The sequence below is a fragment of the Cyprinodon variegatus genome, unplaced genomic scaffold (assembly GCF_000732505.1).
Source record: "Cyprinodon variegatus isolate N-32 unplaced genomic scaffold, C_variegatus-1.0 Scaffold1447, whole genome shotgun sequence".
In the NCBI taxonomy this organism is placed as follows: Eukaryota; Metazoa; Chordata; class Actinopteri; order Cyprinodontiformes; family Cyprinodontidae; genus Cyprinodon; species Cyprinodon variegatus.
In genome coordinates this window covers 5,507-77,595 of record NW_015151900.1, presented here as the reverse complement: position 1 = coordinate 77,595, position 72,089 = coordinate 5,507, and the positions used below count along the sequence as shown (strand labels likewise).

At 37.9% G+C, this 72,089-nt stretch overlaps 1 protein-coding gene across 1 annotated transcript; it reads right to left on the bottom strand.

Annotated features, from left to right (window-relative positions):
- Nucleotides 1–32,605: 32,605 nt before the first annotated feature.
- On the bottom strand, nucleotides 32,606–65,553 carry LOC107103431 (vitamin D3 receptor B). Its single transcript, XM_015403138.1, has 11 exons — nucleotides 65,482–65,553; nucleotides 65,055–65,148; nucleotides 64,705–64,793; nucleotides 51,043–51,190; nucleotides 46,964–47,094; nucleotides 45,523–45,719; nucleotides 44,141–44,240; nucleotides 43,499–43,679; nucleotides 39,861–40,012; nucleotides 37,274–37,390; nucleotides 32,606–37,189 (listed from the first exon to the last, which is right to left on the bottom strand). Exons 4-11 carry the CDS (start codon nucleotides 51,186–51,188, stop codon nucleotides 36,936–36,938), a joined length of 1,278 nt encoding a protein of 425 aa, XP_015258624.1. The 5' UTR covers nucleotides 51,189–51,190; nucleotides 64,705–64,793; nucleotides 65,055–65,148; nucleotides 65,482–65,553; the 3' UTR covers nucleotides 32,606–36,935.
- Between the last annotated feature and the right edge of the window lie 6,536 nt (nucleotides 65,554–72,089).

Genomic DNA, 72,089 nt, shown 5'->3' with positions numbered 1-72,089 from the left:
ATCTAAATGAGATGTAAAGATATATCAATACAGAAGTTTAAAGATTTTCAATTTGTGTGTCATACGTTTTTTTGACAGTTAAATATTTGGGTGTATTATTGTGCCTTTAGGGTGATGAGATGGTTTAAATTACATACCGTTTTTCAAGCATTTCCAAATGTTTTCAACCTTTTTACTTATTCTATGTATCAAACCTAGTGGTGGAAAGTAACGAAGTAAATGTACTTGATTGCTGTGCTTAATTATCTTTACTTTACTTGAGTCTTTTTTGGGGAGATTACTTTTAACTTTTACTCCACTACATTTCAAAGTTAAATACTGTACTTTCTATTCCACTCCATTTCTAGGAAGCTGGTAGTTAATTCAATTCAATTCAGTTTATTTATATAGCTCTAATTCTAAACATGTCATCTCATGGCACTTTACAGTTCAACCAGATCATACCGTTAAATTTATTCAAAGTTTTCTATCTAAGAAAAACCAGTTGATTGCATTGACTCGTTGACTCAAAGGCAATCCCTCACACTAAGCATGCTTGTAGCGACAGTGGAGAGGAAAAACTCCCTTTAAACAGAAAGAAACCTCCAGCAGAACCAGACTTATTGTGAGCGGCCATCAGCCGAGGCCGACTGGGGTTCAAGGAGACAGAAGCAGGCATACAGAAAGAAGCAGAGATAGAAAAGGCAACTGTCAATCAGCTCCATAGGCATCCCCATCCAGGAAACATACAGCCAGGCAGATGAGCTCTGAGCCAGCTCTCATGTCAGAGTATGAGGAGAGCACATGCAGTCAGTCACAGTCAGAGAAACAGGACTACACTGAAAAAGCCGAGCTCGAACATCTATAAACAAAGGTGTTGATGGCAGCAGCACAGCTCATATTTCTCTCCAGGATGGTGTCAGCCAAATAGGAACAGACCAGATGAAGCAACTATGAAAAAAAGGAGAGAGAGCACAACGTTAGAGATTGAAATAACACATTTTGCAGAATGGAAGAATAGAGAGAGAATGAAGCGAAATTATGAAAAAGGGATCCCTATGTCCTCCAGCAGTCAAAGCCTATAAAAGCATAACTATAGAGATAGCCCAGGGTAACCTGAGCCACTCTAACTATAAGCTTTATGAAAATGAAAATTTTTTACCCTTCCCTTAAAAGTAGACAGGGTGTCTGCCTCACGGACTAAAACTGGTAGTTGGTTCAACAGGAGAGGAGCCTGATAGCTAAAAGATTCCCATTGTACTTTGAGAAATTCTGGGAACCAATACTAAACCTGCAGAGTTAGAGCAGAGTGGTCTGAAAAATCAGTTCTCTGATATAAGATGGAGCATGACCATTTAAGGCTTTATATGTGAGAACGAAGATTTTAAATTCTATTCTGGATTTAACAGGAAGCCAATGAAGAGAAGCCAGGATAGGAGAGATATGATCTCTCTTTTTTATTTTCATCAGAACTCTGGCTGCAGCATTTTGTATCAGCTGAAGGGTTTTACTACAATTCATGGACTTTCGGATAATAAAGTTACAATAGTCCAGCCTTGAAGTAACAAATACATTGGCTAGTTTCTCACTATCATCCCCGGACAGGATATTTCAAATTTTTGCAAAATTCGGCAGATGAGGAAAGGAAATTCTAGAAACCTCTTTGATATGAAGCACGTTTGAAGACAAACATGCTTCAACTCTATCTGACTGGTTAGAATAATCAGGATTTCTGGACAACCATAGCAGAATTTTATCAGCATAATGGTTGTAGGCCATGCTGTCTGATGATTTCAACGACTGGAAGAGAAGTGGCACTGACATTGAACCCTGTGGTGCTCCACAAATAACCGTGTAGAGTGAAGACAATTTTTATTAAGATGAACATTCTAGAATCTGCTGTTACTCTCACTCATATAGCATGTTCAAGTCTTTCTGTGAGAATACTGTGATTACCTGTATCAAATGCAGGCCTGGAAAAAATACTGGTACAAGTCCATGAGAACATCATTAATGACTTTTACTGGTAGTGTTTCAGTGCTATGATAAGCTCTACAACCTAACAAAAACTCCTCATACAGGTAACCACTAAATATGTACTCACACACAAAATTTCTTTTTTAAAGAATACAAAATTAAAGAGTTGACTCTGTAGGTCTATAGGTCTAGGAATTCTTAATTCATTTTGATCAAGACATAATCATTAAGATCCAAAGCTTTCCTTGGCGAATTTGCAAGACAGTTATTTAAGAAGCTTAGTCACATAATAAGTGCTACGAGAAACCCTTAAAGATCTCATATTATACAAAATAAACTTTATAAACATTTTTGAACAACCATATGTATCTTGGCGGCTCTGTATAAAGTTCTTAAATGAAAAAAAAAAACCCAAACCTTTCACCTCTATCATTGCCACCATTACCATTCTCCACATCTTAGCTAATGTTTGCTAAAAATGCTCTGTTTGAAAAGTATTCCCCTCATGATATCACTGGGGGAAATTTGGGTCTGTCTTTACGAACTCTAACTGGTTGTCATGGTTGTTGGGGGCTGAATAAGTAGATTTTTGGTAAAGGCGGTCTGTCTAATCTGAGTAGAATTTTTCAGCACAAAAGGCAAAAACATGCTCCGGGGGCCTCATTATTAACATTTTTTATTTTAAAATGTAGCATCAGATGGGACCTTTAAGAGAAACTTCAGAACTATGAATCGGAAAAAGCCAAATGAAAGAAAGTGCTTTGCTCAGAAGAGACTTCAATTGCTTAAAGTAATCTTTGCATGAACCAAAATAAATACAATGAAATTATTTACATCGAGGGATATTCATGGGTAAGAATGTCTCAAATACAAGTCCCAAAATTTTATGTTTAGTGATGTTCTCCATCCAATCTGACTAAGCTTTTAATTATTAGAAGAATGGGGACATTTTTCTAGCCTGGGTGCCATTCCGAACTTAGTCCCGCCCACAAAGTTTGAGGTCGGGAAGTTCGGTCTGGCTCTGCTCCATAGTAGCGCGAGTATTATCGCCCACTGTCAGGCGATCCAATGAAATTGTCAGGGCGGGCTTTATACGATGATGGACAGATGATCAACAGTAACGTAATCAACCACGTGACCAATGCGCGCTTGGGTGATAACAATAATGGCTGCCGCTGGAGAGTTTAGGTGAGTAGATTCTGCTATTAAATCTGTTCTAGAAGATATCGACAGCAAATTAATTTTAAAAGAGGAACAGAGAAACGCGATCAAGTTTCATCTTCTTATTATAGGCGTGCAACTCTACGCTTTGATTTTTGTGGACAACAACTACGCCTCGCTTAACATACGTCACGCACTCCGTTGCTCTTATTGGTTGTAGGTCTATCCAATTGAGTGCAGAGGCATTTTTTTTCCTGGTTCGTTCGAAACACGCCCCATAATCACAGCTCTATGGAGCAGTATCAGACCCATATTCTGACTAGAATTGAGTCGGACTACGTCAGGCTAACATTTTTCAGCCTATAGATTTGAAAATTAGATAAAGATACTCTAGACGTTTTTCCATTAGCCATCAAAAGGCACAAATTGTAGTTAAAACAATTTCTTAAAAGTTTTTTTCCCCTTTTTCTAGACTGCAATGGAAACACTTTTTTCACATCACTCAACTCATGTGATCTGCAACTGAACCTGTCATGATCTCAACACTGGTGCCTGGCCTGATTACTCATTTCACACACCTGCTTAGCTCCTCCCAGTTGTCATTACCCACTTATCTGATCCACCTGCATTAGTGTTAATATAATAATCATTGAAGATGTGTGAGTACTGCTACTCATCTGCTAATGTGTATGGTGTAAAATATGATGATGTGGCAGACTAGAGATGTATAAAATCCCTTTTTAACTGTTAATCAGGGCCACTTCCTGAAGGTGAGCCCGGAGGTGAACAGCTGCCAATCTGTAAACTCTGATCTGAGTAAGATTACAATTTTATCAGAATCTGTTGTCATGTCTCCTGGCTATTTAATACATATAAGTTATGAAGTGTTATTCAAAGAGTTTGTCCCGAGTGATCTCTTTTCAGGGAAAAGAACCAGAGAGATAGAGCTTCAAGGTGCATACACAGAGCCTATCTTAAACATTAATCTCTATTTAACCTTCAGACCTGTCATCAGTACCAGATTATTCGAGCTGCTGGTGAGACTTATTCTAGCATTCCTGTATTCTGATTACCTGATCCTGACCCGTTCTGTCTCTTGACCTCTGAGCCTGCCTGCTCCCATCTGATCTGTTTCCTGACCTGTCTTCTGACTCTGCCAGATCTCTGCCTGTTTGTGTACTGTACCTGGAACTGTGACCCAACTTTGTGCTAGATTCTCCATCTGCACCTCACCGGATCTCTGAATTCATGACTCTGATAACGGAGCACCTCACTGACATCGGCTTTGGCTTCGCCCTCTGGATTGTCATCCCTATATTTGTCCGCTTGGTTCTTATCCCCTACCTTTCCTCCGACCACTGATACCTCAGTGTCCAGAAAGCTCTGTGCAGTGACCGCCGCCCCGTGTTGGCAGCTAGCTGGAACCATCCTCAACTTCTGGATTCGGACTGAACTATAAGACCAGGTTAATGACTCACTTGTTCATTATCATCCCCTTCCAGAAAGATGGGGTCACTAACCTGCTGTCTCCACCAGAGGTTCCTGCCTTAGACACTGACACTGCTCACTCCGATTCAGTTTTCAATAAATGTTTGGAAAAATCTGTTTGTGCGATTTGAACACAGGATCTTTCTGTTCTGAGCTTATTGCCTGAAGTAGAAGACCATGGGTTAATATGGTGACTGAGTAATTTTTACATTTATTGTCCACAATGAGCTCCATGAGCACTAGAGTTGTGGCTGAAATATGGACATATCTTATACGTTTACATCTTTTGTTGCCATGCTATTCTTAACTGTTATGCGTGAACACCTGCATTTTTTATTGTGTAATGGAAATACCTCAATTGTGAAAATGTGCATTTTCAAAATTAGTAGAATATCGATACAACTTTCCATACATTTGTAATGGACATACAACCACAGTCTGTGGCTGTAATAGTGGTAAAAGGTTGCTCTGCAAAGAAATACATTTGTTTAGCTGAAAACAAATGAAAGTCAGGGTTTTTATTTTTTTGTAGAAAGAACAACTACTTCCGAGCTATACACTACTATCTGTTTAATTTAAAGTTAATCCCCAATAGAAAATAAAAAGTTTTGTGGTTGGAGCATGACAAAATACAAAATGTCTCAAGGGGCGTGAATACTTTTAAAAGTCCTGTAGGTCCTGAACTGAAAAAAAAGAATGACATCACATGATCCTCTTACTTCTGTGTAAACACACAAATGAAGCATTCAGTTTGATTACTTACACGAGGCAACCCTAGCAATTACATTTCAGCTTGAGTAAAAGTCAGGAAGTTGGCTATTAGGGAGAAAACGGTTGCACAGTGTCGCAAATTTTATCCTGTTAGAGTTTCAATGTGATCCCTTCTTAAAAAAACATTTTAGAAAGGCAGGTTCTCTATGTAGGACTTTGATTTGAAATTGTAGGGCTTAATAATAGTCTAAGGGTTTGACCGGTCCCTTGTTTAAGCATCCTGTTTGGACTTCACATGTCTTCACTAAAAAAAAGGGATTTTCCAAGTTCTTCATGCAGTTTAAGACTGCTACTGGTTTAGTGGGCCTGGGCATTTATTGAATCTCTACCCCAAGTAACATTTAATTGGAATGAAAAGGAAAAATGTTGCCTTCCTTCTTAGCAATGTCAAAATGTGGGAGAAATATTTGAGGATTAATTGAATATAACCTTTTGTTTTCTTGCCACATAAATTAGAATATCCTGAAAACTTAAAGGGGGTTAAATGTGAAGACATGTAGTAGAATAAGTGATGCATCTAGTCAATTAACCTCTTAATTGGCTACACCATGAACACCTGCATAAATCTAATCAGCTGGTATTCTTTAAGCCTCAGGAGGGTCAACCCAGCCATTAAAAAAAAAAAAAACATTGTAATGATTGCGTGTAGCCTTATTGTGGCATTTTCAGGCTACTGTTTTGGAAGCACCTGCGGATGGAACGTGGCAGCTAATGGGTGAAGTATGGTTTTTTGTATAATATGTGTAGCTGGGGTTGAAAGGGATTTTCCCTCTCATCATAAGGGATCTTCTAACTGTCCTTTACAAACAAACTTAAAGGTCTTGTGGATGATGTTCTTTTTCTGGGTGGATTATCAAAATACCTGCGATGAACTGGCCACCTGTCCAGGGTGTACCCCGCCTCTCGCCCGTAGACAGCTGGAGATAGGGACCAGCACCCCTCGTGACCCCGCTTGGGATAAGAGTGGCGGAAAATGGATGGATGGATTATCAAAATAGGTGGTCCTCCTAATTCTCAATTATTCTGGGGATTATGTAAGGCCATCCAATGTGCTCATCTTCATTTTTACTTACCGGTGGTGAGTCTGAAATTGTGGAAAAATGCAAATCTTCTTTTGGAAAGTAAAGCATTAGACAGCACTTGCCTAGCGTCCAAAAAATCTGGCAAAAATGCTGGCATACGCTGGAGAAGTTATGTATACGTTATGAGCAGGCTAAAGCACACTGAAGCATGCTGAAACACTCTGGCACAGGTCAACACACCACAAGTACGTCGAGAAACTTTACCAGCATATGCTCATACATGGGGCATATGTTATAGGTAAGTTATTTGATTGTTGACATACGTTGAGTGTAAGTTATTCATGAGTCGTGGCGTCTAGCTTATCCAAAACATATGAGTAACTTGTGCATAACTTACGCGTAACTTAGCAAGAACTTATCTCCAAAGCATATAAAAGTATCTGAAGTGTTCAAGACAACTGCTGAACATGTCGTACATGAATGTACAGCTACCGTATAATCTGCAGGAGATCATAATCAATTTGACTTATGCCCCATTTACACTACCCTTTTAAAAAAAAAAAGCCAAGAGTGGTCTGAGCACGGTAAACAAGATAACTGTTGAGTGTAAATGGCATGCAAACTGAACCGGACCGTGCCAGACACAACTGGACTGCACTAAATCTAGCACTAGTTCAACAGTAGGGCCCTGCACGGTTCAGTTGTGGCTCTGTAACAAAGAACACAGGAGCAGACCATGTCATCTCCTTACAGTCAGCTTCCAGTAGTTGGCGGTAATACACATCAGTTTCAGACATTCATAAAAATATTAGCTTCCCTACCTTGCCACATGATTTCCAGTGATAATTCTGCTTAGAAGTGTGAGAAACCTCAACGTCTGTCCTTGTTTCCTGCGTCTGTAAGCCCTGGTTAGACTGTCGTTTGTCGTATTCACTTCCCAAAAGCCGAGCAAAAGTCAAGTAAATTCACCAAAGGCTGCCTTCATCGCCTGACTCTCTGCAACCAATGAATTATCACAATTATAACAAAACATAACTTCCTCAACATACAAGGGCCACCCCAGGCACTGTTCTATCTCCGTTCCTCTTCACCCTCTATTCATCGGACTTCACCTACAACACGAACAGTTTCCATCTTCACAAGTTCTCCCATGACTTGGCCATGGTAGGTTGTGTTTCTGAAGGGAACGAGCTGGAGTATTGATTGGTCATGATGAACTTTGTGGAGTGGTGTGACTCCACCACTCCACAAATCCTTATCCTTTGGTTTGGATAAGGATTAGATAACACGCCAAAATACGTAACTTCCAGTGAGGCTTAATCTCTTAGGGGGTTTGTAGAGCGCAGGAGTTTCCTGAAGCTGGCTGCTCGAGGCTGATCGGCAAACATACTTAAAGGGAAACGCCGTTTTTTTATTACATTGGCCCTTGATTTTAGGTTATTACATCATGTTCTACTCACCCATATGAGTTTTGTGTCATTTCTGTTCTGAAGATATTCTGTTAGGTTATATTCAAGTTACGTCTTCCTATGGGCAAATGACTTGAAGGCACAGAGTAAACTGTTCATAATGTGTTCTTTATGGTACGCCAGCATTCATAACATGTAGGCAAATCCCTGTCCCCCAGACATCTGCAGTTATATTTTTTATATTTATATATTTTTTTAAACAAAGCCGGCGTGTGTATGGCATCATTCACGTGCGGGACTGGAGTTGTGACAGGCAGCTCGGGCCGCAGGCGGCTGCGCTCTATCCCTTATATTGATTCGACTAGCTAATCTGAACTGTTCAATTCCATTTGGAGAGCAAGATCATCTGTGGTAGTAGCACTAGACATTTTCCAGGCATGTGAGTAAAACTAGCAGCAGTTCGGCGGACAAGAAGAATGAACGGTAGCCGGCTCGCGCGGATGATGTCATACACGCACCGCTTTGTTTTTAAAAGATATAAATATAAAAAATATAACCGTGGATGTCTGGGGGACAGTGATTCGCCTGCACGTTATGAATGCTGGCGTACCATAAAGAATACATTATGAACAGTTTCGCTTGTGCCTTCAAGTCGTTTGCCCATAGGAAGACGTTACTTGGATATAACCTAACTGAATATCTTCTGAACAGCTCCAAATGACACAAAACTCATATGGGTGGGTAGACCATGATGTAATAACGTAAAATCAATGGTCCCAAGGTAAAAAAAAAAACTGTGTTTCCCTTTAAGGATTTTTGATGGACAGTGGCCAGACAGTGAAGAGGTTTTCCTCCTGATTTAAGAGGGAAAAGTGATCATTCAGTTAGACCGATGCTGAACTCTTCCATGGTTTCTGAGTTTATTACCTCTGAGCTCTTCAAAACAGCTATGTTCACCTGTTGTAATGATGTGTTTTATGTGTTCCAACATTTGTTAATGCAATATGTAACGTTTGGGTGTAATTAACACCATTGAATCTCCCCTTTTTCAGAGAGCAGCAGCTGTCACTGCATATTTGGTCATTCTAAATTTCAAGATGTATTCTATAGCTAAATGCCCATGTGAAAAGGATGTTCAGTGTTTGGATAAGTATATACCCTGTATAGCCTTTGTAGATATGCAACCTGCCTAGAATGTCTTCTGGCTTTTATCAAATTACTTCTGCAATTTCTGCGTTGTCTGCAACTCTCAGCTGAAACAACAAGGCATAAAAAATCTGTATTCCTAATTTAAATCTTTGTCAAACACTTGTGATGACAGTTTTTTGCATAAGCAGAATAGTAAAGTGTTTTTTTTTTTAGATTACACATCACTAAGACCTTAGGTTAGGTTAGTTTGCATTTTTAGTTGACCAGTGAGGTGTTTAGTTCAACTCATTTACTGAATCAGAGCTTATGCTACCTTTCTTTAAAAACATCAATTCATAAAGAGACATAACAATCTGTGGCAGATGTCAGGCAGCAGCAAAGCCAATACACCATCTTATTAAATCAACCTGCAATTACTTCTAGGAAGCCACCCTTCATGTTTTTTGCCGTTCAAGCATGGGAAAAGCAACTATCGTCTTCAACCTAGACTTTCGTGTGGTCTGGTTCTCTCTGCTACTGCTAGCAGCTATGGATTAGCCTTCTGTTTCATTAGTAACTCCATCCATTGGGAAAACATACTGAGCAAAGGGTCGTGTGTTTTTGGGTTATGACCCTTTGTCTGTGAGACACCCTGAGGCTGGTTCTCTTTGGTCTCACTTTCTTCTCAAACAAACTTTGAAGAGACTGCACAGAACCCTTTCAGCTATGCAAAGTTTGTGCAAAGCCAAAATAAGATAGAAAGAAAAAGGTGTAATTTGAAACTACTCTTCCTCTCACCTCTGTTGAGAATGTTAAACATATAATTATAAGGGTAAGATAAAAAATCCCACAATCAGGTGTAATGTGTGAAAGTCAGCTTCTTGATACAAACAGCTAACTTGTACCTTCATGGAATGGCGGGGGGGAGAAAAAATAAAAGAGACAAAGGCCTCAGGGCTGATAAGAGTTTAGGAGTCCTTGACGAATACAATGGGATCTGCATCATCTGGAAACTTGAGGTGCAGAAGCTGCGAGAAGTTCCTGAATATCAGAGTAAGGAGGAAGAGGAAGGAAGGAGAGTAGCTTTATCTGCATGGCCAGTCAAGATAGATCATGAAAGAGCAAAATATACTGGATATACTACATTATCAGCTTGGGAATGAACATCTTTTATCTATTTCCTCTTTATCTACTCATTTAGGGAGTTTATGTCCCCCCATCAAAATATAAGAAAATAAATCAGTGTAATCACCTTGGCATCAGGCTCATTTCTTTTTGTAGTTCTGTTTCGAAATTCAGGTGGTATTATTGTTTATAATAATGAAGCCGACTACCTGAATTTCAAAAACTTTTTTTAAGGAGCTAATTCATGTTTGCAAAAGATTTATATTCATATTTTAGACAAAAACATACTTAATATACAGTTGGGATTGTAAGTTTAGACATAAAATGGCATGAACGGGATTTTCATTTTAGAGCTTTTAATTACACATTTTAACTTCAGTTTTTCTTACAGTGTGATGGCTGGACCCTTGTGTGGTTTATGTAATTGTAGAGGGTCACCTTTCTTCTTCTGATATCTATGATCTGATTTATTTAACTATCTTAATGAAGTCTCACAGATATGGTTCAGATAAAATAAGAGGCTTGACTTTACCATGTAGATATAACCACATTGACAAATAATTGTATGTAAACTTCTGAATATAAAGAAAGCAGTAAAAACTTCTGAAAAATATGAATCTATAATCTTTCCAGCATTAAGTGTAAAAATATATTTTTGGTGATTGTGACTAAATTAAAAATAGATTAGTTGATTAAACATGTTTAACATCCATATATTTGAATATCTGTTTTCACTCATAAAATGCAATTGGTTTGTCTCAATTGTTTTCTAGTTGCTTTAAAGCTACAATATTTTCACGTTTGTGATTAGCAAAGAAGAAACATTTTTTTTTGTAAATGGAAATTTAAAAAAAACATTCTAATTCATCCTGAAACCAAAAACCCAACAGAAATTAATAGCTCTTATGAAAGCTTTATTGTCACGATTTCAGTTCAACAAACAACACTGCTGCGGCTCTGATATCTCAGGCTCAGATGATCCCTTGAAACGCATCCACCAACTGAGTCAAACAAAGTCGGATATGTCTGAGAATGCTGGCCGCTGTGCTTCTCAGCTTTCAGCCAGCCTGAGCGGCGAGCTGACCCGTCTCGCTCAGGAAGGGGGAGTTTCCTGAAAAGGTCATGGTTGTTCCCGCCAGACCAAACACGGCCTAATTGCTTTGTTGTTTGTCGGGTGTCGGTGCCTGTTTTTGTGTTGTGCTTTTCCTTTGTTTAGCATTCCCAAGTATATTACCTGAGCCTTTGGCTAAAAGATGATGAGGAGACAGCGAGAGGGAAGTTGGAAGAATGGAAAACAAAGGAGGTGGAGGCTGGGTACTGAAAATATAAAGCCAGCGGTTGTGTTGCGGATGACATGATTAGGCCGTGAAGGGGCCTCTGACTCCTCTCGGCCTCCCAGGCTAAAAATAGCAGCAGTAGGAAGGTGCATATGGGACCCAGGGGGAAAGAGGACCAAAGGGGACAGGACAAGCTGGGTCTGCAGCGATTGTTGAGAGACAAACAGCTGGGAGACTGTGCATGTTGGTGTGCAAAAGATGGTTCTGCCACATGCAGCTGCACTGTGTCTTTTGGGCCTTCGAATTGTAAGATTGTCTCCTTCTCTTTAATGTGCACACAGCAGGAAGGAGTGCAATGGGAGCTTGACAGCCAGTATGTAAGAATGTGCAACATGAGGCAAAGGAACAGCTGTATAAAGGGGGGCCAAGAAGGACGGTGGGTCTGGGGGGGGATTGTTTCACAGAAAGAGGGGGTGAGGTCCAGCCACAGAGAACTTAAAGTAAAATAGAGGAGGATATATATAAAAAAAAAAAAAACGGCAACATTTGAAGAATGTGTAAAACAGGGCGACTTTTCTAAAAATCTACATTTATTGGTTTGAGCCAAACATCAACCTTAATCAACTCCAGAGCATTCTGGCAGGATCTGGAAGCTCAGCAGATGTTTTGCTCAGCTGTTGCAGAACTGATCCGCAGTTGTGTCAGCGTGCCTCCCATTAAAGCACGCCCTCTGTAATGAAACAAGCTTGGGAACTCGTAGAGCTCGGATAGGCTCAACGAACAAACCAAGGCCGTGTCTTTGAGCGGGGGTCGTGTCTGTGAGCGGGGGTAGTTAAGCTCCATCTCTTGACATTGATCTGTTCATTTGTTGTACACTCATCTCTCGAAATTCTGCCCTTTTTTTAACAATTCATCTGTTTAAATACAGATGTGGTCCAGATTTCCTTGAATTTGTGTTGTTGTCCTGCATTCTTATGCTAAAAAGCATCTGCATTCAGTTTATTGTGGCATTCCCATATTTTTTTCAACAGAAAAGCCACAGGTTTTGCTCTTCCTACACACAGGGGTAGAAAATAATATTTATTTAAAAAAAAAACTTAAGCAAAAACCACAGACAACATGAGGTGGAGTCAGAAAAACAGCGTTTGCATCACAGTTATAGGTACAAAAGATTCACACAGAATCGTATCTCATCTCGAGATCAGGCCCAGTTTTGTACTCTTCTGTTTTTTATCGTTCCAGACAATTTGGCACCTACAATCTTTGCACACCTGGATCACAAGTTCATACTTTGCTTAGAGACTTTGAGGCTTCACTTCTTGTGAAATAACCCCCCACTCTCTTTCTCTCTCTGAAAAATACCACCGTCGTCGTGGTTGGAGATGACACCTATCGTAGCATCTTTAGTGTTTTGTTGGTGTGTGCCTGTGTGTACTTTAGATCAAGGTTCTTCAGCGGCTACATGTCACAATGCACCTGTGCGCCGACGGAAATGCAGCTCCCCCCATAACCACAATACACACACATACACAAACACACTCAGACACACTCAGGCCACCTGTAGTGAAGCCTCTTGTAATAGCTAGTCTAGTTGTGTCAAATGCATTTTTTCTGCAACTTTTATACTTTCACTGTAAAATATCTTGAGTACATTTAAAGAATTTTGATTTATTTTAAGATTTTGTGGCACTACTAACAACAAGGAAGCATGCAGGGAGATAAAGGAAAAATCCTTTATGTAAAAAAAATCCTTGGTGTATGATTTCATGAAAGACTAACAGTCTCAGCACTGCCCCAAAAGGGATTATCATATTTTAACCAGACGTTTATTTTACTTTCTATTTCAATGGGAATGTGGCACAAGGCAAATTAATTAAAACTAGTTCAAAGTTTTAATGCATCACTAACATAAGATGAAAGTATTTTATCTGAATCTTATTCAATAAGAAAGGGAAACATGAATCGGGGTGCGTGCTGCTACAATTTATACGTCTGTTGCTTAGCAGCAAAAATTTATCAAAAAATGAGTTGAATGTTCTTAAAATATGCATTTTTGCTCTTAAATTGAGAAGGTATAAAAGATGATATGTCTATGGAATGAGTATTTTTACCTTTATGATAAGATATTTAGATGTTATGCACTGAAAAAAAAAAATAACAGAGGTGTTTTTTACCTGTTTCAAACAGGAATCATCTTATTCTATTGGTAAGTAACTTAAAATTATAGTGGAGGATTTCCCTTAATTTTTGAAAAGACCGCCCTCTCCAATAAAAAAAAAAAAAAATGCATAAGCACAACCCTGGACCCGCTCCTGAGAGGAAACACCTATTAAACGCGTGCACAAGCCCATTTCCCCTTGTGCACGCTCTGTTTAAAAGTTGCTGTTTGCATCGCTCATACAAGCTTACTTTCTAAAAGAGGATTTGCAAATTTTCCGCTATGTCAGACTCACCATAAGTGAAAATAGGGCGAGCCTGGAGGACGGCCTTATGTAAACATATCACCAGAATGATTGACAATTAGGAGGACCACTTATTTAGATGATCCACCCGGAAAAAGAGCATCCTCCACTATAGCTTTAATTAGACTTTATATTTTGCAGTGTGGATTTGATTTCTGGCCTGAGGTCTTTCTACAGGAAGTTTTCATGTTCTCCCTGTTAATGTGTGGGTTTTCAGTGACGTCGGACACAGGAGTTTGCACTGCAACTGAAGGGTTGTAGGTATAAACCCCAGCTATGGCTTTCAATGCCATAGTGCCCTTTGTCAAGAAAGGGCCAGATGGTTTGATGGCAGCCTGGAAGTAGTGGGAAGCACTTTGGTCAAGTCTCCCGACCTGAAGAATCTCTAAATAAGTACAGGCCATTTACGGTTATGCTGAAATGTATACATAGAATGGGTCATGAGTCAATTGTGGTACAATTTTCTTTGTCTGAAGATGAAAAGTTCGGGAATGTCTGTGCTAATGCCTGGCCATAGTGGTGGCCATCGACAAGATGGGTGCATTGTGTTCATCAATACATCCACATGGTCAAGAACTGTATTTATTCAGGGTTTTTGGTGTTTAAATGATGCTCAAGGCTCAATGTGTGAGAGGAAAATTTTCCTCACACATTTACGTCTCCCCTAACTGCCTGAACTGCTGATGGAAAGCAGGATGCAATTACCTGGAAGTTACAATTGAAATCCTTACTCCTCAGACCACGCTTCAAATTTTGAGCCCTATACTATCAATACTGGAGCTCATCTGAAGTACAATACACCTTCAGGGCCGACAGGAGTGGACATTGTTGTGTTCTGCTTCAATGTCTACTGAGTTGGAAATTCAGATAAGTTATGTAACCCAATGGAAAAAAAGATTTATTCAAGTTCTGTTGCCTTTCTGCCATCTTGAACATATCCTCCCTCTCTCCTCTGACCACTGTCACCAACAAGGCATCTTAATCTGCACGACTGTGGCACACATTTTCTGTAAACCTCAGAGATAGTTGCTTGTCAGCAGTTTCTGATATACTTAGACCAGCATGTGGGGCAACACCAACCATGTTCAAAGGCACCTTAAACCCCTTATACTTTCCAATTTCGATGCGCATCTTCACCACCTCGACATGCCTAAATGCAATGGTGAAAAAAAATAATGCAATGGATGCATAAATTGCATTTTTAGTCCATGAATGCTGACTGTCTTGGTGTTGATTTCATCATCTTATTCTCCAACATTAGCTGGAGACATTGCTTTTGTAGAGGCAGACAGCTTCTAGGTTACATTTGTTTTTTTTCTGTCTGCTGCTGTATATAGGGCAGGGTGACCACAGCGCCGATAAGGAGAGCGACAGGTGTCCCCCTGCTTCCAGCTGTGATCAGAAACTCTGTGGTTTTTACTGAGAAAATGCCCCGCTGCAGAGGTGAGAAGAACCCACATTTTCAAACCTAACAGCTCCTCACCTCACTAATGTACATACAATGACTGAGTGACAATCAGCACAGTACCTCTTACAAAACAAAATGTTAAGGGTTAACATAAATATAAATAAGCTTGGATGCAATACTTCTAATGTGACCGATGAAAACAAGACTTTTTCATGCCTTGATGACAGTCCACAAGTCAAGCTACATAAACAAACATACTTAAGTGTATTTTTTTATGAAATAAAACTTACTTAAAACAGTCCAAACAAAGAAACATAGAGGTGGGACTGCTATGATATGGGCCATGAAAGGGTTTTAGAGGGAATCATATGATTGTCACACATGTAACCAAACGTTGGCTGACTGAATAACTGTTTCTAATCCTTAGAAGAAGAAATAATTGAGTAAAAGTAGAGAAGATTGTGATTCCAAAAACAACACACACACAAAAAGAATGTGACTTCAAACACGAAATACATCCTTATTGTATTTTTAGGAAAATAAGAAAGAAAACTACCACTGAATTGTAATGCAATTCTAGACTGTATACTTTATACATAGCATAGCACACATTCACCCTAAATACAACTATTACAACAAAAAGTGACCTAGATTGCTAAACCATAGCTGAAAGCACACGCATACTCACTTTCACACATCTAGTGGTATAGTTTATTGTGAAACTTCTGGTGAATTTAGAAACCCTCTCATTTGACATGCGGCTTGTCTTCCAGCAGACTTTTTTTTTGTGTCTTTATGTTCCCCTGTGCGTGTCTGTGTGTGATCTTAGCCAACGCTGAGATGTTAAGTGTTCAGGAAACCACAGAGACATTCAGCTGGAGCGCCATACAGTGACATTTGAGATCATCTTCGTATTGCACACCCACATCATGAGCAGTAGTCAGGTAGCTACCTCTTTTTCTGCAGTGGTAAAAGCCTTTAACTCAGTCTGCTCTCCTGCTGCATTGGGGTGTTTTTTTTTTGTTTGTTTTTTTAGTTTTCAAACTCTTTTGTCAAAATATTAGACTTATTTACAGTTTTACAAACTATTAGGACCTTGTAGTGGTGTACAAATATTATTTTTGTTATTTTTATAAATAAATTGCATTAGCATGCAAGGCTTTGATAATTAACTGTAAAACTAAAAGCAGGACTGAAGCTAATCCTCTATTAGTTCTGCGAGGATCTGGTGACATACCAAAATCCTGCTCACATGCTACTGCTAAGCAAACAAAAATCAGAAGATCAGAGAGGACTTGTAACACTTTACATTTAATCATTGGTTCATTCAGTAGGCACTGATAGTCTGTATGGAGAACTAACTCTCCACTTGTCTGCAGAACTGTTTATACCCTTTGAACTGATGCATTTCTGTTACAAACCCACACCTCATTGCACATTATGTTGGTAGAAGTGTTTGTTTGCTAGTCTGCCTTCGAACCCGAACAATTATGATGTCAGCCCACCTTTTGCAGCTTAAGAATCAGAATTACTTTATTAATCCTTTGCAGGAAATTATTGTCTTGCAGTGCAACCGTTTACAGAAGCGAGAAAAATAAGATTTTATGTACAACAGAGCAAAATAAAATATAATATAACAAGACAGAACGAAATAGGTAAGTAAAATAAGTAAAATTACATGTTAAACAGTGTAAAATATGATTTAGGAATAAAAAAAAGATAAGAATAGAATAAGATAAGGATAAGAATCCATCTAAGAAGGCTTTCCACATGGTCTAAGGGTGTTTTTATGAGGTGAAACACTGATGTTGGAAGTCTGGCTCAGATTTCTGCTCTTAGCCAATCAGAGGATGTTTTTTTTTTTTTTTGTCAGTTGAAGGTCAGGTATTTGTCTTGGTCAGTCTTCCACACAAATTTGTATAGATCTCAGCTTTAGTTGAAACGGCTTCATTAACTTCACATAGAACACCATATTTACAAATTTCCTTTTGTTCTCAATCGCTTTCATAAATAATAAGGAATATTTCTTTTGGAGGAAATTTCACAGCTGAATTCACTGCAAAGGTAGGATTGCATCGTATTGGTAAGCAGTCAGCATGCCGACATGTTCAGACCATGAAGGTGGTTGTGATGCCTGATTTAGGGTCTGGATTGTGAGCCAATACTTGCAGGCTGGTGTATTTTATTGGGATTTTCATGTAAATATATAGACAATCCCAAAGCAGTTCAAAGTTCATTATTTGAACATTTGAAAAATACAAGGTTCCTTTAGCCTTAGGACCTTCCCAGGGCGTCTCGACTCACTTTGCATTATTATCACGTGTACTCTATGTGACACATAGTAGTGTACATATCTTCCTATCTTCATGTTTGGGGGTTTATAACAGAGAGATTCAGCCATTCTCTACAGGCCTTTTTTAGTTTTAGTTATTTCCCTGAAGGCTGTAATCACAACTTGACAAGAACTGTTTATGTGTATGTCCAACATGTAATGAAGTCTGTGAAGCTGAGGATTGATTGGATTAACCAAAGCAGTCTGTAGCTCCTTTCCTTTCCTTCTACCTGTTGATCCTGTGAAAACTGAAGGGATAGGAGCTAGGAAGAGGAAGTAGGAGCTACAATTTATGCTATTCAATTTGAGCCGCTAGCTGTATAGGATGAATCCAAAATACTGTAAGCAACTATGGGGGAAAAAAAAACTGGAAGAAAACTGTCAAAAATAAAATCCTTCCTTCCATCGGTTTCTGTCACACATCGCACGAGGAAGCTACACTGAAACTTTTCAGAATGATTCAAAATTAAGGTTTTTCATGGAGTTTTTCAAATAGATGTTGGTTTGCTGCTTTCACTCCCCTGAGAGAAGCTTCAGTAAGCGAAGCCCTACAGCACACCTAAGCTTTTAATGGCTTGGAGAAAATCTACTATTAAAGTTTGTTACTTCAGAATCAAAATCAATAAATACTTGAATGATCCCAGGTGGAAATTATCTTTGTTGGACGCTCCAGCTATACTCACAACATATTACAATCAAATATCATGTAAAGAAATAAAATAAAATACCAACACATACAATACAACTTCCCACACTAAAAATATAAATATATACATATGACACTATATATAGTAGTAGTATCAGTATAGGCGAGTACCAACAAATAGGGCATCGATACCATTTTGAGAGCCAAAAGTTTATTCAAATATTGTCACCCATTCCAGGTAGACAATAAAAAGTTCTACTGGATTCACTTTGTTTTAGTCTTTTTCCTGCTTCACAAAGGCTTGACAAAGCCATGATGGCAATTATTTTACATCCAAGTAGTATGTGGTTCTTCATATATACACACACATCAATTACAAACAGATGGCATTGGCCAATACTGGGTATTTATATATATTCACAGATATAAAATAAAGTAATGATAGCAATGTGCAAAAGAGAGCCAAATAATGAATAAAGGTCAATAACTGCCATGTTGTAGACATTGATGACCACAGGAAGGAATGATTTACTGTGGCGCTCTGTGGTGCATCTGGGTAACACGAGTCTTCTGCTGAAGGAACTCTGCTGGATCAGTGTGTCGTGGAGAGGGTGTAAAACATTGTCCAAGATGGACTGAAGCCTGGACAGCATCCTCCTCTCTGCCACGGTCATCAGCGTGTCCAGCTCTTCCCCCACAACATCACCAGCGCTCCTGATCAGTTTGTTTAGTCTGTTGTTGTCAGCGACCCTCAGCCCACTGCCACAGCATGTGACAGCAAAGAAGACTGTGCTGGCCACAACAGACTCAAAAAACATCCTCAGCATCGCCCCACAGATGTTAAAAGACCTCAGCCTACTCAGGAAAAAGAGTCGGCTTTGGCCCTTTTTGAAGACCATGATACTTGATACTTTTGAAGAATTGTAACTATGTTACAGCTCAAATGGTAACTACCTGCACCAATTATTTTCACTGTTAAATTTCCCAAACTCTTTCGGAAAAGGAAATCCGTGACCATGACTTTTAGTTGTTTATGCACGGCACAGTTCTAGGGCATGGTCTAAATACACAGTGAAATCAAACATGTGACAGTGTACCACAAAATGTCTTTCAGCTCAAGAGGTAATGCTTGTTAGTGAACTGTTACCAGAAAATATGAATAAAATAAAAAAGACGAGAGGGTTGAAATGAATCCTTTAGTAAATCCTTCATATTGTTCACTCAAACCCATCTAAAAATATGTGCTGTAATTTTTTTTTCTGTTCAAAGTCTTGGGAAATGCGATTGTTTTCCAAGTTTTCAGATTCCAACTCAAAACTTCTCTCACAGGGCTTTAGAAAATTTGTCAGATTTCAACTAAAAAAGTTCTGTACATTGATTTCATGAGAGAGAAAACACAAAGAATCACTCACTCATGAATTTAAGACGATACATGGGATTCCAAATGTTTTACAAATGAAACTCTGAAGCATGTGGCTTTCTTTTTTTTTTTTTTTCCTCTCAACAATAATCTGTATGACTTTTAAGCTCCTTTAGGTTTGATAGAGAGCATCTTCCTGCAAAACTGATCTAAAAATAAGTACAATTTCTACAATAAGATCAATTTTCCCTTAATTTGAGCAGGTAAATGAAATGATCTGTACGATAAGATAATTATATATCATGCACACAAATTAAGATGACAGAGTAGTTTTTTATTTTAATTTTAAACTTAAATTAAACTTAAAAATCTATTTCAAGGAACAAAGGGGCTTAAATATACTTTTTTGCAGTGTAAACATAATTTACAAGTCTTTCCACAGATTCTGTGTTTAGGTTGGCCGTGCTGGTGGTCTGGTATTTAACTCTGCACAGGCTTCTATCTATTTTGAATAGCTACTCTTAAGAAAAGAACATCATTCCCTTAGCATGATTTTGCCACCCCCATGCTTCAGGGTGTTGATGATGTGTTCAGAGGGATATGCAGCCTTAATGTTCCTCCATAGAATTTTGCATATGCTAATATCTTTTTTTGTGGGAAGAGCAGCATCTGTGTTTGCTTTTTATTCTGTATGGATCATGCCAGACTGAAAAAAAAATTATTCTAACACAGTAAAACACATATTCCAATTAAACTCAAAAACATAATTGAGCAGAGTTCATTTCTCATCATCTTGTTGTATATACTTGTTTTTTTTTTAGATAAGTGCTTTCAACTGTTGGATATAATTTTTTTTTTTTATCATTTAAAATCAGTGCTGTATAGTAACGCTTATTAATCAAGTGAACTTGAGTATATTTTGGAGTACTGTATGCTTTCCTTGAGTATGAATTCTTTTGATACATTTCACTTTTACTTAACTATATTTCTGAACTTTGGAGTTTGGTTTAGTTACTCGTTACAAAAAAGCGAGAAAGTGAAAGAAACGCAAGTGTTTTGACCCCACCTACTGATTGACTGCAATAAAGTCTGGACTTGCCTGGGCTTGTCCATCCCCACCAATAGGATACACCTGTTTCGCTTCTCCCATTAAACACAAAGCCAGTGTCGCAATTAGCGGCAGCCACATGGAAGAGGAGACGGAGACAACGACAGCGACTTCAACAACGTTGGACTCGGCTACAGGGGAACCACCAGTTGGTGATTAGAACCTGTGTCCGTTAAATAAGGTGGGTGTTAAGATTCGTTTTACCACATGAAGTGTCTCTTATTCCTGCCCAAAGACGTGGAAATTCTATCTGACAGAAACTCCCCGTCCAACTTGAGGAAACACATCGAGGTAACTTCTTATGAAATGGTAACGCATCTAATAGCAGAGCAAGGTGTTCTAATTTTCTTAACTCAGTGATACCTGCAGGCGTGTCTATTAACAGGTTTACCACTTCCTGTAGGTTAACTAAGCCTGGTTTATCACTTAACCATGTTCTTAGTATACACCCCCTAAATATTGCCTGCACCTGGTTGTGTACAATTTTAAAGTGTATAGCACTGACCTTACTTGAAGAAGGAAAACTGAAAGCTTACAAAAAGGTTGTATTTTCGGTCTAAATTTCTCCTGCACTTGGTTGTGTAAATTATTTTAAGTGAATTTCACCTTCAAAGTTTACCAAAATATAAAAATGTAATTCAATCTGTATTTGCCTTGTTTTACTTTTTCTCTATTTTTACAGTAATTTATGTACATACTTACGTAGTACAAGACATTTCAGATATTTTAAGACTTTAACTCAAGTGACATTCTGAGGCCTTGCCACTGAGCAACTTTTTAACCACCTTGGTAAGCTCGGCACCAGAGATGGGAGAACATGACCCACAGCCCCAGACTCTGCTTCCTCAATGGAAGACATGCTAATGGGAATGAAGAGGTCTTCTAAGTGTTCTGCTCACCGACCTATGACATCCTGAGTTAAGGTCAGGAGCATGCCATTCCCACTATAGACATTCTTGATGCTGGACTGCTTCACCTTCCTCTGTCCCCGGATGGTGGACCACAACCACCTCGAACCTGTATAGAAGTCATTCTCCATGGTCTCTCTGAACTCCTCCCATTTCTGGGTTTTTACCTCAGCAACCACCCGAGCCATGCATGGCTTGGACTGCTGTTAGATATCAGCTGCTACTCCCACAGGCCAAGAAAGCCCAGAAAAACTCCTTCTTCAGCAAAGACAATAAAAGATGAAAATTCACTCAAATATTTTTTTTTGAAACCCCATAGATTTTTTTAAGACGGTTATCTTTATGATACTATATTACTTGTTTCTTTATATCATTTTAGGCCACTATTACCACTATTACTAAGGCTGTTTGTTAAGTTAAGTCTACTTAAAATTATTAAAATAGCTGACTTGTGCAAACCTAATGTATATAACTTAAACATACCAACATGTTTAAAGCAACACCATGAAACTTTTGACACAAAGATTAGCATAATACGGGATTTTTCAAATGATTTATCAGATCAATATATGGTAATACGTGCAGATAGAAGCTCCATTCTCCATTTTTGAAATTTCCGTTATGTAACTTCAGACGGTCGGATCAGTCACTGAATTAGTCGTGTGACCCAGAGAGCCACTCTATGGCAACCACCTATTTTTTAGGTACCAAAGAAAGAACCTTATCTGATCAGACATATTTTTGGTTCTCTCTCGTGCTGCTGCCTTGCAGCAAGAAGGTTCCAGGTTTAATTCCCGGCCCGGTGTCTTTCTGCGTGGAGTTTGCATGCTCTCCCTGTGAATGTGTGGGTTCTCTCCAGGTATTCCGGCTTCCTCCCACAGTCCAAAAACATGACTGTTAGGTTAATTGGCTTCTCTAAATTCTCCTTAGTAGTGAGTGTGCATAGTTGAATGTCTTTGTGTGTCTCTGTGTCGCCCTGCAACAGACTGGCGACCTTTCCAGGGTGTACCCAGCCCTACCCTGCCCTACCGTGACCCTGAAAAGAAGCGGGAGAAACTTGATGGATGGTGTTGGACTTTAATCTAGAGGGGTAAATCTGGCTTTCAGTTTACAAGGAACTCCATAATTTTCACTCTGCTGGTCCAAAGTGGTCTGCAAATAAGTTTCAATTTGTTACACTTGGAAGGGGAGCCTTTTTACTGCTCCTTCATTAGGACCAGATTTTGCACAGTGGGGCTCTGTATATTTTCCCAACTAAGCTGTGGGTCTGTGCAAGTCCTCCAGAGTCCTTTTGTACCTCTTGTCTACCTTTCTATTAAACAGTTTTTGCATTTTCAGTTGACAAGTTGAAAGTCAGATCTCCCACGCTTGACAGATTGTGTAATAACCCACTTTAAAATCCCCCCCAAATTTACCTGTGATGTTTCAGACCATGAAGCAGTGGCAGTAACTAGCTGCACAGGTTTCTTAAAGGGTATCAGAGTAAACAGGTTTGAAATCTGCACCACATATCCAGATTTCTATTCCCTTTTATCCACGTCATAATTATGCACTACTTTTTGTTGATACATTACATAAAATTTCAATAATAAAAAACAACATCAAATCAGTTTTGCACGATAACAACAGAGAACACATAACTTAAGTGGCTAAAATATGAATAAGCAAAGTGGTATGCTACATGCGTGCATACAGAGAGTTTAAATATAGGGCACTGGAAATCATGGAGGAAATGTTGAGCCATTAGTGCAACTTTGTGGGTATTATTTTCCATTGAGAACACTTCCTTATATACACACACAAGCTTTTCTTTTTTCGTTATTTCCCTTGAGACCAAGGAGGGCACAGAAACATGAATTACAAATATGAGGGCCAGAGGATTGTTCATTCCACTTTTTTCTTCTTTTCTTTCATTTAAATGGCTGCATGCAGTTTCTTTTTTTTTCCTGATAATGTTTAAAGTTTTTATGAACCTGTGGAAATTGAGGTGAAAGTTCTCAGAGGCTGTTTGAGTGTGTTTCCTCTGAGTTTCCAACTTTAAACACTCAAAGAGCCAGACATTGTTATTTTGCCCCAGCGAGGGTCTGAAAGTGGAGGAGCATCCAGACGCCTTGCATGCGTTCCTCACATTCTGAACCAAGCACCACAGCCCCAATGATATTTGGATGACTTGCAATAAAGGGCATCCAGCCTCTAGGCTGGATGAGAAGGCACAGGATCCACCAGCAGAGGGAAAATAAAAAGGATCACTCATTTTAGATACACAAGCAGTTTTTGGAGTTTTTGTTCTATTCTGATGGTTTTGTTGGAAATAAAAAAAAAGTTTAAAAAACTTTCTCTCACACACACACATATGAGAGATATTCATGCAGAAAACAACACGCCCTTGTTATTGCTGGAAAGTCACAACTGACATCCCCTATTAGGCGGGCAGGTCATCATTTGGCAACTGAGCAACTCGTACCCCAAGCAGGGACAAAAAAATACAACACTCACACTATCAGTGAGCACATGTGCTGCGGCCACCGATTGGGGCACCACCCATCTGTATTAATACCAAGTCAGACAGAAATACACGCCTTCTGGGACCACCTTATTGTGCTCTGAATCGCCTCTTTGTCTCTTTATCTAGCAGCCGTGAGCAGTGGCTACTTTCCCCAGAAACCCAACAACGGCATGAAGTGTAGTTCCAAGAAACTGTCCTGGTGTGACCTGGGTCAACCAGCTCTATCTTCACAATAAGCCATCCGAACGTGTTTGTGTCCCCCTTTGTGCTGTTGTTTTAATAGGATGACACATAAGCATATGCAGAATCCACAAAATATGTGGAAAATTTAAACGGGTAGTGTAAAAGTTGGACTTTTTTTTTCAGATATAGGCATAAAGGGCAGTTGCCCCAGGTGGCTTTAGAGTGTGGGATCTCTCTCGGTTTGATATTTTGCCCTAATAAAACCTTTTGTTCTTCTTTTGCATTAACACTGTACATACAAAAATAAATAACCCTTTATTTATTTTTTTTAGGCGCTAGTGGCTCGTTATTGTAAAGTAGGCTGACAGGAAAGGTGGTATGAGAAAGGGGGACCACAGGCCGGATTTGAACCAGGGTCAGCCATGTTGAGGTCTAAGGCCTCCATTCAAGGAGCCCTTAACCCTTTTAAATGAATAGTAATCATTTATATCCCTCAAAGAATATGTTTATATTTTCAATGCCAGTGAATAGTGAATTGTGTGAGTAAAGCAAACCAGAGTCAAATTTATGTTTAATTACACCAGCTTGGCATGTAAATCTGACAATTTGCCCTCTCACAAAGTAAATTTGGTTTTACAATGAAGTTTGAGGTGACCTGGCTAATGAATTAATTGACTTATCGAAATAAATCCCTTTTTCCAAAAAAACGCTTTGACAACTATTTTGTAAGAAAAATAAAAAAATAACATAACATTAGGTATATATTACACCTCATCAGTATAGTGTCCATTATCAGTCAAGACACAGTAGTCTGGTGGATATTGAAGGTGATCGTGTAAGATGGCAAATGGGATCATTTCAGTCCAATAAAGAGAAGTAGATATTTTTTTTTTTATTATTTACTAGGAAAATTATTTTGCTGGTCTGAAATCAGTATAGGTTACTCAAAATAATGTTTTTGCTAAATGCAGTAAAGCAAACAAATCAGACAATAAAAAAAGCAGCTATACTTTCAGGAAGCTCAAGGAGCATCATGGAACCTCCACCGTGCTTCATTATTGATCAACTGCTCATATAATGGATGATATTTAACCCAATTCTGATTAATCTTAATGCACTTTCTATTTTAACCTGCTAGGTTTGATGTGGATGAAGCCAACCCCCTGGTTTTCAAGAAGGCCTGAAGAACTTTTAATGCTTCAAATAGTATTTTAATCATAGTATGTTACTGCAGGTAAAGCTTGGGGTTCAGATTTTTTAGGAGAAGATCTTTCTAAACAGGAGATAATTGAGAGGACTTAGAATTACATCTTGATATAATATTTTATCAAAACCTGCTGGTATATAATCATTTAAATTAAATGCAGGTGGTTGTAGTTGTTATTCTACTGTACAGCACAGTCAAAAAGGCCTGATCTGATGGATGCTGTTGCAACCAGAGTCCCTTTTTTCTTCATGTAACCTCATGCACAGATGCAACGGCTCAGCAGACTGCTAGAGACCAACCTTATCAGCAGGCAAAATAAGTGCCCCCGCTTCATACTACAGCTGACAATTAACTGTCGCCCAATGACTGGATCGCTCTGATAACCTTTTATTTGTTCCTCCACTGCATCCCCAGTCTTGCAATCTCCCTCCATACATGTCCAGCCATGGAGATACGATCTGAGGTGAACTCAAATCTCTTCCGACATATTGCTGGTACGTCGGATGTACCTTGATATAAGTGTGCTGTGGGTGTTAATCTGAACTGGTGTGCCTCTCTAATCACACCACGATTTTTGCTCTGCGGCTGCCCAGTACGGCCTAACTGATTTTTAACTGTTGCTGATGCCGGTTTTAAATCAGAGAGGTCATTAGGCCAATGAGGGCATGTTGAGACATGCAATGAGGTATAGGGCCCTCTAGTGGCTGATTGGCAAGAATCAAAACAGAAACTTTAGTTTAAAAAAAAGCCTTGGGGACATTGAATCCTGCAAAATAAAAAGTGAGAATAAATCTGTCTGGTGATTTTCAGATCATGTAAAAAAAAAAATAAGATTATTATATGTCACCTAACACTATTGCTTACCTTGAACATAGTGAAATTGGAAGAATAGCATCTGATAACATAGATTTCAAGCTTTCCAACCGATTTTTGTTTGGATTAAGGTTTGAACCTCGATAAGTATGTTCATTCTATAAAGCTTCTGCTTTGGTGTCTCTGGTTTCAGGTTTGTTTCTATAAGGATCTTTTTATGTTTCATCTAATCCCCTGGTCAGGATTCGTTCCAAACTGATCCAATGTGCGCTCGGTCAGTAGTTTGATAACTGCAACCAAATAGACTCATCCTTTGGCCTTTAACTCATTTTGAGAATTTGGTTGCAATTTTATTATTTTGTTTTATTATGCATTTATTATTTGCTGTTATAGACTGATTTTATTTATGCTTGCTAAACAATTCTAAGTATAATTTAGTTTTTTATCCATAATGTCACTGTAGAGAACAATGGTCAACCATGTTGTCTTCAAAAGTGCTGTATATTGTATTTGTTTGTATACCATTGAAGCTCAAACTACATTTTTATGTCTGCCCTGCTGAAAGTCCCGTCTCACCCCAAGCCTTCTGCACCCTCTAACAGTTTTTCCTTTTTTGTGGAACCAGTTTAATAACTGAATAGCTGCTGTTTGAGATTTTTTTCACTAGAATGTATACAGTAGAACGCTATGCAACAGGCAGAATGATCCAATTACTTGCTCGGGAATCCTTTTGCAGCAATGACTGCTTCGATGCAGCGTGGCATAGAGGCAATCAGCCTGTGGCACTGCTGAGGTGTTATGGAGGCCCAGGATGCTTCGATAGCGGCCATTAGCTCATCCAGAGTGTTGGGTCTTGTGTCACTCAACTTTTTCTTCACAATATCCTACAGATTCTCTATGGGGTTCAGGTCAGGAGAGTTGGCAGGCCAATTGAGCATGGTGATGCCATGGTCAGTAAACTATTTACCAGTGGTTTTGGCACTGTGAGCAGGTGTCAGGTCGTGCTGAAAAATGAAATCTTCATCTCTGTAAAGCTTTTAAGCAGAAGGAAGCATGAAGTAATCCAAAAACCCCTGATAGCTGCATTGACCCTGCCCTTGATAAAACACAGTGGACCAACACCAGCAGCTGACATGGCACCCCAGACCATCACTGACTGTGGGTGCTTGACACTGGACTTCTGGCACTTTGGAATTTCCTTCTCCCCAGTCTTCCTCCAGACTCTGGCACCTTGATTTTCAAAGGAGATGCAAAATTTGCTTTAATCCAAAAAAAGTACTTTGGACCACTGATCAACAGTCCAGTGTTGCTACTTTGTAGCCCAGGTCAGGCTCCTCTGCAGCTGTTTCTGGTTCAAAAGTGGCTTGACCTGGGGAATGCGGCACCTGTAGCCCATTTCCTGCACATGTCTGCGCACGGTGGCTCTGGATGTTTCTACTCCAGACTCAGTCCACTGCTTCTGCAGGTCCCCCAAGGTCTGGAATCGACCCTTCTAGACAATCTTCCTCAGGGCCTGGTCACCTCTTCTCGTTGTTCAGCGTTTTCTGCCACACTTTTTCCTTCCCACAGGCTTCCCACTGAGGTGCCTTGATACAGCACTCTGGGAACAGCCTATTTATTCAGAAATATCTTTCTGTGTCACACCCTCTTTCTTGAGAGTGTCCATGATGGCCTTCTGGACAGCAGTCAGGTCGGCAGTTTTACCCATGATTGGGGTTTTGAGTGATGAACCAGGCTGGGAGTTTTAAAGGCCTCAGGAATCTTTTGCAGGTGTTTAGAGTTAATTTGTTGATTCAGATTATTAGGTGCATAGCTTGTTTAGAGACCTTTTTCATGATATGCTAAATTTATGAGATAGAAATTTGGGGTTTTCATGAGTTGTATCCCCAAATTATCCTGAATTAAGACAATAAAAGACCTGAAATATTTCAGTTTGTGTGCAATTAATCTAAAATGTTCAAGTTTTATCTTTATATTATGGAAAATAATGACCTTTATCACAATATTCTCATATTTCGAGAAGGACCTGTACAGTCAGTCACAGGTACTGGAGGAAACAGAATTTGGCAAAATGTTTGCAGCAATGAGCTGAGACCAACGGGAGTGGATGATTCAAACTAAGAAAGAGTATGTAAAAAATTCTGTTAAACTATAAAGTTTTAAAAATGTTTAATGAGGCAGTGACTAGCTGAGACATCAGAAGATCTTTGTCTAGTACATAAACTTGGCTGAACAGATCTATGCATTAAAAAAACAAAGTCCTTCTAGTTGGTTGCAGTTTTAACTGTGTTTGCTGTGTTTATAGAGTCAAGCTAAACACAGAAAGACAGCATCAAGAGTCTTTTCTCCAGGTACAAATATCACGACATAGAGTTAAATATTTTAAAACATTTCTTTTGATTGTTAAGGCTAACAGTTAATGAAAACTGCTAATCCACACATTTAAAAATCAATTCTAATGTTAAATGTTAGGCAATGACCTATTACAGGTCTTCAACCCTGGTCCTCAAGATCTACTGCAGGTTTTAGATGCATCCCTGCTCCAACACAGCTGATTCAAATGAATGGCTTATTACCAGGCCTTTGCCAAACTTGAAGACATGCAAAAGAGGTAGATTAGTAATTTGATTTATTTTATTATTTGTCAGCCATAACAATAAAAAATTATCAGAAATAAAGACTTAAAATATTTAAATTTACTGACTTGACCCATAGCCAGACGACAATCTTTGACACCTTCTACAAAAGGTCATTGTTAAACTAACTTACTGTTCAGGGTGTCTTATTCAAACATGTTTACATTGTAGAAAGCTGAGAGCAAGGAAAAATATGACTAAAGAAAAGATGGACCAGCAACAGGAAAAACCATAAATTTAACAGGCTTATTAAACAAAATCCATTTACTTATTTGTGCCAGATTCATTAAGAGTCGAAGTCAACAAATAAGATCAAGTTGTGCTTAAATGAGAGACGCAAAACCCAAAAATGCAGACGACCAAAAGTTGGCAGTCAAAGTAACCTGTTTGTTTATAACATCCCTGCAGAACTATAGGTTGATCACTTCTATTCCACATCATTTTAGTGCATTAATTCATTTAAAAGGAGGCCAAGCAAAGTAGTGACACTCAAAAAATACATTTCTTCCCAGAGGCCTGGCATTTGTGATTAAAATATCCATCTAGTATTATTGCCATAATATAAATATTATAGAAAGGTTTATATATTTTACCATTTCTCCAATGAATTTACAAGAGTTCCACTTTTAGAGAGGAATAAGGTGTAATATATATTTAAAAAATGACAATAATTTTTGAGATATGTCTGTAAGGAAAGAAATCAAATACTAACAGCAAACCTCAGCTAATGGACTCCTGCAGCTTAAAGGAAACATTAGACCTTGGATACTGAGTAAAGAAAAGAATTAAATATAAAGTTATTGCAACAAATTACAGCAAAAAAAACAACTACTCTCCAATTAGAGAGTAGTAGGAGAAAATAGCAGAGTTAACAAAAGTGGTCAGTAGGTCTGGTTTTTCTCTACTTTTCCTCTCGCCTAAGCTGAGAGCAACATGGCTATAGACATAACTCAGACTGAACTAAACAACTCTACTTAGTAGTAGTTAGACCTACTTAGTAGTAGTTCTACTTCTAGGGTCCCATCTTCAAAGATTCAGAGTAAGAGGTAAAAAATTGCCTGTGCAGTTTTATTTTTGCACTAAGTGGCTGTACAAAGTCCTACAAAGATTACTGCGCAAATGTAAGGACAAACAAAATAGCTTGGTAGCCACCTTAAAATGAGCAGATTGTATGATGTAACAAAAAAACACGAGGTTCTAAGTCATGTAGTTAGAGGTAAAAATTAAAACAATAATAAAAAAAAATGATAACACTAAAAAATTAATTAAAGTTCATATAATGATCACAGTTCATGCTTAAGTTCAGCTTTTTTTTTGTTGTTGTTGTTTTGCCTAGATTGTCTGCAATCCTGCTGCTTTCAATTGTTCCTGCTCGTGTAGACATTCTTTCTTTCTTGGGGAGTGTTTGTCTAGTGGGTGGAGCAGTACGCTTGTGCTCTGAGAAGGTTGCAAGTACCTGGTTCGATCCCCACAGCCTCCACTCTGGGTCTCTGAGCAAGACCCTTAACCCCACACTGCTCCCCGGGCACCACACAATGGCAGCCCACTGCTCCCCAAGAGGATGGATCAAAATGCAGAGAATGAAGATTCACATTTATATATTATTTCACTATTGTTATGCCTGAGGGTGAGAAAATGTTTCCATGTGCATCGCGCAATGAAGAGACCACTAAAGGGACAAGTGCTCAAAGTTAAAAAAAGCATGCACATATAACCAGAGTCACACAACTTTAAGTTTTACTGGGAGATATACAACCGAGTCAAATTAAGGAAAAATTATTTTTTTTATTGCAATCAGAATTTTACCTGGCTGAAATCAGTACCTATTAACTTATTTAAACATGCATGTGGGTAAAATATGCAAATCAGAGACTTTTTAAAAAGTTAAACAGTTAAAAATTCAACCTTTTAGTTTACTTTAATAACAAAAGTAACAAGAAAGGTAGCTACTGTTCTGGTTTGGTGTTCTTCCATTGCAGGTGAAGATGATCCATTCAGGACAGCACAGCTCCATCTAATGTCTCCATGAGGAAACAGAGAGCAGACTGTAGCTGCTATATAACCACCAAAACTTTAGATAAAAACCTCTTCTAAGTGGGCGTATATTTTATAAAACACCTGAACTGAACTCTTCTTACGGTAATCATATTTTCTTTAAATTCCCAGAATCAGAAATACTTTAATAATCCCAGAGGGAAATTACTTTTGTTACACGCTCCAGTTACAGTTTTTTATAATATATACACACATCCAACTATACAATATAATAAAGATAAAAAATAAGAATAAAAAGAGATAAAATATATACACATATAGCTCTTCTGTATATATATATATCTGTACGTATATCTATGCATATGTAAAAACTAAATCCAAGTAAAGTGATAAATCCAAGTAAAGTGATACGTGGTTTCGTGCAAAAATAGTGCATAAATGTCAATTACGGGGGGGTGGGTGGTCTAAATCACTTGAGGGAGGCGTTATAGAGATTGATGACCACAGGTAGGAATGATTTCCTGTGGCGCTCTGTGGTGCATCTGGGTAGGAGGAGTCTTCTACTGAAGGAAGTCTTCTGCTGAAGGAAGTCTTCTGATGAAGGAAGAAATTCTGTAGAATTTGTGAATTTTTTGTTTGAATTGTCACTTGATTTTTGAGTGCAGCACATTGGCCAACAAGTTGTTCTTAATTAAGCTAAATAAATGTTATATGATTAAATATTTAGACCCCTATCAATAAAAAATACAAAGACAGAAGCTGCTATATACAATTGTTTATTTTTGATTTGCAAAACAGACAAAATAACATTACATCAACACCAATTTATAATAGCAAAAGAAAGAAAAAATCCCAAAAGATATTCTGAAATTACATTAGAATTTAGCAGACCTAAGTGTCTCGATAAATGGAGCCATATTATGCTGATCAACACAGGCAATTTATGGCTAGTAGCTCAATCAGTCTACATGTCACAAACACTATATTAAGTGCTTTCGTTGGTTCAGGTATGATTTGGAGTCAAAACGCAGTGTAAGAATTTTGATGCCAGATTCGAAGTTATTTTTCACAAAAACAGTATTATAAACTTAATTGAGAGGAAACGAAATTGGTTGGAGGACTTGGAGGAGCGTGTTGAAGCCAGCCCTATTTAAACCTTCCCTCCCTGTGTAGCAAAAGGGGCAGGTTATGGCACACAGCTCAGGGCAGATGTTACTAAGACAACACTGTTCCTATTCATTTACCAATTGGTATAAAATAAAATAAAAAGCCCCCAATTTATTTCAGTGTTTACCTGAAGCAGTTGGACATGAAGACAAGAAAGACTCACCAAAGTGAACACTGTTAATATGATGCAAGGATCTGAATGGAATCAGTATTTTGTTTTTTTACCAGGAAGCGCCGCTAACTTGCACACTGACGCAATCATCCCATGAAGTTTGCCACTTCTGTTGCAAACTCACACAATGAAGGACGTAATTTACAGTGTCAGTTAGATGCAACATTTTAGCGTAAAAAAAGAAAAAAAAAAGAAGCAGCATTGCATGGATACTGAGGATTTCATCTCAATTCCCACTGGTGGGGAATTGTCAGAGACTTTGCAACAGAAGGACTGAAGGAGAAGACTGGAAAAACAGACATGCATTACAGAGCTCAAGCTATGCCAAAGAAAACTCACTTCTGTTGCAAAGTCCTTTGGGTTTCTTTTTTTTTTTAAGGTGCATTCACTCAGGAGATTTGAATTTAGCTTGCCCTTTAAAAACTACAAGACGCTGTTGATCTCAGCATCATGGCAGCCATTTTAACTGTATCCTGTCGGCGAGGACGATAAAGGTGAGAGTTTTTCTACCTGGCCGAATGCAGCCTCAGGGTCCAGATGGTCAGAATACAGGCACTAGTAAAATAAAACAAAACACTCCTGGTATTTTGTGCGTTAAGAGGGGGGAAAAAAAGGCATTTCTAATTCAGAGGACATATAAACTGTAAAAATGAAAAACAAAGAAAAAAAAAATATATATATGAATGACTTCATTAGCTAGACTCTCCCAAATGTGTGAGATATCTCTGAGGTAATCATTGAAGTATGACTCATTAGACAGCAATAAATATCCACATGAATACAAATATTTAAAAAAGTAAAAACAGAGGCAAATTCTTTAATTCTTAATGCTAAAGCAACATATGAGCTAAAAAGAGGTAGGTTTCTTTTAGGTAGATTATAATATACATCCACTGTGGACACTCCTTTTCGTAAGAACTACATTTATGTCGGCTCCATTACGACACCTGTTCCTAGGGTGAGGGGCTTTGGGGAGGGGACACTTCAATCCTTTGCGTAGAAAATGGCCGACCGTTTAGTGTCAATATATGTTTGCCAGTTGTTAGCTGTAGAGTTCTGTAATGGCAACAGTTGTACAAGTGAAACGTAGAAAAAAAAAACATCTTTAGAAGAAGAGAATCTGTAAAGCTTGCTGGTGATGGTGTACCTTGATGTATGCATGTTATTGGCATTGATACTGTGTTATGATGCAGTTCTTAAAAAGAAATCTATACAGAGTCTAAGTAGCCTAATCATGATAAAAAAATAAAATAAAAAAAACAGGAAACTATAAGGGTTGAACTATATTCACATTTACTGTATTTGGGTGATCTTTTGGAAGATTAAAAAAAAAAGATAAAAAAAACTATCATCTAATCAGATATTTAGTGGCACAAAAAGGACCCTCCCCTTCTCCCCAATGCCATGTGGTACTGGGCACAAAAATCAATTAGTGTTCAATTAGTGGCTATAATACATCCTCGTGAGCTTTTCTGTTCGGCTGTCAAATCAACAACTGGAGCTCCTCTGTTACCCTGTTCTTGTGTGGAGGGGACTCTCCCCGTGGCATTTTACACATTCACCCGTGCTCCAACACGACCAGACATGCACAAATCAACACTGCCTCTCCAAAAAACAACAAAAGAAATTAAAGAAGAACAAGAACTTAAATCAAACCCACGGTGACATACAGAAAGTATTTGTTCATGAGCTGAAAGGAAAAAGAGACGAACGTGGACACCATCTTTAAAAGTCAAGAGTTCAGTAACCAAGCACATCATAACACCCCTTATCAGACCGACACACCATACTCACACAAGTGGTACTGCCTAAACACAATCGAGCTTTAACTCCTCAACAATAGAATCACAGCAAGGTTTTTTGTAGGGCGCGTCAAATTAAATACAAAGAGCAAAACATGATATTTTAAAGTTTGGGAATATCGATGAGGGATTTTTATCCGACAGTGGAGCCCTGACTTGCATCACAGTGACTGAAGATATAAAGACAAAGTCACAGTGACGTAGAACAGTCTTAATAGGTGTGGGGGATTTTAAAAACTGGGTTAAAACAACTTCTTATGTGCTGCAGAGAGCTCGACAACATACTTGTGCTCTCCTCTTTCACCCGCTTCCATCAATCTGAAAGTTACAACAGTGTCTTTAAAAAGTCCTTTAACTCTTTCTGACTTTGACTTTGTCAGGTTAGACTTTTAAACTTCAGTTATTTAACACAAAGTAGAGAGAAATTCTGAAATGGAAAGAAAGTTGAAAGGTGGACAGCTTAGACCCTGAACGCACCATCCGGATAGTTAGCATGGACAGGTAGCTGTGTAGGAGCTGGAATTAGTAGAGGTATAAAGGGATTTTAATACAGATTAAAAAAAAAACAATAAATCTATAGTTTCTATTTAACAAATATGCTCTTTGTGTTTGTTTACTACAAAGAAAATTAGGGTATTGTTCGTAACCTGACAAAAATCAGAAAAGTTCAAGGAGTGCGGCTACTGCTCATACCTTTTAACTTTTCCTTCCCTATTTCTTTTATTTTGTTTCCTGCAGAGTTATGTGCAGCTAAATCATCTCCATCTTTAAGGATAGAGAAAAAAACTAAGTAACTTCTTGGGAGAATTGCATTAATTTGAAGAGCGTTTCATCTATTAGGGTTGCACGTAGCCTTGTCGTAACAATGGCTGCAGCTGTTAAATGCTTCCATTTTCAGGCAGTCTGGATTATGCCCCGTTTGGCGAAGGACTAACCGAAGATGACTGACAGCAGAGAGAAGGCAGAATACTGAAAACATACAAGCTTCTGCTTCTAAAGTCATATCAATACCTGCTTAGCTAGGGACATAATTATTAAGCCTCTAGAGTCATCAGTTTGATGTATATTAATAGAGCAGGTTTACACCTAACTTGGCAATTTATATGGCTTATACGTGAGAGCAGCTTATCCTCTTACTAAAAACATCAACAGTGGAAGAGGAAATCACACTAAACAGACGATATTCAGTCCAACCAAACACTCAACCAAATCCCTGTTTCAGCCATTTCTTGCTTTTTCCTACATAAAGTGAAAAACAGAGACCAGAGTGCTTTAGAACAAAGTGTTAATGAATCAGAAACAAATTATGGTTGCATATTTCTTTCTGGGACGGAAAAAAAAAGAAAAAAAAAAAGACGTTTTTCAGGATTCTTGTAGCCCTATGTACAGCGGCAGACAAATATTTATAATATGCATGTAAATATATATATTTATATATTTATACCTGGTATGTACAAGATGCAGCCACTAGAGGGCTGCGCAGCATACAACATCAAACAGGAGGGCCAGGCTGTGGAGGTGCACAGCACCACCGCAACTACCAGGCCCTCGGACATTCTAGAAAATCCACTTCCCAGTCAGAAACGAAAGGGGTGTGATATTTGTGGAGGTCCGAAGTAGCTTCAAAAGGGTCTCCACCCTCTGAGCTGACGGTATTCTGGATAGGAACAATTCATGGAATTGGTTTTTATAGACGAAATGACGCGAAACGCACAAAAGAAAAAGAAGAAAAAAAAAATCTATTGCAATTATATCCATATTTATGCCGAGTCCAAGTATGGTATGCAGCTATATATAAACAAGAAGACAGGCCCCTTGCTTTGGCCTCCGCTTACTGTTCCAGTTAGGTTTGGCATGTTAGCCCTTTAAACATCTGTGATAATACACTGGATGCAGAGGGGTGGCTTAACAGTGCTTAGAATATATACGATAGCAAAAAATTTATGAACAGAGACAAAAACAATCAAACCAAAGATTAATCAATAAACTTTAAGAAGTTACAAGCCATTAAGAGTTCTAGGTTTGATTGATAACTAGCAGTGTAAAAGTAGCTAATACATTTAGGGGCTGATTCTCACCACAAACCCAGCCACCTTATTAAAATCCTAAGGTCCTATAAAACCTCAATAAATTACAGACTATGTTCCGGATTCTGTACAAATCTGTAATGATATTTTCCTTCATTATAGTCATCTTGCAGATTGGCTGCATGAGGAAAGCGAACCATGGAGCAGCAGGTTTTTTTTTAATATATATAAATGGAAGCTGTTTCCAGATTATTTGACTGTACCTTTGGTGAAAGGTTGAAAGGCATGTGTTCATATTATACACAGTCATGTTCATATGTTGCCTCGGAAGGAAAGCTTTGATTCCAAGATGATCAAAGAGTTAAAGTTGTGTGCAGGCACTGCTTTTTGCACTGGCATCCAAAATGTTTTGTGTAAAAGTGACCATTTCACAGAGGTGATGTAGTTATAAAAAAAACCCAGTAGAACAAAGAGGTAGCTGAACTGAATGGCTAAATGTATAACTGAGGATGCTTGTTGTGAAAAGTCAAAATGTCCTGGTATTTTTAAAGCAGCTGTTTGAATTAAATAAGTAGAAAAAACACATATATAGATATATAGGCTAAAGTCCTATGGATAGCTTAGTTTGTACTATATGACATTCCCTTGTTTACGGTGTTATTGAACATCTGCTTGCTCTCCACACGAGCTTGGCCTTTGCACCAAGACGCTGTTCTTCAGACGTTATGGACATGAAGAGACACACTAACACACACGCACACATTACACTTCCTCTGCTCCACTTCACCTCACTCCACGTCAGCTTTAAGTCCATCCAGCACATTCTCAGCTCTCTCTCCCTCCTGTTTCCCCTCGCCGCTGAGGTTCTAGGAGACTTCGCTGCCGAACACTTCCAGCACCAGCGGAGTGAGCTGCATGCTGTGCTCCGGCTGGAAGGACAGGGAGCGGTACTGTTTGGAGTGCTCTTCGTTGAGGCTGCGCAGGTCGGCCAGCTTCTGGATCATCTTGGCGTACAGCAGCTGTCCTCCCGGGTGGTGGAGCCGGATGTAGGCCTGCAGGGTCTCTGACAGCCTGTCTTGGAGGGCTTCGATTCTAGTGTGATCCTGAACACCTGGACGGTCTGCAGTGCATCAAAGAAAAGCCTCTAAGTATATATATGCTTGGTGCATTCCCATACATTCCCTCCTCCATAAAGACACAGTACCTGGAGAGAGCAAACAGATGGCCATCAGCAGTACATGTTCCTCTTCATGTAGATTCAGCTTCTTCAGGCCCACCTGGAACTTCACCAGTGGCTCCAGCAGCTCCAAGGTGTGACCCGCTATGAGAGATCAGCACAGAATGACGTTCAGGTTGAGCTTAAGATTACATACTGATGGCACAAAACAGCTAAATGTAACAAACAATTTTTCAAAAAGTTGTGTTTTTATCTCTTCCGTGCACAGAGAGGACACTGTAAAATCTTTTGAACTCTTAAAACATCAGTATGTTTTTCTGCAGTTTCGGAAAGGACCGGAAGTTCTTTTGGACAAATGAGGCCTGCAGTGTTTTCAATGCTGTTCTCCATTTACACAATCGAAGTGACACAATTCCAACAAGTCTTAATTAAAACGCATGCGCTTAATGTGATCTCAAGTCAGGGCTGCTTAATGCACCAACAAATGCATGCATGGGCTGATGCAAATGAAAATACAAATGATTGATTTCAATATTTTACCAAAATATCAGCTTGCCGATGCATCAGTCTATGTGTAAAACCAGACTGATGGAGCTAGTCACTTTGTTTCTCATCTTAGTCTAAATTTCTAAAACTCAGCTCAGAATAATTGTACCTTTTGAAGAAAACTTAATTGTTTTTTTTTTTTTTTGTTTGTTTTGTTTTATTCCAGACTGGTTTTGTTTAAGGATTTTTTTGTTTTTTTGCTTCTACAGCTCTGACAATAAAACGGAACATAAAACAGTAAACATTCACAGTGAATTTATAATCGCCGTTTTCTCTCACCATTAAAAACTAATTTCTAAGTACTCGGCTTATCTTTGATTTTTACATTTGATCATCAGAGCTCATTTCAATGCGATAAAGAATTAAGGGACAAACAAATCCATAGGGGGCGTTACTTTTTCACCTAACTGTATCGTCAAAATGTTCTTAGTCAGGGTTTTCTGGTTAGCAGCTCAAAATAAATAAGTTTCCATTTACAAAGATTGTACTTAATGCCATATAGTTTAAACTTGTCTGAAAAAGATGAAAAGACGGCCGGGTCATCTTTGACTGTATGCAGCAAAGAGTACAACTCTGCCCCTCATGTTTCTGTCCTCTGCTTCTCAGCCAGCAGAAAATAAAATTAAAGGTTATAAAAAACAAGAAGTTGGCTAATATGCCGTGTATCCATTCACAAAAAAAATTAAACTACCATAAGTTGTAAAGTAAAAGGCTCACAGCAACATATCTGACTCCCTATTTAAGTTTATTTATTTAAATTTCAACATTCAAAAATGTTAGCTGTATTATATTTTAGTAGCAGCAAGAAAACCTTTTTCTTTTTAAGTAAAATGTATTATTTTGTAATACAAATGCTTGCAAAAAATACAAAATGCAAAGCTCTTATTAGGTATGCAAATCATGGCCCTTCACTTTTTGCTATGTTACATTATTTTGGCATAAAAGCGGTTGAAACAGAGACAACAGAGCGTCACGTAAATACGAGGTTTGCTTATATAACTATTGAACAACATGGAGCTATGAGATGTCAATTGTTATCTTAAAACAGTTACCAATAAGCTACAGAATTAAAGAGATCATCCAGTGATTTTCATACATTATTTTTCATTTTTGTATAAAAAAAAAGCTATATTAATTAACCCTTTAAAGCCCAATCCAACAATAAAACAAAACAGAAAATTACTTTTTTTTTTTGTTTGAATTCCTTATTTGCCCTTTTAACAAAATATGTAAAAAGAAAAAACAGAATTTTTTTTTTGATATTAATAATTTATTACTATGCGATAAGTCAAGATTATTATTTGTGTAGTCTTCTACTGGCTGTTATCAGGTATAATTTATTGTGTACAATAGGATTTTGAGCAAAGTTTTTACCATTAAATTATTCAAAAGGTGTCAGATGCAAAACATTTCAGAAACCGTATGTATCAAATATGATACATTTGGCATTATAGGGTTAAAGCAGGTTTTTTTTTTTTATCTTATGTTGAGAATTTTTAGAACACAGACAAAAAGAGCTCATAAAGCACACATCAGTCTTGCAAGATTCAAGGTTATTTTATTTTTTTTCAAATATTTACCGCGCTGAAAGGTCTTTATTTGTGTTTGTAAATGTTTCACAAAAGCGTAAAGAGTTCAGAACGTACACGCTATTGATTGCTGCGTGAGAAAACACGTCTGTTCTCTCATGTTTCTGACAAACACCCTGCGACGCAAAGGACTTTGTGACAGATAAGAGCACAACAACGCTTCCCCTGCTGGTTCACACACCCGTTATGCATGGGGAGCAGGTCAGGAGTGACATTCCTGGTTCAAATCGCAGACAGAGGTCTTGTTTGAAAGGTAAATTAAAGCCATGCCCCGTGGGGTTTCTAAAAATATTTAAAACTGGTTGTGCAGAAAACAACTGCATTGGCATCTCCGTCCCAAGAGAGTAAACACGCGCCATTTCTGGGTGCCATGTTTATAGTTCAAAACAAGGCTGTTAAAATGTGCTCGGTTTTTAAATAACCCCGAAGGAGCAGAGCAGCCAAACTGACAAATCAAATATAGCAGCTTTCAGACTGACCTTTAGTGACATCACTGATCTGGTATTTAAAGTCAGGCCCACCGCAGCTCCAGGACATGTCTTCCAGATTGAAACTCTGATTCGACCGCAGCATGATTACCTCGATGGCACTGGACTTGAGCAGAGCAATCTGGTCCTCTGCAGTTAGCTCCCTAGAAAAAAAAAACAGAAAAACAAAAAATAAATCAGTTATACCATAAATATAAAATACAATTCACCATTGATTATATGTACCCAAATCGATAAGGCTCTTTTGCGATTTCATACTACATAGAGTACATGGCTCCATTAAAACACTTCAAACAAAAATCCTGTCATTGTCATCTTTTAAAAGTAACTAAAGAAGTGACAGGAGTTATGAGCTAAAGACTGGGGAAGGCATGGGTAGGTCCCAGGGTGTTTTTAGAGGGATTAGAAAGCACATTCAAAGAGGCCAAACATTCCTAAGGTGATTTTTCATGTCCATTACCTGTTGTGAAACCTTTAGAAAACGCAGGCTCTGGCTTGTTTTTGCCTTTACTTTAAATTGACCCTGTGACATGCATTGCACTTGTTCTCGTGAACACACTGACTAAAACACTCCAGAGGAAACAGTTTCCACAGCGAAAACAGAAACTGCTACTGGAATATAATCTTTGACTTAATAAATAAAGAGTAGCAATGCACCAATCAGACTTTTACTGCTTTGGATACCAAAAGAGGTCTAATGGGCCAATCTGTCCTGGCTGGAGGAAAATACCACATACAAATGATCTTTTGTTTGTAAATTACATGCAGTAAAATCTAATTGCAAAAGAGATAAACAGCAGTTTTCATGTAGGAGATTGTAGCTTTTAAAACCTTATAAAATAAAAGGATTACATGATTATCCTTATCTATGCATCAAAGCACGTCCCTCATCTTTATCTGATTTTATCAAACATAAAAAGTGCATCCAAGAATGTTTTTGTTGAAGCATTACAGCATTAAAAGAGTGGAAGCGTTTAATTTTGATGCATTTTTTACTTAGCATTTCTGAATTGTATGTGCAGCAAAGAGATCAACAAGTCTGCATGTTTTCCATTTCATGATGTTACACACATATTATTATCATATCACCGTGTAAGACTGTAAAACTCTCTTGCTCTTTAAGCCTGAAGAGCACCTTTAATTCCCACTTGCCAAGCAGCACCGTTTATTGCATGATAAAGCAATGGTTTATGTGAGATGCCCTACATATTCAATAATATGGGTTGATGAGCTATCTAGGGTCATTAGACCACATGTAGGTGCCACACTGGAATAAAACTAATTAATTTGACAGAAGAAAAACAAAAAGTATAGGGGAAAAGTCCTTAAAGCATGGCGAATGCCACTTTTTGCTAATAATATATTGACCTAGATAAATTGACAATAAAAGAGTCTAAAGAGACAAAGGTTTGTGTTGTGTAAATTATAAAAAATAAAACATAACAACAAAAACATATTAACAAAAAGGAAATTAAGAAAAATAAAATGCATTCAGTAAAATTATTTTCCATTTTGTGTCTTCGTTGTTAGATTGGCCATAGTTTTAAGTCAAAGTGCATGGCTGAGATTAAAAAGCAGAATTATCAATGATAATATTATTGTAATATATAGCCGCTAACTTTGTTTATTAGGTTTTTTCTTATTATTCGTTTGAATGACCCATCAACAGGACTGATACCCCCTGAATTTTGTCACGTTGCACAGAAATTTCAATTGTATTTTTTGTAAATTCATTGTAGCAAAACATAAGAAAATGCTGTTAATGAAGATTTTTTTCCCCATCTCTTCCCTTTTTTTTAGGAAATAAATTCCAAAAAGTGTGGCATAGATTTTTTTCAGCCTGGCCCTGAGCCAGTGTCTTGCATATTATCTAACGTTGATGTGGAAATGAAAGCCTTCTGGCAGTTTGCACATATTTAGATAAGATCAGAACATTAAGGGGCCAAATTATGCAAAATTCACTTTATAAACTTGTTTTAACAGTCATATGTGTCCTGAAGCCTGTGCATGAGGTTCACAAATGAAAGTTTTTTTTTCCTTCTCTCACTGAGTTGTTCCCTCTCTTAGGTAATGTGTGTTCAAAATGCTACATTGCAAATTCAAGCCCTTAACAATGTAATTTGGGGAAATAATCGCTACCCCTGTGAGTCGGCCCTCTAGCAGGTGCTCTCTCTCTGCTCACCAACACTGAACATCCAAACAGACATGGCTTACAAAGCAGCCGCTCTATTAATGGCTTCATCGAGACAACAGTCGTTTTGTCTGCCTTCATCTGAGCCCCTAAAGACTCAGAGGATGGATTTTATTTTTCATGAACATCTACCTGATAAACATAAAGCATTTCAAAGAGGAGTGCTTCACTACATGGGTGTTCACAAGCAGGATTTTCCACACACCTTAAACTGAAGAGTGGATTGATACCAACTGTCCGTTAAAAAACTTTAAATGTAAGAGCTGAACCTGACTTTGCTTTGTGGACTGCTTAGCCTGCAAAACAGTTAGCGCTGCAGCTAACGTTTGTGTCTGTAACACTGAGAACACATTAGCACTCCACCTAATATTTGTATCTGTAACCCTGTAAAAGCACGTTAGCACTCTAGCTAATGTTTGTGTCTATAACATTGTAAAAACATGTTACCACTCCAGTCAACTTTAGTGTCTGTAACTCTGTAAAAACAGGTTAGCACAGCAGCTAATGTTTGTCTCTGGTAGCCTGTAAACACGTTAGCACTCCAGCTAATATTTGTGTCTGAAGGCCAGTAAACATGTTAGCATTACAGCTAAAGTTTAAGTCTGAAAGCCTGTAAACACGTTAGCAATACAGCTAGCATTTGTGTCTGAAAGCCTTTAAACACAATAGCACTACAGCTAACATTTGTGTCTGAAAGCCTTTAAACACGTTAGCATTAGAGCTAATGTTTTGTCTGAAAGCCAGTAAACATGTTAACATTACAGCTAACATTTTTGTCTGAAAGCTTGTAAACATGTTAGCTTTTTTGAAGTGTATCTTCATGTCTTGCCCTTACTTCAACTGGGGCATTCTAACACACTTATTCATCGTGGTTCCAGCAGAATGTCTGAGCATGATGAATATTTGCCCGGTTAAGTTTTTTGCAGAGTCTAAAGTGTTCTCCTTCAGGACGTTCAGTAATTAGCTCCATCAATCCTCCATAAACACTGACCATCATCCCTGACCACGCTAAAATAGACAGGTATCATTAAGGGGATCCTGTATCCATGGGAACAAGCAGTGCTAGTTTTTTTTGGTCTCACCTGACCAGAGATGTTTCATTCTTTTCTTAATTTATGGGGAAACTGCAGAACTCTTGCTTTATTACAACAATGACTTTACCTCTAGTCACTCCTCCATTTCTATCTTTGGATGACAGACTTGCTCTTTACTATATTTCAACAGTAAATGTTTATTCTATCCAAAGTCTGCTTTAAACCTTTTATTGACCTGAGTATATATTCTAAAAGACACATCGTTTAACAGAGGTTGAGTGCAAATTATCTAGCACTTTGATGCAGCAGTTTTGTGACGAAATGTGAATACAGTTCAACAAGCATTGCACAAGGACAACTGTTTGACACAGTTAAACGTATTCTTTGTACATGCTCTTGCGTACCTGAAACCAGGAATCATCTTGGCAAACCCGATCACTTTCTGAATGCTGTAAGAGACCAGGTCAGCCAGGTGGGGAAGCATTGAGAAGCTGGAGCCTTCCTCCTCGCTGGAATCTGGGCTGTTGCCATGTTCCTGATACATCATCAGCAGGTTGTTGAAGTTCATTTTAGTGTCAATAGACTCTACAAAGACAAAGAGTTTAAGTTTAACAGTTTATTCAAAAATACAATTTACTACTCAGATGCATAGAAGACTTGGAAATTTATTATCAGAGGTCTAACGAGTCACAGAGATCAACTATGAAGTGTTTGCAACTAGCAGTGGTTGTTTTCCAGTCTGCTGAGTGTGTGTATCAGCTCAAACCATGTCTTGAGCCCCCTTCACTTCATTAGTGATAGATGCATTAATGAATGACTGTTTACCAGTTGCAGTCAGGTCTCTGCAAAGCACTGAACATTGAAAGAGGTTTGCCTGGATTCAAAATAAAATTTTGTTTCTTATACCTTCTTAAAAATCACAATATTACACGTTTTCTAATCGTTTCTAGAATATTAGGATGGAAAGGGGTGAAAAAAGGTGCTGGATGACCTAGTAGTGTTTAGATTTCCTCTCATTTGAAGGGTTCACAGTGAGTGCCTTTCACCTGGAGAGTGGCTAAAGGAGTCAGAGGAGGCATCAGAGAAGGAGTGGAGAGAGGCTGCTCTGCTAGCGCTTCGTGTCACTGGGCCTTCACGCACAGGAGGCTGCAGCAAAGGGAGAAGGACATTTTATTAAAGCTCACATAATAAAACTTCAATGGGAGCTGGTTGTGGGGTCTGCTTAGATATTAAAAAGGCCTGGGTTGTTTTAACAGTAGTTTTCAGTCCATATGATTTCTTGGATCCTTTGTCTTCTTGACAATAACCAAATATTCCCTCTCTAAGGCAGAGGTGTCCAACTCCAGTCATCAGGAATCAAGAGTCCAACATATTTTAGATCCATCTCTGTAAATTACTCCCTCAGTATGCCTTCAGGTTCTGCAGAGACGTGACAATAAGCCGTTCATCTGATATAGATGGGTGGAACCAGAGAAATATCTAAAACGTAAAGAACAGCAGACACCAATGCTCTACAGGGTCAAGAATCCATGTAGGCTAATCAAACAGAGCTACAACTTCAGTCAATAAGACCGACTTTGGTGGTTTTAGCAGTGTAGGCAGGCAGGGAAATAAAATTAGCATCTCTCCAAAGCTTTTCAGCATAGATGAGTGTCATGTCCTCTAAAATGTTCTGACCTTGGACTTGATAAAACACTAAACTACATGCATAAAGTTGTACTCCTCTAAAATATAACTTAGGACCCTTAAGAATTAGTTCAGCCATTTTAATCTTAACTCACTTCTTACAAGTCTGTAGTTCGGAGAGTCTTAATATCAACAAATCAACAGTTGCAGCACTAAATACATCTGTGTAGTGACGATTACACAGTAGCCCTATTCTAGTCATATCTAAAATAAAAATTGAAATAGAAAAATAATGAATCCCCCTATTAGATTCCTCTGTCCCTTTACATCACACAGAGTTTTCTGATTTCATGGGCCGGATGTACTTTCAAATAAATCCACTAGGATTGCAGAACCAATGTGATCTTGCAAAAACATCCTACTTTTATCTGATATACCAGAATAAATGCCCTACATTTGTCTGAGTTCTTACTCATTGGTCCTTATAAATACTGTCCAAATCCTTTCAGAGTTTAAAAAAATCTAATATTTGCAACCGGTTCTGCTTAGATCAGGTTATCGGGACAATAATGGAAAATTCGATTCCTTACTCGGTCTGCACCTGCTGACAGTGCTGCTGCTGTACTTGCTTCTTAAGCAATGTGGTTTTGTGGCGTATACCCCTTAAAGAAGTTTTAAGATTATTTTTGTAAACCTGGTCTTATTTAACACAATAAGCATTTTCTAATTTGGCAAATTACTAAAGCTAGGATTTTTCATTTGTTTGTTCTCTTTCACTCTTGGATTGAGCTGAAACACCAACCCGAAAGCGGCAGAAGTCAGAGTAGGAGTCGTCGTATGTTTTGTGGTGCGCCTCCACTAGTGTGGAGATGACGTGACTCTGTTCATCAGTGAGTCTTGGTCTCCGTGCTTCCTTTTCTGCTTCACGTTGTGCCTCCTCCTCCTTCCTTCGCTGAATCAGGTCCTTCTTTCTCTGCACTTCCTCATCTGTCAGAATGACTGCAAGGCCAAGATAGAAAGGACATCTGAAACATACACCTCTAGTAAAATGAACTTTCAGATAAAAAAAAATAAACAAACATACTTTCTCTGGGTAAAAATAGCATAAATAAAACAGAGCAGATCTCAGACAGGTCAGGTAAACCAATGCATGATAAATTATAAATAACCACCATAACAGATTCTATCCACACATCAAAACTGTTCAAAGGTACATTATGTACTTGGGCTCAACACTATGATGACAGGCATGTCTATGCTGCATCGGGAAAAAGGAGGTTGTTATTCTCTGGAGGAAGCGAATGGGAGGGGATGGGTCTATATGGAGACCCCTGCTGCACCGAACAACTGAACACATTGTCTTTGTTCCGTTTGCTCCTTGTTGTTCTAGCCGCTGAATTAGCTCACAGAAACAGAGAGGGAGCCGGCTCTCCTCAACATGCTGCTGTTTTTGCAACAGTAACAGCCACATCACTGGCTCCTGTTCGGATAAAGTCTACTGAAACAGCTGTATGCAACAAAACAAAGGGTGAAAACGAACAACGACAACAAAAAAATAACTTTTTACACAAAAAGAAACTTTGAACAATAGGCGGATAGTAGCAGAAAACAAGACAAGATATGCCTGCTATGTGCAGACTATTAAAAAAAACATTAAACTGTAGCAAGAGATGGTCAGCTCAGATGTTAAAAACGGTGTTTAAACTTTAGATGGGTAATGCTTTACACAATAACGAGAGGCTCCACTTGTTTACACTGTAAAAAGGGTAAAGACCCAGAGATCTTCAACCTAAAAAATTATATAACATTATGACCCCCCACCCCCCTCCCTCAAGAATGACTATACCAGTTGTACAACTTAAAAAGAAAAAAAGTGGTATTTGTTTTCTTTGCCTTTTTCCCTCTTCAGGGGAAATCGGATCTGATGTAACGGAGGTACAGCAGGGAAAACATGTTTCTTTACATTCTGTCGGTGGGAAGCTGCTCTGGGATCAAACCCTGATATTAACTCGATCTAAACGCAGCATGATGGGTAAATTACAACACTTTAGTTTCAGTTTCCAAGCTGTTAACTCATCAGCAGAGCCACACAACATTAGATGAAAACTGAAACGAGTCCAGTATTTTCCCAGCTTCAGGCTTGATAACTGCTACAGTCCTGCAGGCGAATATCAGCTCAAACAACGGTCAACCGAATAATGCACTGAAAATATATGGGTCACCATGTTTTTTCCCCCACTTACACTCTTTCATCATGCCAATGTCCACACAGCGTTTAAGCCGGCATGCCTGGCAGTGGCGCCTGTTGTCCTTGGTGATGGTGCAACTGCCGTTAAAGGGACATGTGAAGGAGGCCTTGCGTTTCATGCTGCGCCTAAATAAATGACATACATTTCAAAGGTTATCAATAAACAACTACAGTGCTCTGTAAAAGTTTTTACAACCCTTGAACTCCCACCTTTTAACAAGTCACACCACAATCTTCAGTTTGTTTCTAAGCCACGTACCAATGGCAATATAGAAAAATAAAGACTTTTTAATTTATTTTTTTATGCAAATAAACAGATAAAAACATGAAGCACGCATTTGTATTCAGTCCATTAAGCCAGTTGTCTACTCTTTCAGTTATTGCCCTATAAAAAGGACAACTCTGTCCCAGTCGAAAGTCTTAAGCAGCTTCTTTGAGGACTAGGCAGGTTTTTGGGTCAGAGTCAGTTTAATTTGATCATTTATTTTTACTTTTTATTGGAGCTTTTAAAGCTCTAAGGTCAATTATATCAATAGAGAGACAACCATAGATCATTTAGCGCAAAAACGATCATCAGGTCTGGTACTGAGGAGAGAAAAAGAACACAGCCAGAAATCAGCAAAGAAGTTAGCAAAAAAAACTGTTGGTAAGTATGATTTAGTTACAAATTTATGAACATGTATAAACCCATTTGAGCTAAAACACGGACGCATGTGCTTTATGGGAGTTCAAACAAAGGCCATGTGAGAGACGAGGAAGGAGATTATTAAACATCCGTATTTTTTCTGCGTTCTCTTTGAATACCAACACCGCTGAGAGGAACAGACGCAAATGTAGAAAAAACAGGCACATACTCCCCAAACAAAGAGACAAATAAAGGCTTGAAGTTTAGTCTTGACTCAAATTACAAACTCTTTTTTTAAATTGGTGAGCAGAGGTCGACGCAGGGGATTGGGGCTTAGAGGAGCTGCCACACTGCAACAAAGTCCGACGTTAATTTCCATTAAGAGGTTGCATGCATGGGTTTTCTTTATTAAATACTATGTGGTCACAGGGTTATAAAACTCCTTTGTCGTAGATTCATGACTGAACTAAAAACGCTTCTATTTTAAGATCTTGAATTTACTGGAGTGAATGTTTTCTCCTTTAGAGTCTGAGAACTTTAAATGTCTTCATTATTGGAAAAGTCAAAGCTTGTTTTTGTGTATTTTTATAAAATCTGTTCTTTGAATAATATTATATTTAAATTAGCATTTTTTGGCTTTATTCTCTGAATAAGAATGAATTAGTTACTCTAGAACCTCTGAATAAAGATAAGTCTGAACAAGCCGTAATCACTTGCATTTAGAAGCAGGTTTTCTTATCCAAAGACTAAAAAAATAAAACAATTCCTTCTAAATTCAAAAGCAAGCACAAAAAAAAAAAAAAAAATCCTTCTAAATTCAAAAGCAAGCACACAAAAAAAAAAAAAAACAGCATTCACATTCCTTTGCAGGATATAGTCATAATTATAGATTCAAAACACTGCTAGGAGCACTTTATGGTGAAATAATGAAGACAATGCTCATAGTTCTTCTAGGACAACTTCCTGTAGGACATGACGCAGGATTGAGCTGCTGGGTTTTATTTTTTGATCAAAAGTGATTAACTTTTACTCTATTGTTTTCTAGAAGCACAAAGAAGCTCCATTATGAGTAAAGGAAAGACACCGTTGTGTGTTATTGCATCCTTGATAAACCTGCCCAAGGCCAAGAACCACCACCATAAACTCTGGCATTACTGGCATCCAATATGCAACTGCCTTTACATGCTGACAGATCTCATGTTAAAATATCCTGACTTGCAATGAAAAAAAAAAAAAAGTTAATATTGCTTGCTTCTGTGAAAAGATGAAAACATCAGTAATACTTCCAAATATTCTCGTTGTACAGAATAATGCAGTATGACAGTTGTGTTTGGGTGATGCTGAACACTTTTTGGAGCAGTGTGAACCCCTCTAGAAGCTCTGGAGGACACCTGACTGCTGTATGCTTTGCCTGTCAGCCAGAGGAAGCAGGAAAAACAACATGGGAGAAAGAGGGGATTGTAGCAGCTGTACATCATTTATATAATACAAAACGAGCCCCGGGTCACAAGAGGCGAACACCGGGCTGGTTCCTGCTCTGGATCAAGTTACTGCTAAAGACATCCTATATTTGAACCAATTAAACTAATAGGAAAACCCGTAGGTGGGCTGATCCTGAACCAATATTATTTGAAAATAGACATATTTAGGCATATTTTTTATTTAAATGAACCAAGTTTATCCTTTTTTATGAAGGTTTGATTTTTGCAAAAATCAAGATTTTTTTCCCCCCTTTGGCTTCTATGGAAACAGACTGACATCACTTCATCAGTTTGTGTTCATCAAAGGCCACTCATTACTGATTAACTTTCTCACTGTGAAATACCACTAGCTGCAACTATTCAGTGTGCTATATTCAATTCCAAAATACTTTATTAATCAAAAAGGGAAATTAAATGTTTCATTGTTTGCTGTGAAACATTTTTTATTCATTTTTTTCAGCTTGAATTCTGTTGCACTTTAAACAAAGGTCATCTTCCAGAGGGAATGATTGAAGTAAAAGCTGTTTTTTAAAGCAACATTTCATTTGTATTTTTTAAACTTGAAAGAAAGAAAATAGAATAAGCGGATTTGAAAGGGAAAAAAAACGGCTCAAGATTTTAGATCCATGTGGACCAGCCCTAGTTAGTCCTGAAGGCCATTAATGGAACAGCATTTTCTTTTTGTGTGAAAATTGTTTTGCATGGTCATTCACATTTCAAAATATATAAAACTTGTATGTGATCTCCTGTGTGTTTCTGAACCTTCATCACGACTTCAATCTACTATTTATATTGGTAAAGAACCCTCGTGTTTTTTTTTCTCCTTGTATCGTGATCAGAAGAAAATATTTATATAGTTATGAAACAATTATTTATATACTGCATATTTTTACATCTTTAGGATGATTTATACTTCGAAACTAGGTCGTGTGTGTAGGCGTCGCAGTGAACAAAAAGACGTCCCCGCCCCCTCCACAGACACTCTGCTGCACCTCTCCCAAATTGTAGGTGACCGCAGACAGTGCTGCAGACAGGAGGCCGGCTTTTTTTGTTTTTATGGCCGAAATTGCGGAAAACAACTCATGAAGTTGGACCAGCTAGAAGAACGAGGTGCGTGAGAACGCTGGGACCCTTTTTCGACTTGTATCCCTGCTCTTTTTCGCCCTCATGTCCCTCCGTTGTCAGACAAACTTGCCCCCACTTCCTCTCTGCCTCGGTCGTATCTAGACCCACAGGGTATAGCGCAGACGATGCTCAAAATTGAGCATAAATCAAAAATGTCTGCGTCAAGCTCACTGCGACACACTGTTGCGGGGAGTATAACCAGCCCTTGAGGCTGCAGGATTTTTGAAAAAAGAATGATTTTAATCAAAGCGTTGTAGCTGTAACCCTTAATAAACATCTTTTAATGCATTCATCTTTAAACTTTTTTTCTTATGCCATAAAACTTCTTGATTTATTGCTAAATAATCCAAATTATACACCACAAAAACATTTTATTCCGACACCATTTCAACAGCAGTTGAATGAGCAGTCTTAATTCTTTGTGTAAAAATTCACTGCTTTTCTGTAGCGCTTACATGATGGCCACGTACTGAATCTAGGGCTGAAACGATTAATTGGATTAATCATGATGAATTGATATTGAAAATAAATGCCAACTAATTTAATAATCGATTATTCGTTAACTAGAATATAGAGACTCTAAAACATTCCTTTAGCTGACATACCAACCCATTCAGAGCAGTATTTATACCAAAATTAAAAACAATATATAGAAACGGTTTGCATTTAATATAAAAAAAATATTTTTCTTCTGTCAATATGTTCTATCCACTCCTGAAGTGGAAAAGTTTAAGTTTCAACTCTGTAAAAACTCTCCATTAAGGCACCTTTGGCTGTCTCATTATTAATCGATTTCCAGAATAATCTTTTTCACAATAGATACTGACCCAAGCATCCGCATACCTGAAAAAGCCCTTGCATCCTTCACAGGTCATGGCGTTGAAGTGGAAGCCGGTGGCCTTGTCACCGCACACGCCGCAGATTCGCGGTACATTCCTATCAAACTCATCTGGCGCCACGGTGGACGTACTCACAACGGTAGGCTCCATCACTAAACAGAAAGCAGTAAAAAAAAAAAAAGCAAGGATTATATTATCCACTGCATCAGGGATTAAAAATTATTATATTAAAAAAAGATACAAGTTCAGACTCTTACACAGAAAAACATTGCTTTCCCTTTTTTAACCAAACTATGTGTGTGTGTGTGTGTGTGTGTGTGTGAGACTCAACTTTCCAATTTACCCCTGGAAGCAAACTCAACTTCAGCGGTTTTTGTCCAAGGGTGCGGAACTGAAGTCATATGAATCAAATGGAAAAAATCCTTAAACCCCCCTCCCATTAAAAAAAAAGATCACATAGTCCTCTGATTACCTTTTAAACATGGCCACGTGATAGGAAGGGGGAAAAAAGTCCTCATGTCACCACAAGGCTAACATCCTCATAAACAAACAATCACTGTCCTCCACAAAGCTCCTCACATTTCTGTCTTTGGTCCCTTTCACTACAGCGAAAGTCGAGCAAATGATGAAAGGAGGAGGAGGAGGAGGATGTGGAAGGCCATGGTAACTAAAGCAACACTCAACAAACTCACAAAAATAAATCAAAGACCAATGCTGCAAGGGGCCAGCTGAATAATTCAAGATGATTTGACTCAGCTTTTCATCACTCACATTCAATAATAAAAACAGGAAGAATAAAAAAACGGCTCCCGGTGAACATTTCAGCTATTTCTGTTACCGTTTTGTAGTTTACATGAAGATAAACGTTAGCATTATGTCTGTAAAGCCAATTCTGAGCAATATTTGTAAACAATATAAACTGACATGCATTTTTTTTTATTAAAATATGGAGAATCTAGTTAACAGGTTTTGAAACACAGACGTCAAATCATAGTGGGTCATACGTTTACAGGAATTCAAACAGGGACATGTTTTAAACCAAGAATAATGGATCCATATGTTATTACATACCGTTTCACGGCTGGAGATACTTGTCCAGGGAATTCATCCGATGGATCGAGTTTAGCTTTTATAAACAAAACTCTGCCATTCTTAAACTTTTTAGCAAATCTAAGTCAAAACTCAAACAAACACCACAATTTAAAAAGCTACAATAATAAAATCAGCTAATAAAATCCCAGCTGAAACTAAAAGAGGGCAATCACATCTTCTTTATAAAAATTTCTATTAACCATAATCAGAAAATTGTATATATTTTGCACAAGATAAATTCTGTATGATGATGTTACTTATCCCAAAAAACTAAAAATATTACAGATATGGTTCCTTTCACTCTCTTTAGATATATATGTGTACTTGATGTTTCCTGCAGATCATTTTATTGTCCAAAAAGGCTGAAATACATTTTTAAATACTTCTAAGAGCAATTTAGAGGTATTGAGGACGATCTTTTATTTCCAGGTGGATCACCTAAATAAGTGGTCCTCCTTACTGTCAATCATTCTGGTGATATGTTTACGTAAGGCCATCCTACGTTCTCGTCCCGTTAGCTATCTTTTTCTGCGCATGTGCACTTTCAGGCGTATATCTGTGGTGAGCCACGGTTTAAGACACTCATTGAAGCTCACCTTTCTCACCAAAAATGGCAGAGGGTCATAAGAGAAACAGTGTCTATTAAGTGTATGTGAAAAAAAGAAAGGCTTCAGAAGAGGCACATATATCCCTGAATGCTTTGGGCAGAAGGCTCTCCTCGCTGTCGCCATAGGCTACTGCTACCCGACAGTGGCGATTAATAACAAAGATGGCGCAGACACCATGCTGAGTTACATAGTCCCCGCTATATGTGGACACAATAAGCTTGTATGAGCTATGGGATCAGCACATTTTAAACAGGGCGTGGACGAGAAGAAATGGACTTGTGCATGCTCTTGCACGTGCATTTTTTTTAAGTGGAGAGGGTGGGTCTTTTAAAAAGATTCTTCACAATACCTTTAATCACCATATAATCACTACAATAAACATACAAAATATTAGAATACATTTCTAAGCTCATATCACATCCCTTTCAGGGATGTTCTGATAAGTGATTTCATTTGAGACAAGGAAAAAGCTTATACCTTATCAACAATGTGTGTACAAGCTCATCCTGATCTAAAAACATAAGCCCGCAGCAGACTGTACGATTAGAATATTAGGTTTCTAATAGGAAAATTCAGCAGCAGCAGCAGCCAGAGCTCAACCCAACCAGGGAAGCACTGAGATGTTCTGGAGACGAATATTGCAAAACTAAACAAAGTTCACATGAAAACATCGCATTGCACAATAACAATAAAGTAGACGCAGTTTATACCGTTTGAGTTGAGTTACACCCAGATGTGTATTGTATAAACTAGGCCTGTGCCCATCATTTTTTTAATTAAAGATTGCTTTAAGAAAAAAAAAAACACAATTTGAATATTTTGGAGAAGCAAAAACAAATTGCCCAGAGATCATCATTTGACAATTTTCCCTATTTAAATGGTTAAAGATGCAACTTTTTCATCATAATTATTAATTTTTAACAAATATTACATCCACATAACCTCTAAAGTGGTACAAAAATAAAGTATTAATAAGAATGAAAATATATACAATATATAAATAACTGAATTACACATTTTGACAGCGCCAAAATAAATATATACTTCAGGTTAAAATGTAAAAAAAAACAAAAAACAAATTCGAATTTCCGCATCAAACAGACATTATGTGGCTATGATAGATTAATATAGACAGCAGCTGTTGATTCAGAATAACTCTTATGGATTCAGGTTTATGTAAATAGCTCTTGAGTTATTAGTTAATTTCTGATCTTTTGATTAAAGTCTCTAAACTAAGTCTGAGAGTAACTCCAGTGTCTTGTGATCAGCTGCTGCTCCTAAACGTCTCATACTGATGTGGTTAGTTTAAGTATCAAATGACCACATTGACCATAATAGTCACAAATCAATACACACTATAATGTAATGTTGTAATACCTGACTGGTATAAATGGAATCAACCTTTACAATAAAGCACAGTGTATCACATTGGCTGCCCTACAGCAATCCATCCACAGTAATTATGAACCAAAGAGGAAAAAACGAACAATTTAGTTTATTATTGAATGACGGCTGAGGTCAGTCCTCTGTGTCTGCATTCAGGCTTGACAGGCCATTACACGGCATGTGCAGAAGAACCGAGAGAGCTTTAAATAATGTAGTAGCTTATTAGACTAGATGTGTACTCATTTCCTTCTTTTAAATATGAAGCAGAAAAACATTTGTTTTACCCAACTTCAGAGAAAGCAACAGTCTTGCTCTTAACCGACTCTTTTATATTTAGTCAATTAAACTATGTTTTAAGCACACATTACATTACATTATATATATATATATATATATATATATATATATATATATAAAAATCAAAAAGTGATTAAAGAGTGAAGCAAATTCAAGTTACCTCAGTTTTCCTGAGAATCTGAGGCATTACTGTCCGGTCAAAAAGAAGGCAGAGATTAAGACCCACACACGTGGCTTTTGTTATGATCCGCATCACTACATCAAATGACCTCAAGCAGGGTCTGATGGGTGCGTTCACATGAAGGTAGCTTATCTCACACACCTGACTCGTATTAGAAGAAATATGTAAAAATCTTAACGAAGCGCAAAGTCATTTTTCTGACAGGGCTGCCATTATTAATTCTCTCACGATGTCTAGGTTGTTTTTAGCTAGGTCCTCCAACACTGGAGCGTTTACAGCAGGGGTCACCAAACTTTTTAAAGCTGAGGGATACTGAGTCATAGGAAGGGTTACCAATACTGACCTATCAACTGGAGGGATCAGCGTTCACCTAAACGTTATACATAATAAGCATATTTTTATAGTCTCTTTAAACTCCTAATATTCTTTGTGATATTATCAGTTTGAAAACTCTAAAACTACTTCAGTGCTCTGGATGAATAAAATGATGAAATTCTTTATAAATTATTAAAAAAAGAATAGAAGAAGAAGAAAATAAAATTTTTGTCTTAGCCCACTGGTGGGTTGTGCCGTTTTCAGAAGATGCTATGGGCACCCCATGTGGCCCCTGAATGCTCCTTGATGCCCGTGGGCACCATGTTGGTGACCCTAGGTTTATAGCTCCTCACCTGTTCTGCATGCCTCCATTCTGATATTACAATGAACCTAAGGCAGCTTTCGACTTCACTGATCCCACTTAAGAGACACACTACGGTTGTACATTGTTGGGTAAAAGGTGAAAATACAAATGGGATAAAAGTAGGGCTGCAAACAATGGTTATTTTGCAAATCGATAATTTTTTGGATTTTTTTTTTTTTCGATTAAGCAATAAGTAATCGCACAGCCAAAGATTCCTTAAAGAATACTTTTTACGAAATTAAAACAGGTGAAACTAAAACTTTTATACTTGAGGAGTTTTGGATATAGCTTATTGACAGATAAAAGCATTTTATTTTTTTTTTATCGTAAGTGCATCCCTTTATATTGCATTTAAGGATTAATCGATTACTAAATTAGTTGACAATTAATTCAAAAATCGATTAATTCGATTGTTTCAGCCCTGGATAAAAAGCAGAAAAGTTTTCCTTATATCCAGAGAATCAGAAGGAGTGAAAGTGGGAAAATTGTATTGCAAATTGTAAGGCGAGAGTCGCTGGTTTATATCGGGAGGAAAAACAAGTAATCTAATCCAGTAAGGGTTACTTGGATCACTTAATCAGCAGTAAGGATCAGAGGTAGAACGATTCATTGGCCGGTAGATATTTTAGGCCATTATTCCTTCTTTGCCTTTGCCAGCCCTGCCAAAAAAAAAAAAATCAAAGCACGTGCATTGCTGCTCCCATCATTTGCTTTCCATTGTTCATGTTTTGTTTGATTTGTTATCTGTCTTTTTCTTTCGGTTTAAAGGAAGACTTTGTGTAAAATTTGTTATTACAGTCGAATTTTGATTTTAAGGATAAAAAATGTATACTGGCTTTAAAAAAACAGCCCCATAAAAAAAATAAGTAGTACAGACAGAGGAGCTGGTAGACAACTGTTAAAATAAACTATAGGAGGCTGATGAACACATCAGCTATCCACCTTGGATGGATCTATACCCATAAGGACATGTTTCTGTAACTTGCTTTAACATTACAAAAAAGCCATAGCAAAATAAAAAGCCATATAAACATAAAAAAGATACAGATGGATCAGTTAAATTAAGGATTTATTTAGGATCTGCTTTGATTGACACTAAAATCACAGCATTGAATTTAGATTTAAATGATGAGAAAGTAACTAGAAATGTGGGGGGGGGGCATAAGTACAATCTTAAGTGTGCAGTAGGAAGGTATTAAAGGAGTGTTTCTGCACATAGATCCTCTATGGATAAAGTATTTCCTGATCATCATGTGGATTTTTGGTTTCATTTTGTTGGTTGTACTTCGTCCTCCTACCTGGAAAGACATAAAGTAGTAAAGCTACCAAATGTAAAACGACGAAGGCCAAGTGAATTATATACAGTGGAGAAAATGAATACCGCCTGGCTTATTGGACACGTTGTGCATCTCTCTAAAAACCACACTGTTTAAAGCTAAAATTGAAACTGATATTTGAATCTTAACACTTTTACAGCTCTGTCAATGGCTAAAGGAGTGTTCAGGCTGAGCTTCTCCAGCCTTTCATAGGATATCATCTATTTGACATAATTGGGTGTTTTCATTCATAAAGACGTTGTGAGCTACTGCAGCCAGCAGTGCAAAAGAACTGAGTGAGGCAGGTCAAAGCAGCCATATTGAGAAATTAATAATATTCATGTTAAATCCAACAAAAGGGTATTTAGATAGATGAAGGAGGGCTAACCACTTCGTCAGTGACTTTCAGTTTCTCTTCAACCAAATGTACTCTCGTATTATTTGTGAAAAATATAACAGGCAGTGACCAAAGGAGGTTTTTTTAATCATTTCATAAACAGGCTAAAAATACACCACCGTGAGCTGCTTCAGTTACTGGCTAAAAATAAACAGTCTAATCTCTGACAGCTCCTCATCTTAAGAAGGATCAGGACGATAATAAATATATTTGATGTACAGGAATGGTGCTTAATAGTGCAATTTATCTCTGTTGGTCGTTTTCTGTCGCATTTGAAAACCAAACAGCAGATTTGGTCGTTACACGCTGTGTATGTTGAATAAGGAACCAGTTCTCTGCATCTAAGAAAACATAAGTTTTAATACTAATGTGGTTCTTGAGACTTTTTTTGGGTCAATACGTGGGCGGTAACAGGTGATAACCTGCAGAACTTTAATCATCCTGCTCACGCAGTGAGAGATAATCTAATCAGGCAGACACTGATAAAGCTGCGCTGATATACAGGATTACACACCATTGCCAGCTAATTGCGCAACAAATGTCAAAGATATGATTCTGTTCTCCATTCCAAACATTCAAGTCCTCCGGTTGAGTTGATCCTTAACCTGATAGTTTGACAAAACCAGAGCAAACAGATGGGAAGCACCAAATCCAGATGTTTATTTGGCACTTTTATTAAAAAGGTCTAAATAAATCAGGGCAAATGCATGACTGAAAAAAGGGATATTTGCAAAACTTTGAATGAAATATTAAGTGACAGTTTTATAGGAATAAAGGATAAATGTTTGTGGTTCTATGTAAATTTTAATTAAAGGAGTTTTAGCTAAAAACTCAGAATAATCAGAAATAAACAACTTTTGTTTAAAAAAAATTTTTTTTTCAGATTTTACATATGATAACTAAAATAATAATTGAGCTCCTTGTTTCTTAGTCTTACTTATATTACTTCATGCAAATATCTCCCAAAAAAAGACTTTTCTGTTGAAATGTCTGCTCCACCTGAAAGTTGAGAAGCTATTTCATTATTCATTGTGAAGAAAGAAGCTTTTCCAATATGGTAAACAATTTAAAAGTGAATAGGAGGAACAATCTGGATGATTTGTTTCAAGGTGTGAGAACAAAAAAAAAATGGCAGCGGTGGGCGATGAGCGAGGGAAGGAAGCCTGCTGTAATTATAAAAACGAACCACAAACTGACTGCAGCGTATCATTTTAACTGGGTGGTGAAAGCTGTAAAGTAAAGAAACAACCCCATTTCTGGCCATGTCCTTGTAGGAGAGGATGGGGAGTTTCCTCTTATTTTACCCCAAAGGATTAACTCCAAAAAATCAAGTGCAGCGACTCATCTTTTTCCATGTTTCGCCTCGGGCAGGATTAGCTGAGACCAAGGTTGAAATTACACAAATGACAAATGCTAATGATAATGCTTCACGCAGGCCTGATCCGAAGGCCTGGGACTCAGAGAAAACAGTGAAAGGTGTCATGTGTTAGACAACTACGGAAGAGGATTAGGGCCAGTGAAAAAATAAAAAAAAAAGTCAACAGATCTTTTAAATATTAATTCAGTTTGATATGAGGAAAAAGTCAGAATTCTGACCTTTTCTCAAAATTCTGACTTTTTCTCGAAATTCTGAGATTAAAGTCAGAATTTTGAAAAAGTCAGAATTCTGAGAAAAAAGTCAGAATGCTGAGAAAAAAAGTGAGAATTCAGAAATTGAAGTCAGAAATGTGAGAAAAAAGACAGAATTCTAAGATTAAAGTCAGAATTCTGACTTTTTTGGCATATTATATTTAAATAAATTTTAAAAGTCAGGTAACCTTTTTTAACTTTTCAGTGGCCCTAATCCTCTGTAGACAATATATAACGTAAAGGTTTAATTAAAAAAAATAGGCAATGATGAAATCCAATGTCCCACCAAAATCAGCATAACACTCCATTGTAACATCATCTAGTGTGAATTCCTCATGCCGTCTGCAGTCCTGTGAAACTGGCTAAATTTGGTTCCCCTAATTTTATGACATTTTATATTTTCTGCTCAGATTTAGCTCAGTTTCCTACAGTACTTTTTTAAACTGTACCTAAACCGTCAACAAATCGAGTTCAGGTATGCTTCAGGAAAAAAAAGGGGGGGACTTCAGTCGTGTTCCACATTTTTGTTGAAACAAATCCATATTAATTAACTGCCATTGTAGAAAGAGAGACACAGACATGTTTAGGGTTTGCAGAGAGCTTAGGTCTGTTATAGACAAGTGAGACCACGATCTTAAAGAAATGGAAACATTGCTCCAAAGACCCATTCCCTTTAGTCAACATGGTGGTAGCAGCATCATTCTGCAAGGTTGCATTTTTTCGAATACGACAAACACAACTGGCGGGAGATTATACAACGTCCCTAATATAAAAAAAACCTATCAGACACTTCAAAAAAGTTCAAACAGCCCAAGCTTAACCTTTTAAAGAATAATACCCCTTTTAAAAACATCCCATTCTTCTCAGTTATGCCTTACTGTGTACAGGTCTACCACGCAACATCCTAATAGTGTACATAAATTATAGTTCCGCTTGACCAAATAAAAATAAAAAAATAAGTCCAAAGAGGAAAAATGTTTTTAAGCAATTGCAATGGATATGATAATGGAGACTTGTGTACATAAAGTAAGCTGTTTGCATGAAAATCACTATCTTCCCCACACAGTAATAAGCAAATCTGTGTTCTCCTGCTGCAATTATGGCACCAACTGAGATTTCACAGCAGATTTAATGCCAAAGCAGCCCATGGAAGGAGTCTGCAGCCAAAATTGTTTTTTTTTTAAACCATCATATCCAATCACAGAAGAACCGTAGATGATATTTAAGATGCAAAAAGACTGAGCAAATAATAAAGATATGATTCCATCAAAATAAAAATAAAAATTATTAGGAAATCCGATGACAATCCAAAACAACCATTAAACAAACCTAATTAAGTGAAATCATTGCAGCCTGGATTAAAATAAAATGTGGATCAAGACTGGAAAGGGTATCCAAACAGTGAGCACAAGAAAAGAAACAGAAAACATTTCATGGGTATAAGACACATAAATGTGAAAGGAAAACAGAGGAAATAAAAAAAAAAAAAAAAGACTTCTGGCATCACACCCCAAGAATGTCAGCAATGAGCCTACAGACCACATCCCAAAATGTTTAAGTCAAATTCAGGACCCCATCCAGACCTATAGTAGCACTGAGCAGAATAGATAGAAGGAGGCCCAAAATGACGATTCAGTGAGCATTGATCTGCATCACATGATACACAGTTTTCTTTGAAAAGTGGCACACTACAGGTACATTGGAAACATGAAAACATCAGATGTGGAATGATCCAGGTCGTGGACTGATTTTGATTATAATTGATTTTTACAATCAAAACAAAAAATAATGCTAATCGATTCATCTGTTGTTTTTTTTAATCGGAATGACAAGAATTAATGGTTTAAAAATGTTCCAGCCTATGCAACATGAACCAATATAATATAGGTTTTTGTTTCTGAAATGGCCATAAAATGTTTTCATTCTAATTTTTTTTTGTTTTGTTTTAAATGTACATGTAGGTTTATAAGAAATCCTCTCTAAATGTTGCTAGAAATACACAAATAGGACATTTGTAAAAGGGGAGGACAGACAACAAGAGGCTGTGTGAACCAAACAACAGCATACACAAAACAAGTCTGTAATGCAGCTAAACAAGTGGCAGAGCAGACTAGTCCAGTCCTGTCTCCTCACTTCCCTCCCATTCTCCCTCTTGCAGCCTCCTCGTTTCTATCTCATGCTCCTTTCCTACGATCACAGGGAGGGTGTTACAGCAGCAGTGATAGCACGTGACAAGGTGACCTGTGCCCCACACAGGATGGGCTAAACTGGGGTGAAAGGGGTGGAGGGGGTCTCATCATGTCCCATGTCCAGCTCTCTAGTCTCTAACCCCCCCTCACAATGTTCAAACACCAGCTCTACTGCTGACCAGCGAGGGGAGAGGGGAGGCAGTAACGGCAGGCTGCCCCCTTTATGCTGGGCCCCTTGCTGGACTCTGGAGAGGGGAAAAGACACAAGGCAGGGAGAGGCCCGCTCACACACACACAAACACACACACCAAAAAGTCCCTTTTATGTCAACGCCGAGGACGACAAAGAACGCACATTATATAGCATGCTGAGTTCAGCACACAGACCCCGACAGACAGACGTGGACATGTGGCAGGTGGGTGCAAAAGCACTTAGTCCAAAAGTTATGTAACTCTCCATAAAACCTAACAGCCTTTTTTTGCAGTACATACATTTCATAAAAAAAAAACTAGATAAATAGACAGAGTCAATGAGCTTATTTCTGACAGCAAACGGGACCGACATCTCTACATAGACGAATCTACCAAAAAAAAAAAAAAAGGAGTTTAATTTCCTCTCCTGTTCCTAAAAACACGTCTTTTATCCTGGAAGGCCTCCTTTCCATCTGCCTGACCTTTAGATCATCGTCTGAGGAATTTTTTATTGCGTGTTTGTATTTTCAGATTTAAAACCACACAAAACTAAAACCTACAAATATGATACATAAATTTAATCCTGTTTGCTTTCTGAACTTTTTCGACACGTCTTATACTTCCGTTGAACTGCAGTAGGCAGATGAAAACAGAAAGACTTTAGGAAGAACTAACATATTATTAGTTTCAAAGGAACTGAAAAAAAAGTGGTAAGAAACATACACTCACTTGAGCAGATTAAAGAGGGTCTTTACAGTTAGGTTAAGTAGTATAATACTCTGTATGTGGTCACATGCAGGAGGAAGCAACCAATTACAACAGCCAGAAGGAAAAAAAATTTTCAGGAGTAGGTTTGGTGTGGGGGAATTAGAAAAAAAAACAGCTTGTACCACCTCCACCGGCCCACTGCTCCATAAACAACCTGCCACAGCTTGATTCAAAAGTACAGGGTCCCCTGTTATGAAATCTGAGTAAAGGTCTTCCTGAGTCCCAGAGAACAACAGAACGTACCCTCAATGGTTACCTCAGTTTGAAACAGATCTTTGCTATAGTCACATTAATGAAGCTTCCAACCTTTACTAAAACATGTAATACTTTACATTTTATTCATGAAAACAATATCCAAAAGTCACTTAGCTGTTTACATTGGAAAAAAATAATGACCCTAAATCAGGGGAGTTGCCATCTTGCAATTTACCTACAAAACAATCCAATGGAAATCACCATAATGAAACCTTTCTACCGGTAATTCACTTTCTAGGTGGTGAGCAGCTAAAAGTGGACTGTGGTGCTAGAATCTTAAAGAAAAACAGCAAAAAAAATTGATTATTCATCATAATGAACAGTGGCAGAAATCACCATGACAGATAAAGCGATTGCAAACAGCAAAGTACGATGCATCCGTCACAGTGGCTCAAATATGGTTTCAATCTTACAGATGCTTAAAAATAAGTCTTTGCAAATACTCTGCTGAGCATTTGCAAGGACTTATTTATCTTTACAAAAAGTAGTAGCAATAAAAAGTTACATAATATCTATGCAAGGTCAAAAGTAAAAAAAAAAAAAATGAGATCTGAACCATAAATAAGCTTCTTATTTAAATCTATTGGGCTAGTAAATCTGCAGGTCAGCCTGAAACGCACATTACAAAACAAAACAAATTATTATTTTCAAGGAGTGACACAATTGAACATGACACATTTTATAAAACTAGCATCAAATTGAACATAACTCACTATTATTTAGAGTTACATCTATTGACATTGGTAAAAGATTAATAAGCCATGCAGCATTGAAGGATGCTTGCTAAGTATGGAGAGTCCTTTCTGAATTAAGAGCTTGGTTCTGTGGTAAACATCACACTGTTAATTGCTGGATTTTCTGATTTTTCCAATGTGTGTGGTTTTGCTTCGCACAGTTGTCAGGGGACCTACATTTGTCCGAAATTTGCTTTAACTCAAACAAGTAACACTGGTATTACATGAGAATATTTGTATTGCTCTCCTTAATTTTGACTTTAAACTCTCTAAGGCTCACCATGACCTTTCAAACCCACTTTACCCATGTGTTTTTTCCTTGTTAAGTCCGATACAGTGTTTTTCGGTTGTTTGCCATTTAGCCCCTTAACCATTTTATTTGCAAAATGCAAACAACACTGGATACAGTGTTTGAGTATACGCTGAAAAGTATCAACAATTTTAACAACCCCAGTTAAAAGATATACCAGTACAAAGTACAAATAATATCACAGGGTTCCTACAGCATAAGGCAAGTTAAATTCAAGACTTTTTAATGCCACTTTAAATAAAAATGTAAGACCAACTTTATAATAAACACAAGAAATACCTGGTAGCGACAAATTTACCCCAAATCTTTATTTGATTACTTTCTGGCCCAGTAGATATGTTTCAAATTTTGAAAAATGTTCCATGTAGGAAGAAAGCTAAAATGAACTGAATTCACGTCGTTCGGTAAATGTAAGAAATATTTTGTCACCTTTTTAATGTTCCATATGGATTACAAAAATAAAATCCTATTTATGATGCGGAAACAATTTTAAGACCTGATTTAATACATTTTAATACCAATTAAGGCCTTGATTTTATATTGCAGAATCCAATGCCTTTTAAGTCTTTTTAAGGATGTGCGGGAACCCTGTACCAACTTGAATATAATAATCCATTACCATAATTCGTGTTAATCATTAGCAACAAATATATATACATATGTTATGGTCACTGACCTCTAGGAGTTTTCTTCATAAGCGAGATCGCTCTTTGTGTTTCAGATCTACCTGGCTGCTACAGGTGCAATGTGTTGAAGCTCGTCAGCCACCCAATAGAGCTTTAAACCTGAGATGTCAGGTCCCTTTTTTCTTTTATTCCCTGGGCCTTGATCTGCATTGATCTTTTCTGTGAGCTGAGTGTTGATATGTGATTTATGTTGAATAATTGGCAAACTGAAGCATTTCTCTGTTCACAGTGGAAGCTGAAAGGGGTCTCTGTCATTTTTGTTCAACTGTTTTCTCCTTTCATGGTTAGTCAAGGAGTTCAGGTTTTATACTTTCTTTTCAGTTCTTCCGTGAGGAAGTGGTTTATTTTATAACTAAATAAGGGGGTGTTTTGTTTGTTGTTCTGGATTGGAGACCCTGATGCTTAAAGCTTCCCTGTTTTGCTGTCTACAGTATTTGTAAACTCCTGCAAATTGTGAAATAAAAATTTTCTACTGACATCATCTTTTAGGTTCCTAGATTTTGTGTTACACCCAGTGCCAGAACTTACCCTTAGTGGTCTTTTTATTTTAAAAAAAATATTTATATATATATTTATTTATTTATTTATTTTTAATAAACCTGGATGCAAAACAGTTTGTTAACAGAAACTAAATGGAACAGAAAAGGGGGGCTTGAACTGGCAATGCATAGGCAAGAAGGTGAGGGGTGAATAGGGATTTAGTATTCACATTATTTCCCATTTTTAGCTCATTGTTTTTTTATCTTTTGTGCTCCAGCGCGTCCTTATTGTTTGCTGGTGCCTTTCTGGTTTGATCTTGAGCCTTCTGTGTTGTTGCCGTGATTGTGCATGAAAACTCCAGCACAAATAAAAACTATAACATGTGTATAAACGCTCACACAGTACATAAACTCAATTAAAAAAACACTGAAAATGAAAGTACATAAAAGAAGAAGCAAAATGTCTCACCTGAGGTTTTAACATGTCCTTGCGCAGTGGGAAAGACTGGAAACCTCTCTTCTATTTTCTCTTTTATTTATTTTCCCAGGTTGTTAATCCTGTTCAGTACAAAAAAGCAAAATGTCGCAAGTCATTTAGTGTGCCTTTACCCTCGGACCTGACCTGCAGTTGCTCTGTTTATGTAACACTCAACTATTTTCAACAGTAACACACACTTCTGGAGTGATCCTAAGGAAACTGCGTAGGTAAACACGCTGATAAAAATCAAATAATTTTTCTAATATGTTCCTCAGAAGCTTGGAAAAAGATGAGAAGTATTCAAACCATGAGCATTCCTTCAGTGGCTGCGAGTTTCATACCTCAGCTCAACTTTTTCCCCATGAACACCGAGCAGCCTTTTAATCCTCTTTAGTTGTAGTTCGTCGTCTTCACACTTTCCAAATGCTCGCTCCTCTTCATATTGTGCGACAGAAAGAATATTAATAAAGATAGGAAATACGACCACGCTAGGTAAGGGTATATTTCCAGAAATGTAACGAGGACTTCAGGGGAGGAAAACGTCAAACTCGTACGCCCTTCCAGACGCTGGCACACACACACACACAAACACACACGGGGTGGGTAGTAGTAGCTAGCATTAGCGTGGATAGCTCGCTGCTTTAACCCTCAACGCGGCTCAGGTTCGGGTAATAAGCCTTTACCCGCGCGCGAGGCACCAACTCCAAGTGGGAAAAAAACTGCAACCGACTAGCTTACAAGCAAATATACGTCAAAACTAGAGCGCACCTGCAGCAGTTCGACCAGAAATAGGCTAATCTTCTTTCTTCAGGACCCAAATAGATGGCCATTACTTTTTGTTATGCACCGCCCCTCCTCCTTTGGCTCTCTACTGGGGAAAAAGGGATTTCCCCCCTCAGCGCCTACGACAGCCAATCGTAGCCCGACTTGAGCTGATTCTTGATGTCAAGCTCCCTTCTGATTGGTTCGCCGTGGTGCTCCTCACTCGAAGTACCGCCCCGTCAAACAGGGGTGTGTCTTTACGTCAGAGGTAACGAGGAGGTAAACAACTTTGACCGCGTGAGGTTTAAAGCAACACGGTCACGCCGCTGATCTCTGAATAAAGTGACAGGCTCGTGAGCTTCCTGCGGCACCGCTTCTGCGTGGAAGGAAATAAAAACTTTCATTCAGAATTGGTGCGTTAATGTAAAGCGCAGCGGAATGTCTTTGTTTGAATTTGCTTTAGCTCTGCAAAAATCATATAACCTTATGAAAACTGCTACCGACGTCAAACGGTTGAAACTTTAAAATGAACGATGCCGATGTTGACGTGTTGTGTTTAATGCTTCCCAAATATAAATCTATTATTGTGACAGTTTCAGATATGTGCAGCGAGGCGTGCATGTTGTAGGGGTGTGTCTTCTCTGCAGTACGGTGGTAGGCTGGAGCAGGGCGACACAGTCGCATGGCAATGCTGCTATGCGTTTTGCATTGCATGGGAAAGGGCAGCGTTGCAACAACAACAACGAAAAAAGGTAGACAAAATCGGATAATTTTGCCAGTTCATGTCGTTCGATCATAAGGTGCTTTATGCGCATCTTGGATCTCGGATAGATGGCTGAAATGGTGAAGATTTATTGAGGGTTGCAGCCTATTGTTCCACACTTGATTCTTTATGTGTTGCAAATACAACAAAAGCTAAAGCCTCAAATTTACTTTAGATGTTTTTCTATTTTTCTCATAATTTTTTTATATTGAATTATTAAACTGAACTGCTTTTTAAAATTAAATATGCTTTACAAATCAGTCAGCTTTTTATTGCATAAAGACTGTTAAACAGATAACAGTTTTGTGTATAATTTAGCATGCTGAAAACAGGTTATTTTCCACGAGGAATGTCTCTCTTAAGTATTTTAAAACATAAACATTCACTATTTTAAACAATTGATTAGGTTTTTACATAAAATATGTAGTAAATTATTAAATGGTACAGTGTGTCACATCAAGCACAAAGGATCAGACCACAATTACTCCCAATTACAAAGGCTTGTTCTATTTGAACCTTACAAGACCAGGATGGAGAACAATAAACTAAGCAAATAATTGTGGTTAAAGAACCTGATATCAAATTAAATATTGAGGTGGGAGCGTCGTGGTTTGGGGATTTTTTGCAGCAGCAGAGCCTGGTTAGCTGTCTGCTTTATGTTTTGTTTAAATATACTGCCATTATTTTAATTTCCAGAGGCATCAACGAAATTACATAAAGATTTAGAAGTAGATATTAAAAAAAAAAAAGTAAATATAAAACCCGCAGTAATAGACATTAATTAGTGGTTATTTTGTTAAGTGTAATTAAAACGAAAAAAAAAAAAAAAAGCAACTCTAAGATTTAACAATTGGAGCGATACTTTAAACATATCTTTCAAAATGTCCTCATTGTTTTGTCTATTAAGACTTTTTTTTTTCTTTTGAAAATATAAAACATTGAATCCTTTCCATTTTTTATTTTTTTTTTGGATTAAAACTGGTCTACAGTCTCAGGGTTTTAGTTAGTTTCAAAGAAAATCACAACTCTATTGTGAGGGAAATTTCTGAGTACTTACCAAATAGATTTTTAATCAACTACTTTCCAACCAAGCACAATGCTGTCATCACAATATGTTTCAAAGGGAATTTGAAACTGAAACCTCGATTGCAAATGTAGCAAATTGTAGTTGACAATAAAGATTGATTGATTGATTGATTGATTGATTGATTGATTGATTGATTGATTGATTGATTGATTGAATCACAGTGGCAGTCAGCAGGAATCGTGCACAAAAATCTTTAAGTTACAGTTGTGATTTATTTAAGACCTAATGACTTAAGTTGTCTTTTATGGGTCACAACAGTCTACATTTTTGTGTAAATTAATTATAAATTCTCCTCTACTTCTTCTTGCTCTTTTCATCCTCTACTCGTATCAAGACTAAGTATGACTCCAGGCTTTCTCTTTGACATTATGACAAATTTTAGATTTCGATCACCATTTGAAAAAAAGAAAACTCACCTTCACCAGGCTGCCAATTCAGCCTATATGCCCAATTTGGAGGTGTGTGCTTTTCGATTTTGCTAAATTGGTTTATTTCTCATGAAACGCAGAGCACAATGTTATGTATTTGCAAGGTGTATGAGTATTTTTGCAGCTTTTGACAGTTCGGTGAGATCAGTTAATTTGCTGTGATCAGTTTTGTAATAACAAGGACCCAATAGTCACAGAAGCCAAAATCATGGAGCTAAATTACCTGTAAGTGCTGCCAGCTGGACATCAACATAATAAGGGTGTAGTTTGGGAATGAGGCAAGCATTGCCAACATGCCTTCAAATTTATGAATGACTAGCCACAGACTGACTAACCCTAAGCTTAGCATTCAAGACACTTAATAATGATCCATCATGATGTCATCATGCTTTGTGCATATTCAAAACAGCATGGGAGCTCTCACCCAATGGGGAGGGTAATATTTTTTGATGAAAACCAGAAGATCTACACAACTTTGCAAAGAGCATCTTCACCCTGTGTCATGTTGTGACACTGAGTTTTCCTTTTAAGCTTCCCAAATTTTTAGATTGTGTCAATATTAATTAAAAACCTCTTTTTACTTTGTTTTAATGGCTTAATATCAAAATCTAGAATGCTGTTTGAAGGAAAGAACTTTCCTGAATAAGTTGCTTTATCAGCAGCAAAATACTTGGAAGGTTGCATTTTGATTAAAGCTTATTCTATCAAAGAAAAAGACCAAAAGTCCAACACTCAATTTCCCCATACCTACATTCATATATTTTATAAGATCTACAATATACACTACTAAGCAACAGTTTTTTTTTCCTCTTACCTAGGAGTTGACATTGTGTTAAAACAGCAAGCTAGTTTCACAAACTATGCCTCTTTGCACAGTCCCCCCCCCCCCCCCCCCCATTGTGTTAAAACAGCAAGCTAGTTTCACAAACTATGCCTCTTTGCACAGACCCCCCCCCCCTTTTTTTTTTTTTTTTACAATATAACACTGTTTCCATGTGTGTGGCAGTAAGGTCAGCAGAGGGGGCCTGAGAAGGTAAAGGTCAGATGTGCGTTTAAAGTGTAAACACCATAAAGACCCCAGATAAGGAGGGGAGGGGGGCTTATGAGAGAGGCCAGTCCAAACCCTGCATGCTCAAAAGAGCTGAAAAACAAGAGGCATCAGTATATTTTTACTACTGAGTTTGATACCATTTTTATACAAACTTATTGTATTGCTTCGCTCTCTTTACTCTTTTACTTTTATTTCTGCATAACTTTTAAAAGTCAAAAATAGCAAAAAAAAATGTATTTGAATATATTACAACAATACTTTAACAGAAATATGGCCTGCTCTTAGTTAATTAAGTCAAGTACATAAGTAAGCTATTTCAATTAATATGATGTGTATCAGCCTTTTATATTTCATTGTACTAAATTCTTCAAGAGCTGCAAAGAAATCAGTTGATATGTTCTGCTCTCTGAAACCCCCATGAGCAAAACCTTTCTTTCAAAGTGGCAAGAATTTTTACAACTAACATTCCCTCACTATTCTTGTCCATTCCACATTAGACAGTTATGTGCTTTTTACCCATTGGTTTGGCTAAAGAGAACAGACCACTCAACAATTAGCCTCACACCATAAACCCCAAGGACACATGTGCAAAGTTCACTGTCAGCGACAGACTTGTTTACGCCAGCTTTACATTCTAGCTGCACCTCAGAAGTTTCATACTCTTAGGCTGCCAGCTTCTTCAGCATGTGTCTAATGCATTCTTTAACCGTTTATTCATGTGCAAAATCTAATGGTGAAGTGTGTGCACGTAGGGCTCATGTTTGTGGGGAGTCGATTCTTGTCCTGTGGCTTGGCTGGTATCCAAGTCTGACACCACCTCTGGATCAAGCCGTTCTGCTAATGGTGGTGGTGGGGGGTTTATTTGGCTCCGCAGCACGCATGTCAGACATGCATCCTGGCCCAGCCATTTTGTGTCCTCAGATGCTCCAGTTCTTCACAGTGGGCTGGCCTGCACTTTGGAAACCAGTAGAGTGGAAATCATAAATCAGAAATGACTGCCCCCCCTTAAAGTATTGCAGTCAGTATTTGTGGCAATGGCACAGAGACACAGTAACAGAGCCTGCAGTGAAAATACAACGTACTGACAGATGCATTTGACTCTGATTTTTATTGTGGTGTAAGAGGACAGTTTAGGATGCATAAAGCTTAGCTGAAAACACAACCAACGAATGTTTTCAGCAAAGGGTTATAAATGTTGAAACTGCCATTGCAGTCACAGTAGCATACTTAAAGAAAATACAGCAAAGAACTTCAGGAAAGGATAGAGAATCAAGATGGCGAACTGTTAAATTCTAAACTGGACTCTGCATCATGCATGCACAGAGCTGAACTTTATCATAAACCATCATTTTTTGCACTACTAACATTCATTGTTCTGCTCATTTTTGTTTAAAAACTTTTTTTTTTCTCCTTGCACTGATAAATCTTAATACTGCTGCACTTTATATTGTCATGTTATTTATTTCAGCTACAATCTCATTCTTGTCTTAAGCTGTATGCAACGGAATTACTTTCTATATGAGCTCTGTGCATACAAAATTACAATAGTTTGTCCATGTCTAGGAGAATCAAAATGCTACTCAGAGAATGTTTGCATGCACAGTGCCTCACAAAAGTAAAGTCCCTTAAACGTTTCCTACTTTTTCTCTGTTCACCCATGCAAAATGCAAATGAGATTTGCAAGAATTTTAACATTTCATTTAACTATTTAAACCGTCATCACGTTTACTACTATAATCCATGAGAAGATGGTCACTTATCTATACTAATATGCAGGACTAATATTATTTTTCAAAGAAGCAGCAAAGTGGCCCATGTTACGGTAAATCTGGACGAGCTGCAGAAATCCACAGCTCCAGTAATAGTGATAATCTTTCACTCTTCTGCTTCATTTAATTTATTTTCTTCAATGCTGCTGTATTTGTAAGTTCAACCTCTAACTTTATGTTCTCTCTGCCTTTTCTCATCATAGTAGGTTCAAGTTTTGTTTAGCTTTGACACCATCCTGGAGGGGGGCATCAGCTGGGCTTGTGACAACCAAATGGGCAATTATAAGTAATATAGAATTGGGCCTGTTTTTCAGTGCTAGGTCCTGTTTATCTCCTAGACATAGCTATGGGTTCAGCCTTTACTCTGACTAACTGGATTTGCTCTCTTTCATCCTTTGACATGGGAAATGGCTCAGAGCTCAGCTTCTTAATTATTTATTTCCTAGAAAGAGTCACCCGTTAACCGCTACCTTTTCTAACATAGAAAGGATTCATAAATCGGTGCCTCTGTGTTCCTTTTGTCCTTCTGCTTCTGTCTCTTTAAACCCTCAGTTAATGTCGACAGAAGGCCGTGTACACCGAGCCTGGTTCTGCTGGAGGTTGTTACCTGATAAAATAATGTTTTTCCTCTCCACCGTTCCTGCATGCATGCTTGGTATGAGGGATTGCTGTAGGGTCAACAACACAATGCATACAAATATCTACTGTCACCAAGTGCTCATCCAGAAGCATCAAATTCTGCAAAGTTGATTACTGGATGCAATCAGCTGGGTTTCCTTTAACATATTTTTTCTGACCAATCTAACTGGAAACTGATTGAACTGTCTCTGTAAAGTGTCTTGAGGTGTCATGTGTTTTGAATTGGTGCTATATAGAATATAAAGTGGATTACCGTAACAGAATTTTTTAAGAAGGTGTTCACCATACCTAAACAGGATGGAAAAATGCCAAGAGCAAGGAAGCCAGAGGAAAGATCTGTTTGGGAGTTGCAATAAGACTGGTCAGACAAAACCAAAATCTACATTTCCGGCTATGTGTGGAAAAAGACGTTATTGGAAAAGCATCATATTGTGGGGGACAAGGAAGCTGGGCTGACTTGTTGCAAAAATGAAGCTAAATCCATAGAAAACCAGAATGAGATCATTTTAGACACCAAAAAGTATAAACTTGGACAGAGGTTAAATTGGCACTGTCAAAGCTTTGATCAAATGGTATTCATTAAGTCATAATGATATATCAAAATAGTCAAATTAAACTCTAGACCTAAATCATTGTAGAATATCCTCTAGGATTACCGCTCACAGATGCTCTCCATTCAATCTACCTGAGCTTCTGAGATCTCTAGATGTGCCAAGCCGGCACAGACATACTCCAAAGCATTCGTAGTTATATAACACTTGTATTTTTCCCAGTGATACTCTGGTTTATGTTAGTCTACCACATACAACTCCAAAAATTACAATAATAGTTCATGACTGCAACGTGGTAAAATGTGGACAAGTTAAAGGGGACTTTT

Bases quoted from the DNA above. Each gene is read 5' to 3' on its own strand.
- LOC107103431 (XM_015403138.1), bottom strand. From the start codon at position 51,188: ATGGAGCCTACCGTTGTGAGTACGTCCACCGTGGCGCCAGATGAGTTT. The intron at 44,241-45,522 runs GTTGGTGTTTCA...CCTTTGCTGCAG, and splicing joins CTGACTTCTGCCGCTTTCGG to CCTCCTGTGCGTGAAGGCCC. The intron at 43,680-44,140 runs GTGAAAGGCACT...TTGTCTTTGTAG, and splicing joins CTCCTTTAGCCACTCTCCAG to AGTCTATTGACACTAAAATG.